Below are 72,089 nucleotides of genomic sequence, written 5' to 3' on the forward strand. Positions count from 1 at the left end.
ATATTCTACATTTGATGTAGTCCTTTCATGTGGGACAAAAGTAGCCTATGGCTCTAATTTGGGTGACATAATTGATTTTCTTGAAGTCGGCCCTTTTACAAATTCATTACTATCTTGTGGCTTGCTTTGGTAAGAAGTCTCCAACATGATAACATCGTTTTCCTGCAAAACAATGAAATAATTATTATAATATATATATATATATATATATATATATATATATATATATATATATATAAAAGAAGAAATATCATAGTTAGTAGAATCATCTGGTATCATGGAAGGAAAAAAATCATTACCTCTTTAATAGATGTCAAAGTCTTTGAAGAACTAACATTGTTGTCGAAAATCTCTACCGGATGTGAACTAGCATCGTTTGGCATGTCAAAAGGTAGTTTTAATTACTTCCAACAACGATCACCACGGTTCTACTACTTTCGTCTTGAGATGACCGCTTGTGAGAGGTCCATTGAATTTGAGCTGAATACTTTTCTTTTTGAAATTCCTTAAGGAAAGATCCCTCGATCTTGTATGGAACAATAACTTTAGACTTCAAAATAGTAGGTAAACTCACAATTAAGACCTCCCCATCTTGCTTTTGAAGAACATTACTATCCAGACCAACAGCACTCACCAAGGACTGTATATAATTTTCAAGAAAATTTTCATGCACCTTTTCCCATCAAGACTTGTAATTGAGCGGAAAGAATTTCTTCAAGTTGGACCCACTAGGAGGAAATGTTGTTCTTGTCCTAGATTTTGTCATCACATAAATTCATGCAAGCCTTAAGCCCTTGGCTAATGAAGCTTCACAAAAGTCTCGATCTAATCAATCAGGAGCATCTTGAAAAAAGCCAAATTGATGACTGAATCTATGGGGACTATAAGGCTCCACAATAAAGATATTTTCATCCCTTAAAATGAGATAGTTTGAGCAAAGGATCATAAAGAAATTCGATTGAAATTCCTTTTCAGTGTCGTCATCACGGTAATGGTGAGAATTAGGCCTTTTGATAAATATTGCATCCCAGGCAACGGTTCCCCCTCCATGTATACGCTTCCTCGCATCCTCATTTTCAAAATACCTGGCAACACCTTCGTCAGAAAAAGAAACTATAAGAGGATCAGCCGGTCCACCTACTAATGGGTAATGAGTTTTGAAGTAATAGGCCAACCAACCATACACGTAATGAATTAGAAAATAAGTTTGAACGAGATTGAGTCATAAACATCTTGAAATTTTGTTTAGATCTTTGTAAATGCTGGCTAAGACTGAAACTACAAGGCTAACTCTTCGTCCACATGCTAAATGACAAGCGATTCTGAAGATGCCCGGATGAATAAAGCTATCCTCTTTCGTAGGAAGCACAAATACACACAACCAGCAAGATAAAAAGACTGCCAAGTATGTTTCATTTTTGTTGTGACTCTTAACTTCCAACTTGTGAAATAAAGCTTCTTCAGCAGGAGACCATTAATAGATTCACTAATTACGCCATTTGAGTTATGCGATGACTTAAGATGAGCAGACTTCTTTTCTCTTCTTGGTAGGGGTTGTCCATATTTTGTATCTTTCTTACACCAAAACTCTATCCATCTTTCCATAGAAATATTTGGGTCATGATTATTCTCTACTCAAACCTCCAAATTTTGTATCCGCCTTTGATTGTGGATGATGATAGTTGACAATGGTGCACGACGAATATTTGATAATGGTGTGTGAAGGTAGTAGGTGTGAAAGGATGAAAATCCGTGAGCAAATATCTTAAAGATATTAACACTTTGTTATAAATTTTGATCATTCATATTTATTCAGACTCAGTAAAGGTATGAGTTGTAACATAAACAAGAACAAATTTAAGCGTTATGATCTGAATGACTACTATTCAAACTAAATTTGTTTAACAGAAATCTAATAACTGTCATGACCCAAACCACCAGTCCGTACAGGCACCTACTCTAACACCTAGATAGGAACCCTTACAAACATATCATGCTGAACTTTAACATATACCAAAATAACAGCCTAAAGAGTTAGAAATGCACCATAATTGAATTTTAAAACTCTAAGGTTTCTTACAAGAAACATTCTAACACCCCCAATCATACTAGTCTAAACAGGTACAAGAGTTCTAAGAGTACAATATATAAATAGAATAATGACACAGCTTCCATCATAAGAAAGGAAGAGTAGAAGCTGTTGAAGAATCCTTTTCGTCTTCACCTATAAAACATCACTGACCCTACAACCACACTATGCCAAGTGGCATAGCAAGAGTAGTATCAGTACAAATAACACGTATTGGTAGATATCATAGGTCAACCCGACATCCACCGCATAATATAAAGAAATTAACAACAAGAAACACATGCTCTTGAGGAAATATACCATCAAACCTTTATGCACAAACTCTTTTCATTCCCAATTAAGCCTAATGTTTATCCCTTCTAGTTCGTCCACTACCAACTCTAATACAAATCAAGGTCTAGCCCTTCTAACACGTAGAGGAGTTTCTCAACTACGATCCACCACTAACATTGTTTAATTAGTCTACTTCCTTAAGATTTCACACCAATACTTGGACCTAGAATAAATAACATCTCACTTGCAAAAGGGAAACATTAAGGTAGACTAAGGCTTCTTTTCTAAATGAATTGGCCCACCGTGGTGGGACCTAACCCGTTCTTGCGGCCTCTCCACATCGGGATTCCTCCTGCCAAGGTAGTCTGCCCGGAGACAAAATCTTTGAATTCTCTCCCAATTCCTCCTTTTTCAAATGTACCAACAACACACTATCAATATCTAACTCTAAGTCATTAATGTTATTAAACCACACACCAACTACTCTCCACTTGTTTACCCGTGACTTCATACCTACGATATAGACGAATCTATCAAACATAGCATAATCTGAATCAGCATATACAGAAGCACATGACAAATTTATCATTTCAAGAGAAATATACAATTTCACAATGTAAATCTCAAATACCACAGTCCATATGGTAACACTTGGACATTCTGTCCTTCCATATCAATTATTACACAAGATGGACATGCTTAATTATAATCGGGTCAATTTCTCTATCATCACACATATAGTTAAGATCAATTTACAGATGATACCCATATAATAGTTCAATCATGGAACCCATACCCAAACAGTTAGTATGTGTTGGAATCTAACACCCGATTCAATATATGTGTCAGAACGTGACACCCAATCCAATATATGGGTTAGAATATGACATTTGATCCACTATATGTGTCGGAACGTGACACTCAATCCAATATCACAATCACAAATACAATCACGGTGCATAATGAATAGTTCACATACTTGCACAATCAAGTAATAGGTAATGAATAGTTCACATACTTGCAAAATCAAGTAATAGGTTCATTGCGTGTAAGTGTTAGCAAATAGTCATTTCATTGGTTTTATTCTATGTTTTTCTTCATTAACAATATTTCATCAAGACTTTCTTTATTTAAGGCATCACTTTGGTAGAGCAAGTTCAAGATTATGGATTTTATGGTCTTGGGATTGTAGGCATATCAGAATAACATATCAATCACCCAACCACGGCAATAAAATTTAGGGTAAATATCACATCATTACTCAATCATTATTAAGAGTCTCTCTATGATATAAATTAATCCATAACATACAACCACATGTAATAAAATAGGTTCATGGCATGAGGTTTATCAATACTAAGTCATTCACATTCATCATTTTTTCATGATATATATTACTTAAGTAATTCATAGGGAATAATCAACATAAACACATAATCTTATCCCTATATGCATTATTAGACCTTAATTCCCAAATCTAAGGACTCCGTTATGACCAAGCTATTGGCTACACTTAATCTCACAAAAGCTATTGATTTTCTAAATAGTTTCACCAAGGTTAACATTCAAAGATAGATTAGACCTTTATCACTAATCACATAATAATCGTGACACACATCATACATTCCCACTCTAAACAACGATTGGCATCATTTAACTATTTAGACTCTACGCCCATAGGCCTAGATATGAAATCTCTCGTTAATCTACATTATATTAAGCAATGAGAACTAATTTGTAGCTACTCAATTGAGATACCTAGCCTAAATGGGCTTCAAACAATTATGAAAGGATTATAACATGATCCTTGAATTTTGAAAAAAGAAAATATCGAGACTAGCCTAAAATCCGTGGGTTATAGCGTGCCTTGCGCTAGAAATATCTTCTTCCCTTCTCTCCAAGACTATAGCAACATTTTGGGGATTTCTAGGGTTATCCTCATCTATTTTGGCACTTAAGGAAAAAAGGAAATAATAAAAATATGCCCTGTTTAACTTATGGCCCGTCGGATCCCGCTCTAGTAGTCTTATCCTGCTATGGCGGCCTCAACATGAACAATGTTTAGTAAAATGGGCATAATCTTTTATTCCAAAATCCAAATGAGGCAAACTCTGTGGTGTTAGAAAGAAGATTCATAGAAATTTAATTTTATAGGTGATGGGCCACCTAATTCATTATAGGTTAAAAGCTATGGTCATTTGAAGTTGACCTTAGTTTATACCAAGTCCGAAACTAAATCAGAAAAATACTTTCAACTTAACTTTAACATAGGAGCATAGTACGATCTTAATTCATAACTAATGTACTATCGTACTAAGGAATTTATCCTAGATGAATGAGGTTCGTATACCTTTACCGAAGATATGTTTAGTAACAATGAAATAGATTATTACAAGAATACCAATTTATTCCTCATTCTTCCTCAAACGACAATATGGAGGAGAGGCCATGAGTTGATCTTAAGAGTTTTTCGAAACCAATGGTTAGACTCCATTACAACTTAGGGAAAATCAGATCCCGAACTAACCCCTTTACGTTAAACATTACACTCGGAGTTCTACAAACATAAATTTCATTTTGAAAGTTTCTATGGGATACTATGCCCCTCACATATCATGATAACCACTTTAATCTTCTCAAACGCTACACCTCGAGAAACCAAATATCTTTAAACCACACAATTCATAAAGTTCATTGGAATCTATTCTAAATTGAAATCTTGTCAAACTCTCAGACAAGGGGGAACTTTATCCGAGCACTTACACCCTAACCAATGCAATAACGAGCACATCATCCACATTCAAAGAGTAGTAACACAAAGTATCTATGAATCAGACACAAGATTAATATACCACAATTAAGTATGCAAGGAGGCTCATTCACAATTAATAATCGAGCATTAGTTACATTCGCCATCAATGACCTCGCATCACACTCTCACCAAAAATAACCTCGGCAACACACTCTCACCAGAAATGACCTCGGCAACACACTCTCATCAGCAATTACCTCGACATCATATTCTCCAATTCATCACTGTGTTCAAGAACAAAATGCAATTCGGCATGTTCACACAATAGTGAAAAAATGATAAGTTCACGCAATTTACAATCACAATGGGATTATCAAGGTATATCATAAAATTCATATCAATGTCAATATCAAGTATTTCACACTTTTCAATCACAATTATAGCAAAACATTGTCATTTTATTAACCCCATTTATTTATTAAGATCAATTCATATGAATACATAACCCATCACCTCAACCCAACAACATTACCTATATCCAATTAATAACCTTTATGCCCATTATCAATTATGTTCTAAAAATACTAGACAATCATGACCAGTCACACACTTAAGAATTTTTCACATTATCTTAGCATAAATAAAAATGCACACTACAAGTATCTGTTCACCATCCACCTTAAACCAATAACGTCATGATAAATAGAGACACAGTTTTAGATATAACAAAAGCTTTGACTTTTCATAAACTCAATCCTATAGTTAAAACAATTATGAAAGATAAAAATACAATTTAGCAACAACTAAATCATTGAGTCCACATAAACTCAATCCATTAGTCAAAATAATTATGAAAAATAGACACACAATTTAACAACAGCTAAAGCATTGAGTCCCCATAAACTCAATCCAATATCTAAAACAATTATGATCATAAGTATAACATAGCCCGGACTCTCAGTCTCAGATTAAACCTATAACATAATTCTCAGATTAAACCAAGCAACGCATAGACAAAAATTAGCATCACATTGCTTGAAAATAAGTTATGATGCACTTTAAGGAAATTTTTCATAACTATGATTCTGCTATTATGAAACAATAGCCCATTTCTCACATGGTTCTAATTAGGCCTGACTATTCCAAAATTGAAGTTTTCCTACATTAAATTATTCTTTTTCCTTACCATCTTCACGGTCAATAGGCTCATACACAATTAAGGATCTACATTCTCTCACATAGTATACATCATCTAACACATCATAAATTCGTTCATTAATTATCATGTAGTCTATCACTAGACCATTGTACTTAATCTAGTTATGACCCTCATGTAATTGTCATGACCTATTCTCGTAGTCCATGACTGGGGTCCGACCTGGACCTCCCGTATACATATCTATCAGTTGTGGTCACATTGAATTATAAACATATAATGCATATAAATCAAGTATAGTCAAACCGGACTACACCAGCATGATACGTATAGGAGAACCCCCATGGGTCATAACATTATATGTATTTATAGACTCTTTCATTTGTATCATCTCATGAAAGGGAACGCAAGCCGACCAGGCTGTCATAACATAACAACATGTACAATATATCATATAGACCCAGCTGAACCAAACTGACATATACAACCCACATATACATGTCTGCAGACCTCTAACAATATCAATGACAATATATAGCGAGACAAGGCCTCCGCCGTACCCCTGAATAACAAACCAATACTACACATCAACGACCAGTGCCAACAACTAGGCTCTGATACAATGGAGCCTCTTCAGCTGAGCTGAGTGGAATCCTAAGCTGACAAACTCCCAAAACCTGTATCTATACCTGTAGGCATGAAATGCAGCCCCCCGAGAAAAGGGGGTCAGTACGACATATGTACCGAGTATGTAAAACATAACATAGTACAACTGGAGGTATATCCAAAATAAAAAAGCAGGGGAACAAATTATCAAATTAGAAGCCTATACCTATACTCTGTGAATTATAAAAGCATGCATGCTTATATCATACTATATAGAGGGCCCTTTCAGGGTCCAGTGAATCATATTTGTAAAACTATCATGGCTCCAGTGCCATCACCACCTTATTACAACACATCATCATATATATACATACGTACTCGGCCCTCTAGTGAGAGAACGGTGAAAAATGCAGTGAATTGTGCACGATTACTATTCCCGGCCTGGGCACGATGAAAGAAGTGTTACAGTGTACACGAGTAGATTAGAAATAAAACACAGTTTAAATCATTAATCAATGAATTCATCAAGTGAATCATCCCTGGAGATTAGGGCAAAAAGTATCTGACGTATACCCTCTAAATGTCATTAAGGACTATGTAAAAGGGAGTTTTGGAAATCTTAGACATATACCAGTATGAAATATCTTATAGCAGTCCAAGCGTTAGTTATCTCAAAGCCTTTCTTTTTTTACAAAAAAGAGCTTAGTCGAATCAATTGTTATACAGTCATATAGAAGACTCGAGGAGTAGAAGTTTAACTACTTTAAAAGTCTTAACATCTAGAAGTAATCAAGAGTCCTGAAGTCATATTCAGAACCTAAGAGTGAAGTTTCCCTGAAGCTTTCATCATCCATAGCCTACATTTAAGACATGCCAAAGGTAAGAGAAAGAATAGGCTTTACATACCTATGTCAAAAATATGCCAAGAGAGAGCTTCACATACCTCTTATGAGTTACTCTTTATCCAGTTCGCCTCGTCGTCCTTTGAACCTATTCAACATGAAAGTAATACGAATATTAACAACTCTTAACTTTTCAGCATCTTAGGTTTCACCTTAGTATTCATGAAATCTATTTCCTTGTTCGTCTCCTCGGCTAGCTCTTTAATTAGTTAAGGCGTTAACAAAAATTGGGCAGCACCTCCCCTATAACGTGCCATATCCAAATTTCCAATTAGATCCTTAAACACTACAGCAAACCAACAGAAACAACCTGCAGAATATGTTTAAGCAATTCACACCAACAATATACAACATAAACTCCAAACGACTCGCTCAAAATTACGATATCAAAATAGGGTGTCTAGCCTTTATTTTGTAGCACCTTTAATTATATGAAATGAGGGGTTGTGTGGATGAAACCATAAGAACCCACACACCTTTTAGAATACATTTATTCCCTGAAACACACCCCCACACACCTGCAGCAGCTCACCACAAGCACAACACTTTATTTCGACGACAATTCAACTCTAGCGACTACAATTTGGATTGTCTCCAACGTCAAGCATTCCTATACCATTTTTATGTTTTCAGACATACAAAAGGCATATAATACACTCATAACATCACCATAAAGTCAAAATTAAAAGGAGAAACCTTACCTTACCCAAAATTGGCCAAAATTGCCAAATTGCAACTCGGAACTTCTCCAAACGTGCTGAAATTGAGCGGGCTGTTTATGTCCCTTCTCTGCTTCCCCAAATTGGAATTTTTGGTTATAAAAAAATATTATATAACCTTGGTACACCTCAAATAATTAATTCATAGAATGAAACTCGGAGGCTTACCTTGGCAGCCCCAACTCGTAGCCCCTCTAGCTTGTACCCCTAGTGTTTTCCTCTTTTTCTTTCATACCCTTCTAGGTGTAAAGCTGAAGAAATAATTACGTAGACATTATAAGATACATATATACATCTCCATGTGTTTGAGGAATACCGTAGATAATTAATTCATGGAGAACAATTTAAGAACTTACCTTTAATTCTTAAAAACCATGGCTGCCTTATTCTTTGTTCCGTACGTTTTTCCTCTTTTTTTGTTTGCTGGAGTTTCAGCTCCAAATAGAATAAGAATGAATTATTATTCATCCAAATACACATATATACACCTGTTAAGAAAGTGTCACATGGCATGCCACGAGGGTGACACGTGGCAGCCATCTAGGGTGCCACAACAACTTATTCGGCTAATCACATGCTGCCATGTGGCAATAGGTACACCCCAAGCTGCTGCATCACCTACTTGAACCTAAGTAGGTGCATCACCTACTTGCTTCGAGTAGGCGCGCTATTTCCTTATTTCTCTTTCGTGAGCTCATAATCTCGTCTTACTTCAAGAGCCTATGCACTCCTTGCTACTTAAACTCGACGTGTACTCAAGTAGCTTAAGTGTGTAGGACTTCTAAGTTAGTATCTTATGTAGGTAAGTCGAGTCCTACGACTCCTTACTTGGCCTCCAACTCCTTTCGACTTCTCATAACCCTATTTCCAACCTTTCCTACTATGGGGTATCACATTCTCCCTTCCTTGGAGTTGTTTAATAGCGTTGTAGACTATCTGTCTAACATAGGAACTTATAAGAAGCTTAAGAGACACTCCAAGCTCAAGAATGTGGAGTGTAACATCCTTCTCCCCTTTAGAACATTCGTCCCCGAATATTAAATAAAACTTCCCTCAAGACCTTATACCGATTGTAGGAAGATTGTTTTTCTATCGCGATCACACATATTTTCATCCAAGTAATTAATATACGAGTTTCAAGAGTTGGGGTTACTTGTAGACATCAGGAATGGGTATGAATACTTGTGTTTTATGTCCTCTTCAATTTCTCAGGTCATCCCCTTTTCTGGTTTTGGTTTTGCCATAGTATCTTGACGAAAGGCACGTATTTAGTCTACAATCTTCCAGTTTGCCAATCTAAGATGACGATAGGTTGTTCCTTGCAAGATTCCATCTCCTGGACATCATCTATGGAACATACCTCGGGTGGCTCGTCAGTACCTTTGTAAAGCATCCCTATCTGATGGACTGGGCGCATAGTTTCCAAATAAGGTGGTAAGCTCAACTTACCAGCCATTTTGCCTACCTTACAAGCAACTTGATACAGTCTAATATATATTGGGCCAAGTTTCCTTTTTTCATCGAATCTTATTACTCCCTTCCTGGGTGACCCAGTTACGAACACCTAATCATCAATTTTGAATTCTGACTGTCGATGTCGATTATCTGTATATAATTTTTTTTGACTCTGGGCTGCTAATCCTTAGCTTGCTCAATCATGTCGGTGCCTTTTAGCTTAGTCTCTCTAACATCGCCCCATCCAATAGGGGACTTACATATCTTGCTCTACCAGTATTGTACGGGGCCATTAGGATACTGGAGTAATAGTTATTATGGTGGGCAACTTGATAAATGGTGGATAATCATCCCAGCTACCTTTGAAGTTAACAACACCAGCTTATGACATATCATTTATCGTTTAAATGGTACGCTTTAGCCGGTTCATCAGGTTTGAGGGTAAAGTAGTGTAAGAAGACTTATGTGTCTTCCCAATTTCTCTGCAGACTGATTCTTGGTAGTTAACTGTAACTTGGGCTCCTTCGTCTGGGATAATATCTATGGGGACTCCGTAAGGTCCTACCACTCTTTTACCCTATAATTTTACACCTTCTCAGCTAAGTAAGTAGCCTTTGATTGAAGGAACATGGGCTAATATCATTAATACCTAGGTAACATTTCCTCCAAAGTCATCTGTCAATGGAGTGCAAAGTGAGTCTTGTAGCCCTGGTCATATTGTGGAATTTTTGACCTCGGGTATTACTTCCTATCTTCTATAAATTACATCAACTGGTACCCTTACCTTTTGGGTTTTGCTTTTTCGCCCTCAGAGTTGGCTGCCAAGTGGTGTCAAAATTTCCTCGCCCACTGGCCCATATAGCCTTTTTGTGGTTTTCCTCTCATTAACTGGTATTATATTAAAGAACTATGGCATTCGAGGGCATCGTCAATTAGCAATTAGCTAATCCTTCTTGTCTTGATTAAATCCTTTTTACAATACCCTCAACATAACTTATAGTACTCCAGGAACATAATCTCATGTCGTTTCTCCGCTGCTAGTTCAGATTCTTCCATATCGCGCGATCACACCCGCACTATCGCACTAAATTCCACCAGAATTTAGAAGTTAAGCATGCTTGGGTGAGAGTAATACTAGGATGGGCGACCTTCCTGGGAAGTCTTCGTGCCGCGTTTCATTGTAATCCTTGCCATAATGTGCGGGGCACTCAACTTAGCCCAAGATTTATCTTAGCGTCGTCTCACCAATCTTTATGTGTTGCCCTTCCCTTTCCTCTGTTAACTTGCAACCGGTATAGGGGTAGATCTTTAGTTCCACTACGACCATGTCCTTTTTTGGTCATTTTGGTTTAACTCCTCCTATTGTATTCACTCCTTTTTGTACGCACCCATTCATTAGAGTTGGCTACCGAGTAGCGCTAATGTTCATTCATATAGTGACCTTTAGATCCAATTTGAGTTCTGTCTATCCTTAGATGGCAGAGTTTTAAAGGAATTTGATATATAAGCTTGCCAATCCTATAGTAACCAGTTAGTCCTATCCATCTTATTTAAACCATTCACAATTTTTCCTTACCCCCGCTTGTAACCTTCTAGACACATTCTCGTGTCATTCTTTACCTTTACGAGAATATGAGAGAGTGCAAGAAATACCTTGTCACACTTCTTTCTATTTCCTTATTTACTCCTTACTCATCTTATCTCCTACCATAGGAGTCTAGCTATTTCTTTTCCTTGGTTATTTATCTATCGCAATATCATTTGCGACCAACTCTACAGCCAATATTTGGCTTTTGATGTAACATGCTGTCATTATCCTTCGTAGTGTCCCTTGAGTTATTCGATATCCTTTCATTGCTATATTCTTTTGCTTTTATACGTACCCACCTTCTAGTGTTATATCATTCAGGGTCTCATCAGAATTTCTTAACGCTATCTTACATACCATTCTGACTTCTATCCAATTACTGGTGGCTTCCAGATCTTTCTAACTTGATTCAACAAGGGATCTTATTATAGTTTAAACATCCATCTCAAGCATGTTACCCCATCAGTTGCCTCCATCTTACCCTTGTAGTTCTCTCACTTGCTTCCCCCCTTTAGAGGGTACTTATACTTTTACCTGCTTATACATTGCTCTATCTCTCTAGGTCCAGTCTCAAATTTGCCCGGTCTCCTTCCCCAGTCTACTTAGTACTGCATCATGTCCCTATTTTTTCATACATTTTATAACCTAATTATCCACGTACGGAACCTTGGCTAAATCACAAAGCGACTGGAACCTTTCCATACATAGGGCGACATCTCCTCTATTAATCTGTACTTAAGTAAGGGGACTCATGGAATAACGCATCCAAGGCCATATTTTACTTATCTTTATCAAAATTTAACTAGTACCTGTAGTCGTTCCAATTTCAATTAGGTGGTGCTAGTATTCTGAAGATAACTGTTCAAGGTTCTGTTGAAATAGTATCTTTACCCCAACCTATATCCTTTATTCCTTGGGGTGAATGTAGGTTACACCAATTATTCCTTAAGTTTTCCATCCTCGTCCCTTAAGGGTTCCACTATTTTTGGGGCGACGTTGTGTACACGCGTCATTTTTTTGTATCTTAAAATCCATGCTCTTACTGCGTACTCAACTTAGGCTTTTAACTTAGTCAATGTATAATTATCCCTGTGTAATTATATCACAGCATCAAATTTATACTTATATATCCCTTTTTTAGTTCACACTCCCATTCAGTTCCTAACATCTCTTTGAGGTGCTTCTATCCAAAGCTCTTTCCCCAATTAGTCGGTGGAGAACTATAAACTGTTATCGTAAATCATTTTCCAACCATTGTTGGAAGAAACTAGAATCTCTTAAACATCACAGTACTTCTTTTAATACTTAACCTACCTGGTCTCCTTTCGAGTTTATCCTCGAGTTATGAATAACTCATCTAATTTACAATAGGAGTTGGGGGCTTGGTATTTTCAAAAAGAGTGAAGCTCAATTACTGGATATCTTATCCTTCCACCTGAGCTTCTCCCCTTTTTTTTACAACATAATTGCGGATGGAGATACTGCGCTCTGAACTGTACTACTCGAATAGACTTTTGTTTTTCTGAAATAAACTTTCCCGAACAACAGGGGTGTCCCTTATGGACGACATGAAGATTACCTCTTACAACTTTAATTTAGCATAATATGATTTCTCGATATCAATTTCCAAGACATGTTATAAAGGTATGTTTTATTCCCTTTTCCTTGTTCTGGGAGAATTTCGGCAGAGTTTCCTCTACGCTTCTTACTATCCCACAACCTGCATGCAGAAAATACCAATAATGCCTCAAAGGGCCAACACAAATATACATTCATATCATATCACAGCTATACAGAGCTTTCAATATCACCTCATATCGCAGCCACATAGGGCTTTATATATCAACAATAGTATAAAAATAATGGACTTACCTCGTATGTCCAACTCCGAACTGCATCTATTGCTCCTACTGTCTACTTTTCCTTTAAGTTTCAACTTCATATTTCAATCATATATCAATACCTTTCTCCACAGATATCTTTCATGCCTTTACTTACCTGCGTGCTTCAAAATGTCCCATGTCGTTAATTACTTCCTTCAGTTGATGTCATCCTTCTGTTAAGATCCAAGGTTAGTATAAGGAATTTTCCTATGACTCAGATCTAAAGCACGATCTAAGATGTGAAAGAAAGGTAACATCCAAAATATTCTGTAGCTTCTTGTTTATAGATGTGGTGCACAACACAACGATAACCAAGAATCTACTAGACATGGTCTATAGACACTCTAAGAACAAACTACTCTGATACCACTTCTGTCATGACCCAACCGCATAGGCCGCGACTGGGGTTTGACCTAGACCCTCCGTATACATATCTATCAACTGTGGTCACATCAAATTATAAACATGCAATGCATATAAATCAAGTGTAGTCCAACCAGACTACAACAACATGATACGTAGATAAGAACCCCCATGAGTCATAACATTCTGTATATCTGTAACCTCTTTCATTTGTATCACCTCATGAAAGGGCACGCAAGTCGACCAGGCTACCATAACATAACAACACGTATAATATATCATATAGACCTAGCTGAACTAAGCTAACATATACAACCCACATATACATGTATGCAAACCTCTAACAATATTAATGACAACATATAGAGGGACAGAGCCCCCATCGTACCCATGAATAACAAAATAATACTACACATCAACGGCCAACGCCAACAACTAGGCTCCGATACAATGGAACCTTTTCCAGCTGAGTTGAGCGAAATCTTAAGCTGACGGACTCCAAAACCTGTATCTGTACCTGCAAACATGAAACACAGCCTCCCATAGAAAGGAGGTCAGTACGATATATGTGCTGAGTATGTAAAACATAACATAATACAACTGGAGGTATACCTGAAATAAAGAAGTAGGGGAATAAATTATCAAATCAGAAACCTGTACCTGTACTCTGGGAATTGCAAAAGCATGCATGCTCAAATTATACCATATAGCCGGAACTACCAGGGATCTGGTGAATACATCTGTAAAACCATCATAGGCCCCATGCCATTACCACCTTATTATAACACATCATCATATCATCATATATATACATCTGTACCCGGCCCTCTAGTGAGGGGCGGTGGACAATGTAGTAAATTGTGCATGATTACTATTATCGGCTCGGGATGTGGTAAAAGAAGTGTTACAGCATACACGAGTAGAGTAGTGAGTAACTATATGCAATTTAAATCATATCGGAGACTCTACAGAATAAGAAAGTTAAGCTTTTGCCTAAGGACCCGAGTAGTGTTGTAGTTATCTCGAGTGTCCTATAAATTCCATTATAGGTTATCTCCACTGTAATCTCGAGGACCCTAGACATGTGTAAACATAGGGCCAAATCATTTATGGACTCAAAACACTTAGTATCATATAGTCTTTAAGACTTGGAGCCTATACATTTGGTACCTCTTTAACATATAGAAGTTTCCAGGGAAATAGTTCAACTATTATAGAAGTTCTATATTCAGAAGTAAATAAGAGATGCTAAGAATGGAATTACCCCAGAACTTATATCATGTTTAAATTACACGTTGAAAAAGGTGTATATATATGTGTTAAGTGACTCTTAAGTTCAGTTTCTATCCAAAAAACTGAGCCAAAATAGAGAAAAACGTGAGAGAAGAGAATGAGGCAGCCATGGCTTGAAAGAGTTCAAGGTAAGTTTCCAACATTTTCCTCCGTGAATTAATTATATAAGGTGTTCTTAAAGTACTTGGAGATGTATATATGTATATATATGTAAGTGATGATGACTAAGGATTCAGTTCTTTAACCTTATGCTTAGAAACTTGGAAGAAGGTTGAAGGAAAAACTTAAAGGGCCAAGTTAGAGGGGCTACGAGTTTGAGGCCAAGAAAGGTAAGGCACGAATTTCGTTCTATGAATTAATTATTTAATGTATTCCTCGGTTATATAGTGATGTTTTATAACATAAAATTCCAATTTGGGGCAGCGGAAAAGGGACACAAACAGTCCGCCCTAATTCAGCCCACTAAGAAGTTCCGAGATGCAGTTTTGGCGAGTTTTGGCCAATTTCGGATAAGGTAAGGTTTCTTCTTTCCATTTTTACTTTATGGTGTTGTTATGGAGTTTTTTACATGCCCTATAGGTGGATGGAAATATGAAAATGCCATAGAAACTCTTGACGTTCGAAATAAACTAAATTGGAGTCGCTATAGTTGAATTGTCGTCGAAGTAAAGTGTTGTGCTTGTGGTGTACTGCTGCAGGTGTGTGGGTTTTTTTTTGCAGGTCCTAAATTTGTTCTAAAAGGGGTGTGGGTTCTTCTATTTGCATCCAAATTACCCTCGTTTTGTATAATTAAAAGCTTTGCGAAGTAAAGACTAGAAACCCTATTTTGAAATTTTAATTTTCAGCTAGTGGTTTGGAGCTTGTGTTGTGTAATGTTGCCATGTTTTATGTGTATATATGCTGCAGGGTGTTTTTTTTTATTGGATTTAGTGATTAGGGATGTAATTGAAAATTCTGATAGGGCATGTTATAGGGGAGGTGCTGCCCAATTTTCGTTAACTTCTTAACTAATTAAAGAACTAGTCGAGGAGACAAACAAGGAAATAGATTCCATGGATACTAAGGTGCAACCTAAGATGATGGAAAGCTAAGAGTTTTTGAAATTCGTATTACTTTTATGTTGAATAGGTTCAAAGGACGACAAGGCAAATCTGATAAAGAGTAACTCACAAGAGGTATGTGAAACTTTCTCTTGGCATATTTTTGGCATAGTGCGTAAAGCTATCTTTCTTTCCTGTTGACATGTCTTAGCCTTAGGTGGATTGTGGATGAAATGTGGGGATAATTTCATTCCCATAACTCCAATTATGCCTCATAATCCATGTCCACTGCTTAGTATTGGAACTCCTGCAAGAATTGAGTATTGCCTATTAAGGCTTCTACATGTTAAAAAGTAGTGTGTGGAAAACTATCTCTTCCTTCTCTTGATATGTACTTGGAATGAAAATGAGGTTACGATGCCATGATTGTTCACCGAGCCCCAGGCTGGGCCGGGTACGAAATATACACATAATGACCATAGGAAGGAAAGTACAGACTATATAGAGTTTATTCTCTTTCTTTTTCTAGCATGTCTTAGTTGTAAGTTAAACATGATATGAGTTATGGGGTAATTCCATTCTTAGCATCCCTTATTTACTTCTGAATATCGAACTCCTATAATAGTTGAACTATTTCCCTGGAAACTCCTATATGTTAAAGAGGTACCAAATGTACAGGCACCAAGTCTTAAAGACTATATGATACTAAGTGTTTTGAGTCCATAAACGATTTGGCCCTACTTTAATACATGTCTAGGGTCCTCGAGATTACAGTAGAGACAACCCATAATGGTATTTAGAGGACACTCGAGATGACTACACCAATACTCGGGTCCTTAGGCAAAAGCTTAAGTTTTTTATTCTGTCGAGTCTCCGATATATTTTAAATTATATATAGTTACTCACTACTCTACTCGTGTATACTGTAACACTTTTTTCACCGCGTCCCGGGTAGAGAATAGTAATTCTGCACAATTCACTATATTATCCACCGCCCCTCACTGGAGAGCCAGGTATGTATGTATATATGTGATGATATGATGATGTGTTGTAATAAGGTGGTGATGGAATGGGGCCTATGATGGTTTTACAGATGTATTCACCGGATCCCTGGTAGGGCCAGCTATATGGTATAATTTAAACATACATGCTTTTGTAATTTTCAAAGTATAGGTACAGGTTTCTGATTTGATAATTTGTTCCCCCACTTTTTTATTTTGGGTATACCTTAGTTGTATTATGTTACATTTTACATACTCAATACATATATCGTACTGACTCCCTTTCTGCGGGGGGGCTGCGTTTCATTCTCGCAGGTACAGATACAGGTTTTGAAATCCGTTAGCTTAGAATTCTGCTTAGCTCAGCTGGAAGAGGTTCTATTGTATCGGAGCTTAGTTCTTGGCACTGGCCGTTAATGTGTAGTATTGTTTTTTATTCAGGGGTGCGGCGGGGACCCTGTCCCTCTATATGTCGTCATTAATATTATTAGAGGTCTGCAGACATGTATATGTTGGTTGTATATGTCAGTTTGGTTCAGCTGGGTTTATATGATATATTGTACGTATGGTTATGTTATGGCAGCCTGGTCGGCTTGCATGCCCTTTCATGAGGTGATATAAATGAAAGAAGCTACAGATATACAAAATGTTATGACCCATGGGGGTTCTCATGTATGTATCATGTTTTTGTAGTCCGGTTTGACTACACTTGATTTACATGCATTGCATGTTTATAATTCAATGTGACCACATCTGATAGATATATATACGGGGGGTCTAGATTGGACCCCAGTCGTGGCCTACGGGGTTGGGTCATGACAGAAGTGGTATCAGAGCCGTTCGTCCTTGGATTGTCTGCAGATTGTGTCTAGTAGAGTCTTGGTTATTGATGTGTTGCGCGCCACATCTATAAACAAGAAGCTACAGGGAATTTAGGATGCTTCCTTTCCCTTCACATCCGAGATCGTGCCATAGATCTGAGTCATAGGAAATCTCCTTATACTAACTTTGGATTTTAGCAGAAGAATGACATCGATAGAAGGAAGTAATTGACGGCATGGAGAGTTATGAAGCACACAGGTAAGTAAAGGCGTGAAATATATCTGTGGGGAAAGGTATTGATATGTGATTGAAATGTAAAGTCAAAAAAAACTGAAAGGAAAAGTAGACAAGAAGTGCAACAGATGCAGTTCAGAGTTGGACATACGAGGTAAGTCCATTATTTTTATACTATTATTGATATTGAAAGCCCTATGTGGCTGCGATATGAGGTGATATTAAAAGCCCTGTGTTGGCCTTGTGAGGCATTATTGGTATTTTCTGCGTGCAGGTTTTGGGATAAGTAACGAGTATAGAGGAAATTCTACCGAAATTTTCCCAGAACAAGAAAAAGGAATTAAACATAGAGTCTTAATATGTCTTGGAAGTTGATACCAAGTACCCCCATTATGGTTAACTAAAGTTGTAAGAGGTACCTTTCAGGTCGTCGATAAGGGGCACCCTTTTTTACTTGGGGAAGTTTATTTCGGAGAAACAAAAGTCTGTCAGTATAGTTCAGACCGTAGTATCTCCAGCCGCAATTATGTTGTATAAAAAGGGAGAAGCTCAGGTGGAAGGATAAGATATCCAGTAATTGAGATTCACTCTTTTTGAAAATACCAAGCCCCCGACTCCTATTGTAAATTAGATGAATTGTTCATAACTCGAGGATAAACTCGGAAGGAGATAAGGTAGGTCAAGTATTAAAAGAATTAATGTGATGTTTAAGAGATTCTGGTTTCTTCCAATAATGGTTAGGAAATGGTTTACGATAACAGTTTATAGTTCTCCACCGACTAATTGGGGAAAGAACTTCTAAAAAGAAGCACCTCAAAGATATATCAGGAACTGAATATGAGTATGAATTTAAAGGTGTGGTATAACAGTACGGGGACAAAGTGAAACCGCTAATAAGGCGCACTTGGTAGATGCTAACTAAGTTAAAAGCCTGCGTGGAGTACGCAGTAAGAGCATGGAGCTTAAGATATAAAGGAATGACGCATGTACACAACGTCACCCCAAAAATAGTGGAACCCTTAAGGGACGAGGACGGCAAACTTAAGGAATAATTGGTGTAACCTACATTCACCCTAAGGAATAAAGGATATAGGTTGGGGTAAAGCTACTATTTCAAAAGAATCTTGAACAGTTATCGCTGGAATACTAGCATCGCCTAATTGAAATTGGAACGACTACAAGTACTAGTTAAATTTTGATGAAGATAAGTAAAATGTGGCCTTGGACGAGTTATTCCACGAGTCCCCTTACTTAGGTACAGATTAATAGATGAGACATCGCACTATGTATGGAAAAGTTTTCGTCGCTTCATGATTTAGTCAAGGTTTCGTACGTGGATAATCAGATTATAAAATACGTAGAAACATGGGGACATGATAGAATACCAAATAGACTAGGGAAAGAGATTGGACAAATTTGATACTGGACATAGAGAGATGGGGCAAGGCATAAGTAGGTAAAAGTATAGGTACCCTCTAAAGGGGGGAAGCAAGTGAGGGAAATGCAAGGGTAAGAGGAGGCAATTGATATGGCAATATATTTGAGATGGACGTCTAAACTTCAATAAGATACATTGCCGAACCAAGTTAGAAAGGTTCGGAAGCCACCAATAATTGGATGGAAGCCAGAATGCTATATAAGGCGGCGTTAAGAAGTTTGTGACGAGACCCTGAATGACATAACACTAAAAGGCGGCTGCGTATAAAAACAAAAGAGTGTAATCATGAAAGGATACCGAATAACTCAAGAGACACTACGAAGGATAATGACAGCATGCTAGACCAAAAGCCAAAATGTTAGCTATAGAGTTGGTCGCAAATGATGTTATGATAGATATATAACCAAGGACAAATGAATAGAAAACCTCATGTATTAGCAGATGAGAAAGGAGTAAATAAGGAAATAGAAAGAAGTGCGACAACGTATTTCTTGCACTCTCTCACATTCTCATAAAGGTAAAGAATGACACGAGAATGTGTCAAGAGGGTTACAAGGGGGGGTAAGGAAAATATTGTGAAATGGTTTAATTAAGACGGACAGGACTAGCTGGTTACTATTGGATTGGCAAGCTTATATGTAAAATTCCTTTAAAACTATGTCAGCTAATGATAGACAGAACTCAAAGTGGCTCTAAAGGTCACTATATGAACGAACTTTAGCGCTACTCAGTAGCCAACCCCAATGAATGGGTGCGTACATAAAGGGGGGAATACAATAGGAGGAGTTAAACCAAAATGACTAAAAAGGGACATGGTCGTAGTGGAACTAAAGATCTACTCCTATACCAGTTGCAAGATAATAGAGAAAAGGGCAAGACAACACGCAAAGACTAGTGAGACGACGCTAAGATAAATCTTGGGCTAAGTTGAATGCCCCGCACATTGTTGCAAGGATTACCATGAAACGCGACATGAAGACTTCCCAAAGAGGTCACCCATCCTAGTATTAGTCTCGCCTAAGCACGCTTAACTTCTAAATTCTGGTGGAATTTAGTGCGATAGTGCGGGTGTGGTCGCGCGAGATGGAAGAATCTGAACTAGTGGCAGAGAAAAAATATGAGATTATGTACCTAGAGTACTATAAGTTACGTTAAGGGAATTTTGAGACCATTTGGCAGCCAACTCTGAGGGCGAAAAAGCAAAACCCAAAAGGTAAGGGTACCAGTTGATATAATTTATGGAAGACAGGAAGTAATACCCGAGGTCAAAAATTCCACAATATGACCACGGCTACAACACTCACTTCGCACTCCGTCGACAGATGACTTTGGAGGGAATATTACCTAGGGATTAATGATATTAGCCCATGCTCCTTCAATCAAAAGCTATCTACTCAGCCAAGAAGGTGAAAAATTATAGGGTAAAAGAGTGGTAGGACCTTACGGAGTCCCCATAGCTATTATCCCAAATGAAGCCCAAGTTACATTTAACTACCGAGGATCAGTCTGCGAAGAAACTGGGAAGACAGATAAGTCTTCGTACACTACTTTACCCTCCAACCTGATGAACAGGCTAAAAAGTACCACTTAAACGCTAGAAGATATGTCATGAGCTGGTGTTGTTGACTTGGAAGATAGATGGGATGATTATCTATCACTTATCAAGTTGCCTATAATAATAATTACTACTCTAGTATCCCAATGGCCCCGTACAAGACTAGTAGAGCAAGACATGTACATCCCCTATTGGATAGGTCAATGTTAGAAAGACTAAGCTAAAAAGGCCCCGACATGATTAAGTAAACTATTGACTAACAGTTCGGAGTCGACAGAAATGATATACAGCTAATCGACATCAACATAGAAAGTTCAAATTGATGATTGGATGTTCATAACAGGGTCACCCAGAAAAGGAAAAAAAAAAGGCAACCCGGTGCACTTAAGCTCCCGCTATGCGCAGGGTCCGGGGAAGGGCCCGACCACAAGGGTCTATTGTACGCAGCCTTACCTTGCATTTCTGCCAGAGGCTGTTTCCAAGGCTTGAACCCGTGACCTCCTGGTCACCCAGAAAAGGAAACTTAACCCAAAATACATTAGACTGTATCAGGTTGCTCGTAAGGTGGGCAAAATGGACGGTAAGTTGAGCTTACCACCTTATTTGGAAATTATACGCCCAGTCCATCAGATAGGAATACTTTGCAAGGGTACTAACGGGCCACCCAGGGTATGTTCCATAGATGATGTCTAGAAAATGGAATCATGCGAGGAACAACCTATCGCCATCTTAGATCGGCAAACTAAAAGATTGTAGACTAAATACGTGCCTTCCGTCAAGATACCATGGCAAAAACCAAAACCAGAAAAGGGGATGACCTGAGAAATTGAAGAGGACATAAAACACAAGAATTCATAACTATTCTCGATGTCTACAGGTAACCCCAACTCCTGAAACTCGTATATTAATTACTTGGATGAAAATATGTGTGATCGTAATAGAAAACAATCTCCCTACAATTGGTATAAATTCTTGAGGGAAGTTTTATTTAACATTCGGGGATGAATGTTCTAAAGGGGGGAAGGATGTTACACCCCACACTCTTGAGCTCGGAATGTCTCTTCAGCTTCTTAGAAGTTACTATGTGAGCCGGATAGTCTACAACGCTATTAAACAACTCCAAGGAAGGGAGAATGTGATACCCCATAGTAGGGAAGGTTGGAAATAGGGTTATGAGAAGTCGGAAGGAGTTGGAGGCCAAGTAAGGAGTCCCATAGGCCGCGACTGGGGTCCAACCTGGACCCCCCGTATACATATATATCAACTATGCAATGCATATAAATCAAGTGTAGTCAAACCGGACTACAACAATATGATACGTATATGAGAACCCCCATGGGTCATAACATTCTCCATATATGTAGCCTCTTTTATTTGTATCATCTCATGAAAGGGCACGCAAGCTGACCAGGCTGTCATAACATAACAACACCTATAATATATCATATAGACCCAGCTGAACCAAACTGACATATACAACCCACATATACATGTCTGCAGACCTCTAATAATATTAATGACAACATATAGCGGGAGAAGGCCCCCGCCGTACCCCTGAATAACAATCCAATACTACACATCAACGGCCAGTGCCAACAACTAGGCTCCGATACAATGGAGCCTCTTTCAGCTGAGCTGAGCAGAATCCTAAGCTGACAGACTCTAAAACCTATATTTATACCTGCGGGCATGAAATATAGCCCCCCGCAGAAAGGGGGTCAGTACGATATATGTACTGAGTATGTAAAATGTAACATAATAGAACTAGAGGTATACCCGAAATAAAGAAGCAGGGGAACAAATTATCAAATCAAAAACCTATACCTGTACTCTGGGAATTACAAAAGCATGCATGTTCAAATTATACCATATAGCCGGACCTTCCAGGGATCCGGTGAATCATATCTATAAAACCATCATGGCCCTAGTGCCATCACTACCTTATTAGAACACATCATCATATATATACATACATACCCGGCCCTCTAGTGAGAGAACGGTGAAAATACAGTAAATTATGCATGATTACTATTTCCGGCCTGGGTGCGATGAAAGAAGTGTTACAGTATACATGAGTAGAGTAGTGAGAAAAAAAACACAGTTTAAATCATTAACGGAGACTCAATGAAGTCATCAGGTGAATTATCCTCGAGACATATACCAATATGAAATATCTTATAGCAGTCCGAGCGTTGGTTATCTCAGAGCCTTTCATTTTTTACAAAAAAGAGCTTAGTTGAATCAATTATTATACAGTCATATAGAAGACTCGAGGAGTAGGAGTTTAACCACTTTAAAAGTCTTAACATCCAGAAGTGATCAAGAGTCCTAAAGTCATATTCAGAACCTAAGAGTGAAGTTTCCCCGAAGATTTCATCATCCATAGCCTATATCTAAGACATTCCAAAAGGAAGAGAAAGAATAGGCTTTACATACCTATGTGAAAAACATGCCAAGAGAGTGCTTCACATACCTCTTATGAGTTACTCTTTATCCCATTCGCCTCATCATCCTTTGAACCTATTCAACATGAAAGTAATACGAATATCAACCACTCTTAACTTTCTAGCATCTTAGGTTGCACCTTAGTATTCATGGAATCTATTTCCTTGTTCGTCTCCTCGACTAGTTCTTTAATTAGTTAAGGCGTTAACAAAAATTGGGCAACACCTCCCCTATAACGTGCCCTATACAAATTTCCAATTAGATTCCTAAACACTACATCCAACCAACAGAAACAACCTACAACATATGTTTAAGAAATTCACACCAACAATATACAACATAAACTGCCAACGACTCGCTCAAAATTATGATATCAAAATAGGGTGCCTAGCCTTTATTTTGTAGCACCTTTAATTATATGAAATGAGGGGTTGTGTGGCTGAAACCATCATAACCCACACCCCTTTTAGAATACATTTATTCCCTGAAACACACCCCCACACACCTTCAGCAGCTCACCACAAGAACAACACTTTATTTCGACGACAATTCAACTCTAGCGACTACAATTTGGATTGTCTCCAACGTCAAGCATTCCTATACCATTTTTATGTTTCCATACATAAAAAAGTCATATAATACACTCCATAACATCACCATAAATTCAAAATTAAAAGGAGAAACCTTACCTTACCCGAAATTGGCCAAAACTGCCAAATTGCAACTTAGAACTTCTCCAAACGTGCTGAAATTGAGCGGGCTATTTATGTCCCTTCTTCGCTGCCACAAATTGAAATTTTTGGTTATAAAATACTATTATATAAATGTGGGATACCTCAAATAATTAATTCATGGAACAAAACTCGGAGGCTTACCTTGGCAGCCCTAACCCGTAGCCCCTCTAGCTTGTACCCCTAGTATTTTCCTCTTCTTCTTTCACACCCTTCTAGGTGTAAAGCTGGAGAAATAATTTCGTATACATCATAAGATACATATATACTTTTTCATGTGGTTGAGGAACACCGTAGATAATTAATTCATGGAGAAAAGTTTAAGAACTTATCTTTAATTCTTAAAAACCATGGCTTCCTTGTTCTTTATTCCTCACATTTTTCCTCTTCTTTTGTTTGCTGGAGTTTCATCTCCAAATAGAATAAGAATGACTTAGTAGTCATCCAAATACACATATATACACCTCTTTAGAAGGTGCCACGTGGAAGCCCCCTAGGGTGACATGTGACAGCTTTCTAGGGTACCACCACAACTTATTCAGCCAATCACATGCTGCCATGTGGCAGTGGGTCCACCCCAAGCTGCTACATCACCTACTTGACCCTAAGTAGGTGTATCACCTACTTTTCTAAGTAGGTGCATCACCTACTTGCTTCAGTAGGCGCGCCGTTTTCTTATTTCTCTTTCATGAGCTCATAATCTCGTCTTACTTCAAGAGCCTATGCACTCCTTGCTACTTAAACTCGATGTGTACTCAAGTAGCTTAAGTGTGTAGGACTTCTAAGTTAGTAGCTTACGTAGGTAAGTCAAGTCCTACGACTCCTTACTTGGCCTCCAACTCCTTCCAACTTCTCATAACCCTATTTCCAACCTTCCCTACTATGGGGTATCACATTCTCCCTTCTTTGGAGTTCTTTAATAGCGTTGTAGACTATCCTCCTCACATAGGAACTTCTAAGAATCTTAAGAGACACTCTGAGCTCAAGAGTGTGGGGTGTAACAGTAATCATGGATCACAATTTCACAGAAACTCAAAAAATCGTATCTCACCTAATTTCAACCATTCATGCAAGTTATTTCAAGCAACACTATGCACATAATCATATCATATCATTCAGGCATGTACACTTCACCCATGACAGTTATTTAGGCAACACTCTGCACATAATCACAATTCAAGACTACATCACACAAGTAATTCAAAATTATTAACTTAATTAGCTTTATGAATGACCATTAGTTGATCACCTATGCATTTACTCAGCCCCTAACGCCATATACCAATTGGAACCTTTTTAGTTCTAATTTCTCTTGCTTGTATCCCTTCAGCCGCGACAACGACATCTAATTTACTTCATTGAGAAACCAATCTAGAGATACCAATTAGATTCAACCCATACCATAAGCGACAAGCCACACGAAAGGAGATAAAAATGGAAGAACTTCCTAAAATACTACATAAAGTTTTGAAGATTAAATGTGGAGTCAATACACCAATCCACAAAAGTCTATTCCATATTGTCTCTTAAACTGGGAGACTAGTAATTTGTGCTCTAATACCAACTTGTCACGATCCAATCCATTAATCCGTGCGGACACCTACTCTAACACCTAGATAAGAGAACCCTTATAAAAATATCATGCGGAAGTATAAAAAATACCAAAATAACAGCCTAAAGAGTTAAAAATACACCATAATTGAATTTTAAAATTCTAAGGTTTATTACAAGAAATATTCTAACACCCCCAAGGATACTAGTCTAAGCAGGTACAAAAGCTTCTAAGAGTAAAGTATATAAATATAATAATGACACAGCTCCCACCATAAGAAAGGAAGAGTAGAAGCTATTGGAGAATCATATTCGTCTTCACCAATGAAACATCACTAACTCTGAAACCAGACTATGCCAAGTGACATAGCAAGAATAGTATCAGTACAAACAACATGTACTTGTAGGCATCATAGGTCAACTCGATACTCGCCGTAAATTAAAAAGAATCAATAAGAAGAAAACATGCTCTTGATAAAATACACTGCCAAACCTTTATGCCCAAACTCTTATCATTACTAATTAACTACTTATTGTCATTCAAGCCTAATGTTTATCCCTTCTAGTTGGTCCGCTGCCAACTCTAATACAGATTAAGGCCTAGCCCTTCTAATACATAGAAGAGTTTCTGAACTACAGACCACCACTAATACTGTCTAATCAATCTACTTTCTTAAGCTTTCACACCAACACCTGGCCCAAGAATAAATAACATCTCACTTGTAAGAGGAAAACATTAAGGTGGACTAAGGCTCCTTTTCTAAATGCATTGGCCTACCATCCGCTCTGGCGGCCTCGCCACAATGGGATTTCTCCTGGCATGATGGCCTGCTCAGAAACAGAATCTTTGAATTCTCTTCCAATCCCTCATTTTTCACATATACCAATAGGACACCAATAATATCTGACTCTAGGTCATTAATCTTACTAAACCACACATCAATTGCTCTCAACATGTTTACCCACGACCTCATACCTACGATACAGACGCATCTAGTAACCATATCATAATCCGAACAGGCATATACAAAAGCACATTACCAATTTATTATTTCAAAAGCAATATACCATTTTACAGTGTAAATCTCAAATAAAACAAACAACATGGTAACACTTGGACCTTTGGTCCTTTCATACCAATTATTACACAAGATGGGCAACTCAATTATACTTGGGTCAGTTTCTCTATCATCACATATATAGTCAAGATCAATTCACAAATGATAGGCACATAATGGTTCTCTCATGGAACCCATATCCAAACAATTAGTATGTGTCGGAACGTAACACCCGATCCAATATATGTGTCAGAATATGACACTAGATCCAATATTTATGTCAAAATGTGATATTCGATCCAATATATATGTTGGAACGTGACACCCAATCCAATATCATGATCACAAATATAATCATAGTCCACAACGAATAGTTCACATACTTGCACAATCAAGTAACAAGTTCATTGCATTCAATTATTCACAAATAGTTATTTCATTGGTTTCATTCTATCTTTCTCTTTATTAATAATATTTCATCAAGCCTTTTTTATTTAAGACATCACTTTTGGTAGAGAAAGTTCAAGATTATGGATCTCACGATATTGGAATTATAGGACAATCAGAACAACATATCAATCACCCAACCACAACAATCAAATGCATGGTAAACATCACAACATTTCTAAATCACTATTAAGAGTTTCTCTATGATATAGACTAAACCATAACCTACAGCCATAGGTAATCAAATAGGTTCATGGCATAAGAGGTTTATCAATACTAAGTCATTCACATTCACCGTTTATTTCATGATACACATTACATAAACAATTCATAAGGAATAATCAGCATAAACACAGACAATTATTGAATAAGCCTATCCCTATACGCGTCAATAGACCATAATTCCCAAGTCTCAGGATTCCGTTATGACCTAGCTATTGTCTACACTTAATCTTACAAGAGTCATTGACCTTCAAAATAGTTTCACCAAGATTAACATTAAAGATTGGACCTTTATAACTAATCACATAATAATAACGACCCACATCACACATTCCTACTCTAAACAAGGATTGACAATCATTTTACCATCTAAACTCCGTGCCCAAAGGCCTAAACATGAAATCACTTGTCAATCTACATTATATAAAGCAATGAGAATGAATTTTTAACTACTCAATTGACAAACCTACCCTACCTAAGCGTCAAGCAATTGTAGTAGGATTATAACACGATCCCTGACTTTTTGAAGGAGAAACTATGGAGACTGGCCTGAAATCCATGGGTTGTAGCCTTCCTTGTGCTAGGAATCTTTTCTTCCCTTCTCTCCAAGTCTAGTGCAACTTTTTGGGGTTTTCTAGGGTAACCCTCATCTATTTTGGTACTTAAAATAAGAAGAAGATAATAAATATACGCCATATTTTACTTCTGGCCCATCGGTTCTCGCTCTGGGGGCCTAATCCCTCTACGATGGCCTCAGCATGGACAATGCTCGGTAAAATGGGCATAACTTAATATTTTGAACCCCTGGCGTTACAAAGAATATTCATAGACCCTTAATTTGATAAGTCATGGTCTATCTAAATCATTATAGGTTGAGAGTTATGGTCATTTGAAGTTGATCTTAATTTAACTCAAATCCGAAACTAAATCAGAAAAACACTTTCAACTTAACTTTGAGATAGGAGAATAGTACGAGCTTAATCCATAACTAATGTACTCGCATACTAAGGAATTGATACTAATATTATGAAGAATGAGGTTCATATACCTTTACCATAGATATTTTAGTAATGATGGAATAATTCGTTACAATAACTTTGATCTTAACAATTAAAATTAAAGTCTTCATTAGGTGTAAATAAATATGGCCCGATGTCCATCTGCTACGGGCTACCCTACATATCCAACGCAACTTTTTTTATGATCAAGTGTTTAGATTTAGGGTGTGTTCGATATGATAGAAAAATATTTTTCATAGAAAATATTCTTAAAAATGTTTTTAGAAAAATAAATAAATTTCTTACTTATTTTTCTTTGTTCATATCATTTAGTATGCAAACTAAAAATGTGTTATCTAAAAATATTAGTATATAATCTAGAGAAATACTATGAGAGGTGAATGTGGAGAATAGGGAGTGTGAGAAGGAGACTATCAATACGAAATATTATTTGTATAACGTGTTTTTCATATTTTTATTAAGAAATTTGTTTTCTTTAATTTTAAATAATTTACTTTCTTAAATATTCTTCAAAAAATTAGATGGAAATTTTATCCCTCCGAACACACCTTCACTTTAATTATGAATAAATTAATGTGCGCACACATATATGTCGACAGCTTCACATCCGTTATTTTAATTAAATACTCCCGTCATTGTACATACGGTAAATATAATTGCGATACATACTACAAGTGCTGCTTGGGTATATTTGATTCCCTAGAGGAAAAAACATTCATGCATGATTACGACTAGGGGTGCTCACGGTTCGGTTTGAATCGGTTTTTATTTAAAAAATAACCAAATCAATTGAGTCGGTTATTCAAATTGTCAAATCAAACCAAACCAAACTATATCGGTTTTTACTATTCGGTTTTTGTCGATTTTTATCGGTTTTTGTCGGTTTTTAAATCACCTTGTAGACACTAGTCACTATTTGAATTTAAATTTATTTGAAATAGTATTGCCAAGAATAGTCACTCCTAAAACTAAACTCAGGAGCATAATTATTCTTAGCAATGATGATATGAAGTCCACATTTTGTTTACTTTTACTTTGGGTCCAACCATGCAAGATGGACTCATTTCATTAGAAGTCCATCAAAATATTTTGACCCAATCTAGTATAATTCAAAAGCATGGCCAAGATCAAGAATATAAAAATTCAATATAAATTGTATTTTTTCATAAAAAAATTAAAATACACACACATATATATACAAATTTAATTTTTAAAATATGTATATATAAAGTCGGTTTGGTTCGGTTTTTTCGGTTTTTTTTAGACTTGAAACCAAAACCAAACCAAATATAGTCGGTTTTTAAATTTAAAAACCAAACCAAATCAAACCAAATAAATGTCGGTTTTTTTTTCGGTTTGATTTGGTTATCGGTTTGGTTCGGTTTTTCGATTTTTCGTGTTCAGCCCTAATTACGACTTTTCGATCAGATGGAGCCACATTACAAGCTAAGTATGTTGTCAATCTAGGCTTAGTCCCTATTCATCTTTCTTTTGATGTTATATATATATATATATATTCAAAGAATTTTAATAGCTCGATTGGCTATCAAAATTTTATTTTTTAATAAGAAATTGATTCCTCATTTTATAAATTCTTTTCTTGTTTTAAATATTCTCTTCCCCTGCCCATGTAATAAAACAAAAAAAGAAGTCCTATCTCATTTTTTTTCTCTTTTCTCTTTCCCTTTTCCAAAACGTTATTGTTAATACATAATTACTAATATATAAGGGAAAGCATAAAAATATTATAATCTTCATAAGGATATCTTAGATATTTTATGTTTTTTGTACATTGAGTTTTTCCTATTTGATATTTAAGTGATGAGCATTTTAAACAAAAAAGAATAAGCCATTAATTGAACATTTTGACTTTTCAAAAAAAATTCTGCACATAAATTGATTCTTTATTACCTCAAATATTTTAATGAACTTTATGTAAACTAGACAATTCTACTCTACTATTAATAAGAGAGAAATCCACTTTTGTTTGAAAAGAATTGAGATTTATAATATATTTTTTTATAGTTTTTATATATTTAAAATTTAATTTTAAAAATATTGATTTAATCTAATTCAATTTGGCTTCAAATATTAATTAAATTGGCTCTCAAAATATAAAATGTGACAATTATTTTAAAGGAGGGAGTACAAGTAGATACTTTTATTTCTAAATTATAATTTTATACAATACTTTAAGGATTTATTGAATTTTATGATTACTGATAATGTCGCAATGTGCATTTACTGACAAACACTAACAAACACATGTAATAAACAAAAAAAATAACACTTGGGTAAGTTCTCAATTACGAAAAGAAAACACAAATAACTTATATCATTGTTGAATACTTTTAAAATGTATCAAAATATATAAATCTTTTAGTCCTTCCGTCTCAATTAAAAAAAAGGTTTCAAAGGTACGAAAATGTATCAAAAGTATAAATCTTAGTTCTTCCATCTCAATTTAATTAATTTAATTTTACGTGAACACTCTTTTTAACATAAATTTTAGCTAATAAATAACAATATTCAAAGGTGAACTATAACATATTATTTTCATATATCTATTGAAAATATTTGAAAATAATATGTTTATAAAAACATACGTACAATTAACTCTCCAAGTGACAAAATATTAAAAATTGAAAAAAAAAATCATAGGTTTTAAATATTGAAATATTATTGCAAAATGGGATAATTAATGTTTTACATAATTTTGGGGGAAATGGTTAACTTTATTTTTAAAGGAAAAAAAGTTTATAAAGTAAAGAAGATAAAAAATATTTTCATGAACTTCTCAAAAAATAATTGTGTTGTTTAATTTCAAGAAACGCAAAACAGTATTTTGCAATAGCAGAACTTATAATTAGCTAACTTAAATTTTTATATTTATTTAACAGTTAATACATTGTAATGATCCCTCCGTTCGTTATGAAAAAACCAATAGCGAAAAGATTGGGCTTAGAAAACTTTTCAGGTAGTGACTTGAAAATTTCAGGCTAGGTCAGTCTCAGATGGAATCGGAGTAAGGTAAGGTATAAGTCAATTCGGGAATGGATCAGATGATATGTCTAATCATGGATCGTATTTTCTAATAGGTAAGATATTAAGCAGTCTGTAAGACTTTTCGAAATTGAATTTGGGTAAGTAGAACTCCCGATATCGAACTTGGCATGAAAGGAATGTTTAGAACTTCAAGGTTCAAGGGTGTGTTGATAAATAGGTGTTTAGGGGAAGAATTTCGAGCTTCTATCCCGTGCAATCCGCTATAGCGGCTCAACAGTCGCGAATTTAATACAAAAAAATTCCAAAACCGCTCTTTATTCTACAATTTCTTCTTGAAAAAAGAAAGAGCGACCTAGGGCTATTTTCTATAGTTTTCTATGGTTCTCTTCGATGAAGGTAAGTTACTTACTCTCCTAACTTGTAATTTGATCCTTGGACCTTAGAACCATGGTGGTTAACCTTAGGGGAGAGTTTTAACTTGAAATTATATAGTGGGAAAGCCCTCTTTGGATGGGATGATCACAAAATTGACCAAGGATTAAGATTTGAGTGTAATTCAGATAATTTAGGCCCACATTTATTGATTGTTGTATTTTATTATTTGTTTTAGACCAAGAACAAGTCAGAATTCATAGCAAGGGGAAAGCTCAGGTTCCATGGAGTTTCAAAGCTTGATTCAAGGTAGGTGATAATTGTTTGTTTTCCAATGTATGTAATGTGAACATGCTAATTTCTTTATAGTATTACATGTGCAATTCATGTGGGAAAAACATAAGGGATGAATGTGAAATGCCATCACGTTAATAATCTAATGCAATGAACTTGTTTATTATACTTCTGGCTTTAAGTGTGGTTGTTCATTGTGATTGTGATTGTACATGTGGTTTGTGATTGTTGGTTGGCTCGGATGCCATGCCTAGTACGGATATCTATATGATTTTCTTAGATACCATGTCGGTATAAGTTACTAACAATAATTTGCTCAGGTACCATGATGGTACACTAATAGTGTGTGCGTGTTCTATGAGAGAACCGGATACGTGTTATTGTGAATATGTGTGTGTTATTGTATTGTGGTTATCTGTTTACATTCTTATTTTGAAACTGTCGAGTGATCCTATCAGTACAATGTAATTTGTGTACGGATATTGCACTTGATTTAAAAATTCCATTCATCAAGAACATAAAAGTTATCGGGGCATTAGTCAACCTAAACACATTATCAAAAATTCATAATGCCCATATCGAGCTCTAAAAGTCGTTTTAGGTATATCCCCTGGTCTAATCTTTAATTGATGGTACCTTGATCTTAAGTCAATCTTTGAGAACACAGAAGCATCATGCAACTGATCAAAGAGGTCATCTATGCGAGGCAAAGGATACTTATTCTAGATGATTACCTTATTCAACTATCGATAGTCTATGCGCATCCTCATACTTCCATCCTTCTTTTTCACAAACAAGATCAGAGCACCCCCAAGGTGAAGTACTAGGACGAATGAGTCGTTTATCAAGAAATTCCTGAAGCTGAGTCTTGAGTTTCCTTAAATCTGTCGGAGCCACGCGATAAAGAGGAATAGATATTGGGCGAATGTGTTGCTCCAAATCTATACTGAAATCAAGATTTCTACCCGAATACATAACATGCATGTTCATAGGAAATACATCCCAAACTCTGAAACTATAATAATTGATTCAAGAGAAGGGGATTCCTTACTAACCAAAGGTGAGCCAAGTATTCTAAACAATCCTTCCCCACAAGCCTTATATCCCGAATAAAGAATATTATCTTTGCTGGCTTAGGTTTGTACACACCTTTCTACTCTAGTTATCCCTATCGGGATCTTCAGAGTTACTGTCTAAATTTTACAATTTAACACACCTGGGATCCCTAGAGTTACTGTCTAAGTGTTATAATTTAGCACAACATAATAGGGAGACAACCAAGTCATACCAAATATCACATCAAAATCAACCATAGCCAAAATGATCAAATCTACTTAAACAAACATTGCAAAGAAAGTAAATACACATGGGTTACTACTACAAACTCTCCAGCGCAATAGAAACATGAAAATGGGCATCAAGGATAGCACAAATCAAGTCAAGGCTTAAGGTAACTCTAACAAATATGTAGGGATATGTAGATCCTGGATCAAACAAAACAGTAGTTATTCGGTAACAAAAAAGGAATACATATTATCACTGTGTCAGACACCTCACCTCATAGCTACTCAGAAAGGTATAACACCGAGCTCTATCATCATTATGGGCAACTCCTCTACCTGACTACACTGCTCCCTTTCCTTCATTATGATTTCCTCAATATCGACAACCTCTTTGATTACCCTCTCGCCCGCCCTATAGGTGTCCTCTACAATTGCCACATCTACCTGTTAGTACCACATCCTTTACCTGCTGCTACATCTAGCCACCTACATACCTTTGAGGGAATTCCCTCTTGAATTGTCTCTACTTACAACGATTAAAACATCCTCAATCAAGTGAAGGACTGTCGGCTGAAGAATAAGAATCTCATTAATCACCCTGATCCAGAGCTATTATGGGACCCCTAAATAACCACCCCATAGAAGAGAGTTGTAAGACCTCAGAAGTTAGAAAGATGAAAAATAAGAAACAAAAGATAAAATTTTAGAAATTACAGCTTTTGGCACCAAGTGGCCTTCAATAGACTCACTATGGACCGTGAAGAGGACCACTGGTCATGAAGGGCTATCATGGTAAATGCCCATCCAAATAGGTTCCTGAGGTGAGGACCATGATAGGACACCACAACCCGTGGTGCAGACCACGACATAATGGTCTCTGTAGTGAGCACCTTCTGTTAGCCCTTATCAGGACCATATTCACGATCAACATTCTCAGATCTATTTTCATCCATGGGCCGTGAAGGTATCCATGGAGGAACTCCTAAAACTCTCCTTGCAACCCCCAAGAATGCAAGACCAAGTCCACCATAATGGGTCGTGGTGGGTCTCATAGTGTTCAACCTTCTAGAAACCCCTTTTCTAGAAATCCTAAGTCCCTCTCCATTTAGGGGACCACGGACTATGGTGCCCTTAACGGTCCATGGTGAACGTCCATTTTGGGTTTCAAATTCAGTTTTAATGAAAGGTACTTTGGTCATTCCCTATAGTTTCATTAATGAATGTGGATGGTTTTTGGGACTAGATTCCTAACAATTAACTAACCTAGAGTCTTCTAACCCTCCTATTCTCTCCATAATTTCTAAAATCAGAAAACCATCTATCCTAACTTTTCTCTCAAGGTCTTCTACTCCTCAAGCAATTCAAAAGGTTTCTTCAAGCTTAAGCTTTCATTCTCTTCAATTTAGGGCTCATCAATATCAAGGTATGTGGGACTTCATCCATGGGTACCTTTCACCCATGTAATCCCAAATATTTCTTCTCAATTTCTATTATGATCTCTTCAATTAAAATCCTTAATTTTATTATTTGCATTGGGTCTTCTTAATTATGATATCTTTCAATGTTATTAGTCTAATTATGCATAATTCACATAATATTGCATGATTTCAAGTTGAATTTTAACGACCCATGCTATATACTAGTTTCAAGTATGATTTATGAGATATGATCATGATTTTCAAGATATTTGAATGAAATCTTCATGAATGAATTGTAAGATACTTTATGCAAGGAAGTTTATGAATGTCTTATGAAAGGTTATGAACAATGTTTTTATGATGTTTCAAGAAAGCTTAATGAAAGAGTGACTTGAGATCCTTGAAGGTGACTTAAGACTCTAATGAAAGAGTGACTTAAGATCCTAGAAGGCGACTCAAGACACTAGTGAATGGGTGACTTATGATCCTTAATGAGGAAAGTGACTTAAGGCCCTAAAGATGTTTTTTGGAAGGCCTACACCCACATTACATGAATTACTTGATAATAAGCTATTCCTATGAACAAGTTTATGAATAATGATTATGAAAATTTTATGATTATGAAAAGTATGATTTAAGATAATGATATGATATGTATTCCATGGGATGATGTACGTAGCATCAAGTGGACTTTGAGGTGGGGGATTGACCTAAGCCCTAATAATAACCTTTAGTCTCCTAAACTATGTTGCCACTGTAGGATTGTCAATATGGCCTAACTAGTGGATCCACATACAATACATCATGATAATAATTGAACGGAGCTTAGCTTGGAAAGTAGACTCCTCCCTTCTCTATGTAGGTATAATCGGATTCCATGTAATAGCACACATGGTCTTAATTTTAGTTATGGTTATCTCCCACATATGTAAGTTATTATGATGATTATGATGTTTTGATGCACTAACCAATGAGATAACTATTTTAATGTTTTCATGTTTACTCATGCTTTTAATCATATTGGTCTTCCATCCATGATTCATAGTGATTATGTCCCATGTTTATTGTTCATGCATATTCTCTCATATTTAGTGCATTCCATGTATAAATGCATACTTTTTGCTTATATTGTATCATAATGTAGGGTCTGAAGATCACGTTCATCCTTCTCTCATTTGTGGATAGAGTTAGCACTTTTGTATTATTGGTGAGTACTCATGTTCCAAGGATGTGACATTTCATTTCGTATGAGTTTATTACTTCTTTTATCCTTTATATTGGGTGTTCTAGGAGATTATCTTACGCCCCCATCTAGACTAGTGGCATGTTAGATGTTCATTGGAATCTATGTTGTCTCTTATTCTGTATTTTGAGACCTATGTTCAATTTGAGAGTTTGCTTGCGTATCTTTATTTAGCTTTATTGCTTATTTACATAATGTATGCACATGAATGTTATGCTAAGAGTCTTGGTTGGTTTTCTTCAGAATTCTAATTGTCGTGTTATGACTAGGCTCTAGGTCGGGTCGTGATAAGAGCAAAGTCGACTAAATCAAAAAAGATGAAAATACCTGCTGACCAGCATACTTAGAATAGGAACCACTGAAGTTTCCCACATTCTTGGACCTCTTAGCCAATGCCTTGTCCTACCTAACTCCTTCCAATTTCTTCACATAGTCTGTCACCTCGTTGAAGATCTTTCCTATGGAAGTCATGTGCAAAGATAGGACCTATAAACTAGGGTTTAGTCCCTTCACACAAAGACAAATCTTCTTCTCCTCAGTGCCTACAAGTTGAGTAACATAGAGGGAAATGCATGAAACTTAGCCTCATAAGCTTCAACTGACATATTTCCATGCTCAAGGGAAAGAAATTCATCCTTCTTATGGACTCTCAAAGTACGAGGAACATACTTCCCTAGAATCAAGGTGTGAAAGTGAGTCTAAGTCAACGGAGGCAAAACTGATGAACGACACTCCACATAAGATCACCACCGCTATATACTTCACTTCACCCTACAGCTAAAAAGTGACAAACTTTAGTCCATGTTGTTGTAAAATGTCCAAATTATGTAATCTCTCTCATAGCAGTCCAAGATGATCTCAAATGCATCCTCATTCTCTAAATCGTGGAACGTAGGAGGCTTCAATTTCATAAACTTAGTCAACATCTCATGTTTCATTCCTTTCATAATAGGGCCTATTAATGGATGAAAGAATGACTCAATGCATGAAGCCTCATCCATCATGGGGATGGTAGTAGTAATAAGACTAGTTCCTGAGGCCTGAATAGTCAGTACTGTGGGAGCAGCTCCAATACATGTCAACTCACCCAAGAATGCCAACACCTGCTGAACCACCTCAGAACTCAGTGAAGGAAGACCTGCACCCCCCAACTTATGTTTCCACCTTTGGTTCAACGTTCTCTTTAATATCCGCTTCAACGTCTTCCTCAACACAATCTTGGAATGTGGAGGGATCTCTTGTCTTGGCTCAGTCGCCACCTGAGTTCCACCCTTAGCAGGTGTTGCTCACCCTTCGCCCCTTCCCCTGCCTCTACCTCTGCCTTGTGCTATCGGCTCCACAGCTAAAACTATTGTCCTTACACAATTGCATCTAGTATCAATCATCTACGGATAGAAGAGTGAAAGATACCAATTGGAATCAAGTTATAGCACGTAGGAAGATAGCTTCTCAAGGAAAATTACTTACATCTCCGTACTGTTTTTCAATACTCTATTAGACCCGGTTTGATATGACAAGATCAGCGAACTTAGGGATCTGATACCAACTTACTCACAACCCATACACCATGAGTAGCACCCACACTAGCCTATTGGTGGTAGAATCAACTACCAACCAATTTGTAGATAAACCAACAACTAAGATAACAATTTAAATCAATAACATAGTTAAGTTCCTATAAATAAAATTCATTATCATAAAACACCTGCATAACAATATATATCCACTAGAACCTGAAAGTCATGTACCAAAATTATAAGTACTCTAGAATAAGAAGGATGTAACCCCAAAGAAGAATATAAATAAAAAATATCTAAGTAGTCCAAGTTTGAACAGATGGACTAAGAGGTAAAGAGAAATTCATGGCAATCCGAAAGAAGTAGCTCACCCTTGGATTTAAATAATGGAGTTCCCATAATTGAGGCCGCGAAGTAGTCGTCTGAATATGTCTTGTACTCAATAAAGATAAAACAAGTGTAGTATCTGTACACAAAATTAATAGTATACTAGTAGGATTCTCGGTCAATTCCAAAGATATGAATGTAAACAAGTAGCCAAAACATAGTAAAACAAGATAATTTATGCATCAAGAAGTTAGCAATATTACAAGACTCTCAGTCATCAAATCCTTACTTAACCATTTCACACCCAAGACAACAATGAATAACCTCTACCAGGCATGATGCCCTAGTCAACTGAATGATATCCCCTAGCAAGAGTGGTACTTAAGACAATCAGTAATATTTACCAAGTGTGGACCTTAGCCAACCAAGAAATATTATGTGCCAGACATGATACCCGAGCCAACTAGCAAACATAGATATCACACACAATCACACATACAATGGATCAACAACACTTGTAAATACAAGTAAATAATATCTTTATTGCATGAGATTAATCCACATGATACCATTTTACATTCACCCCTTATGTTCTCCCCAACATGCATTGTACTAGTAATATTATAGGATCAGTTAACAAGCACATATTACATAACTTTGAAAACAAACAACCATCACTTACCTCGAAACAAGTTTGAATGCTCTAAAGAACTTGGATTTTCCCTTTTTATAATGTCTTTGCTTGATCTTGTTCTAAAATAATAACACAACAACACAATCAATGAAAATAGCCTAAATATATCCGAATTATAACTTATTCCTAACCCTAAGCTAATTTCATGATTATTCCACCCATACCAGGGTTTTTCCACCACTAATTCCAGTTAAAATCCTCCCCTAAGATTACCACAATAGATTCTAAGGCTTAGGAATCGAATTACTAAGTTAGGGGAGTAATTAACTTACCTTTAGCGATGAATACAATGAAAAACTAGAGAAAATCACCCTAGATCGCCTTTTCTCTTCCTCAAAACGTGAATGCAAAATAATGAGCAGTTTTTTGGGAATTGTTTGAATAAGTCCTGACTATCCGCCTGTCCAACGGATTTCTTGAGTGTCTGAGTAATCCCACTATAGCAGTCCAACCCTCTATAATGGCATCGTCGTAATGAGATCCGCCGCTATAGCGGGAATTAAATCCTCTGCTATAGTAGCGTGTCACCCACCGTAGCTGCTCACATGAAACATGAATTCAGAAATTCTCCCGAAAGCCCCATTTCGCAATACATCTTCGAACCTTGGAGTTCTAAACTAACCCCTTTATGCAAAGTTCAATATTGGGAGTTCAACTTGCCCAAATTCACTTTCGAAAAGTCCTACGGGCTCTTTAACATTTTAGCTAATAGAAAAACTAAACCAATCTTAGACATTATCCCTAATCCTTCCCCGGATTGCCTTAGACTTTTCCTCGCTCATAAATCATCTGAATCTAGCCTAGCCTGAAATTTTTAACTTACTACCACGAAAGCTTACTAACCCATTTTGCTTCATTGTTTGTTCATAACGATAGGAAGGTTTGCTACACCTAATAACAAATTCAATTGTATCATTCTGCGGTAAACAAATGCACTTTATGAAATTATGGTTCTTTTTATTGTTTGAAAGTTAAGATATTAGCGTTAATTTTCATCTTATAATAGCTTTTATATCATTGCATTATTTATACTTATAAAGTTATGTTAATAAATAAAAATTCATGGAGCTTATGCCTCGTGCATTACTAAATAAAATGCCTCCCTCTTTTAAAACAGTGGTCTTTAGCATTGTCTGTTTTCTTTGTGAAGGGAAAAAGGCTTGGAGCAGGCACTACAAATTTGCTTGGATGTCTGGAGATTTAAGAACATCTACATTTTCCCAGAAAGTCATTGCTTATACTGATGTTACAATTGAGTAGCAATAATTAGTTATAAAACCAATCATTATTATAGTCCATTGATTAAAAAATAATGGAGAGATGCTAAATAATCCAAAATATTTTGCCCAAATTTGACCAAAAATGTAAAAAGTCTATAATATACTTATTTCAATTTTTGCATTTACTTCCTTAATACTTTTCCCTCAAAGAAAAAATTAATTATCTTCTATTTCCTAAACTTCTTGAACTACTAAAATACAATCTCTTTGGTTGCTAAGAGAAACGAAAAGCTTTTTTGTGTATTTTATTTTTTGGTGTGTGAGATAGTTCGTTCGATTAACAAAAAATATATGATTTATTTTTAAAAAAAATATTATTCAGTTAATTAGAAAAAGTTGTACGCTTTAGTTAAGAATTATTTTTGTAATTTTATTTTTATTATATTAATATATTTTTTATTATTATACCATACAAATTATATTATACGTATACATAACCTCTATTCCCTCCATTCCCTCCCCAAAACTCAATTATATTCATAATCTACCAATGAATACCTTTGAAAAAAATATTTTTTCGCTTAAAATAAATAACTCTATTGAAGGAGACAATTAAATTTCTCGTTAATAATAACTATAAATGAATATCTTATCTACTTAATTATTTCATAATATAGATTTAGTAAAATATACTATAGTAATTGAGTGTGAATTCAAAAAATTACTATTGAATTTTTTTCTTTAAATATAACCAACTAAATAGATTAGTCTATACGATGGATGTTTTTCAAAAGAAAAAATAATGTAATTTTGAAAATTAGATATTTATTAAAAGTAATTAATGATATGACATTTATAACTATACCAAGAATAACACATTAATTGTTTTTAAATGATAATCATTCCAAACAAAAATTAATATATATTAAAATTGGTAAAATTATTTTAACCACAAATAAAAAATTTAGTTACTCCAAAATACTTTACTAATTAGGAGGATGTTTAAAAACAAACAAATAAAAGATCACTCAATACCTAAATATCAATTATAATACTTTAAAATTGATATATGTTATGCAGGATATTATATTAAATTACAATATGTTTAATGTCTATAAATAAAGTATAACATAATTAGGATATACATTTTTAAAAAAATATTTTCATATAATAAAGGATTTTCTATTGAAGGAGACAATTGAAATTTATGTTAATAATAGATATAAGTAATTTTTATTAATTAAAAATATATACTAATTACTCAGTATTACACAATTTAATAAATTGAATGTGTTTCCAAATTTACAGTTAAGTTTTCTTTAAATATAATAAACGAATAAAATTACATACAGTTCTACATGATAAATTGATCGTTCATACAACGTGTGCATTTCCCCCCCTTTTTTATACAAATATTTGTTAGAGTTGAGATAAGTTTGCTTGATAATTAGGATCAAATAAGAAAATAATTTAAATATCAAATATTTTAAATATGGAAAAAAATAAGACATTTATAACTATACCTCGAATAACATATAAAATTTCATATATTATAATTGCTCTAAACAAATAATAATACTTTATAGTAGTTGATAGAGTTATTTCACCAATTCTAACAACGAATACATGATTAATTACTTCAATTATATTAATTAATAAGATGTTTTAAACTATAAAAAAGAAATAAAATCATATTTATATGTATGTATTGTATATGTATATATCTATATGTTTATATATTATTTAGGCCCAATTATTAATTAAATAATCAATAAAATTATATATATATATATAATTCTTGATTTGATAAGGTGTCTAATTGTACCGCTTGATTGTAGTTCTCTTAAGAATTTTATTTTTATTTTGGTAAGTTCATATATAGGACACGTATAAATAATTTATTATTAATTATATTAATCTTTTATTGGTACATGAGAAAATTATAAATTTCAATAATTAGTGTCTTTTATTTATAATATTGATTTGACTTTATTTGTTTGTACCATCTCGCATTTACGTAGATAAAAATAAATATATACATATATAATTCATAATTAAAAAATAATTTAATTATATTATATTATATTATATATATATATATATATATATATATATATATATATATATATATATATATATTACTTTAGCTATTAAAATAGAGTATTGCAATCATTTTTTCTCCCTACCTCAATATTGATATGCTCATCATTCATAAAATCTCAAAGTTTTTTAATAAGATTAACAATTCAGGAATAAAGTGTGACTACAACATTAATGTGTAACTCTCTTGGATTTCTATCAATATGGTCAACACTGATAACTATATAATTTTTTTTATAATTTCTAGGGTATGTCGTTGTCTATCGTGTAAAAGTGTTTTGAGTTTGACAACTGTTATTATAATATTTTTAAATTATATTAAAAAAATATTAAATATGTAGTTAAATTTATTTAAATATAATAATTAATAAAATTTCATATAGAGAAATATAGGTAATGATTCACAGGTTATCAAATCGGTGTAACATAGGGACACAAGACTATAATATTAATGTGTGACTTTTTTGGATTATTGTTAACTAGGGTCGATGTTGACACCAAATTTTGACCATCCACAATGTAAATTAGCTATCGAGTTTCTTTGAATTCGAACATTTTGAAATAATTAGCTTTTATAAAAATTAAAAATACTTTCATGTTATTCTTAACTATTTTTTATCTTTTTTTTAAAAAATTTTTTAGTATAATATACATATTTCTATATTACTATATCTTTGATTAATATTTATTTGGTTGTTCAAAAATCAGCTCAAAAGATTTCATATTTTACTAAATACAATGTTGGTTAGGTTAGTTTAATTATAGTTTGCATTTTTGAAAATTTTAGTTTTTTCTAAAAAAAAAAAAACTCTCACATCGAAAATTGTATGAAAATTTGAAGTCTTTGGAGCCTATATAAAGGCTCATATTCTTATTAAGAAGGAGGAAGAAGGGGAAAGTTTTTTAGCCACCCCAAAGTTAGAAATTTTCTTAACTTGGCTAGGATTTTTGGACTCTTGTCCCCAGCCTAAAAGTTGTGAAAATTTCTAGCTTTCAATCTATATTTTTCTTCAAGGAAAATAGAAGATTGAAGTCAAAATTTAGGCTAAGAATTGTGTTCTTATAACGTCAAACCCACGAAGGTTCGAGTCTAAATTTTTAATCTTTTATTTTATCTTTTGTTGTAGATTGGAGTTCCATCAAGATCTTGGATGGTGGTGAATGTCTTCCGCTCATCGTCTTCCATCTCGTGGCCCGGAAAAAGGAAAAATATTTTTTTAGCTTTATTTTATTTAATTATTTCATATTATTTCATGTTTTATAGTTAGTTGATTTGTAGCCTTGTTTTTCTTAGTTAGCATGTATTAAGAATAGCTAGGTTAGTGATAGAAATTCCTTATAGTTAGCATGTGTTAGGATTAATTAGCTAGCATGTGTTAGGATTATCTAATGAAAATACTTAGTTTTGTTCATTATTTTTTCAAGTAGTTTTCCTTGACAATATAGGTTTTTATGTTTTCAAAATCTTCTTTTAACATAATGTAGATAATAAAATATGCTTAAGTTATATTTAGTTAGAACCTTCATGGCCTAATTGATTTGATTCTTTCTTTAAAATTGAGCTAGTTAGCATGTTGTTAGTCACTTCTAGGGTGCCCATCAATTTAATAACTCAAAATACCATGATATATTCCTTTATTTAGTTTAAAATGAGTAAATGCTTATGTAATTTTATTTTGGTGCATGTGATATTAATTCGAATCAATCTTTGAACTTTATTCTTGCATATCGTTGAATTTGGAGTCTCCTATCATCTTGATCAAATGACTGAAAATTGATACATGGAAAAAAAGGTAATATCTATGATTTGAATATTGATATTGGGTTGTATACACAGAATACAAGTGGAAAACAGTGCCGTATACACTGATATACAGTGTGTATACAATTTGATGTAAAGAAATAATGTTATATACACTGTATATACACTATATACAGTATATACACAATGATATATAGTATGTGCAGGGGAAGAAACACTGTATACAGTGTTATATACACTTTATATACACTGTGTATAGTACGTATGCAGTGATATATAGTAGATACATGGGGTAAAACACTGTATACAGTGTTATATATACTGTATATGCACTATATACAGTATATATGCAGTGATATATAGAAGATACAGGGGACAAACACAATATATAGTGTATATACAGTAATATGCAGCAGCTACAAGGAATAAAAACTGTATACAATGTACATACAATCTGATACACAGTGATATAAAATGATATACAGTGATATACAACATCTACAGGAAACTTAGTCCAGACCCAAAATGCAGATGACCCAATAACTTAGTCCAGGCGTACAGAAACTAAGTGTTGGACCAAATTTTCATACTTTATTCATTTATATTTAATTCGGGTTGTAATAATTTATTTATTTATTTACGTTTGTTTATACTAACGTAGAAGTTGATTAGTTTGATTTAACTTAATTGAATTCCCCTAAGGATAAATCAATTCATGTTAATTTATTCTTAAAATAATTTTCTACATTTACTTAGACATTGATAAACTTTTACTTTTTTTTTATATATATATACATGTATATTATAATCAAATGTTTAAGTTTTATCAATTTTTTTTCTAAAAATAATTTCAAAGTCTTCGTTTCCTTTTAAATTAATATTTTCCAAAGTTAGTCTAATAATTTTCAAATCGTTGGATAACCGCATGTTAGCGGTTATTTTAAGTGCTAAAACCTTCTTAAAATAGTAATATGAACCTCGTATCCTTTTTCTCTAAATTTTTAAAACTTAAATCTATTAGAGTCTTTTAAATTAAGTTTTCTTAATTTCTTTAAAAAATTAAGTGGCGACTCCTCTTTTACTAAAGTTGATTTTTTCTTATAAATATGAAATTAATTTTACAGTTTGTCCATTTTTCGACATAACAGAAATGATGGCACACTTGTATGCCACAGTTCTTCAACATAATACCAGTTAATGATAAGCTAACCATGGAACGGCTATATAAGTCATTGTGTGAGGGGACTTCAGCACAACTTGGTAGCCGACTCTGATGAGCAAAAAGCAAAACCCAAAAAGGCGAGGGTACCAGTTGATGTCATCTAAAGAAGGCTAGAAGTAATATATGAGGTCGAAGATTCCACAAAATGACCTACAAGACTCACTTTGCACTCCTTAGACAGATAATTCTATATGGAATGTTATCTGCAGGTTAATAATATCAGCCCATGTTCCTTCAATCAAAGACTACCTGCTCAGCCAAGATGGTGTGAAATTATAGGTCAAGAAGGTGGTAGGACCTTATGGAGTTTCCATAGCTATTGTCCCATATGAAGGAGCCCAAGTTACAGTTAACTACCGAAGATCAGTCCACGAAGAGATTGAGAAGATAGATAGGTCTTCGTACACCATTTTACCCTCAGACTGGTGGATAGACTAAGCTTACTATCTAAACATTAGACGATATGTTATGGGCCTATACGGTTGACTCCAAAGGTAGATCGAACAATTGCCTACTACCTATCAAAAGTACTTACCATATTAACTATTATTCTAGTATTCGGATGGCCCCATACGAGACTTGGTATGCTAGACAATGTAAGTCACCAATTGATTGGTCTGATGGTAGTAAAACACGACTAATATGCCCAGACGTGGTTCAATAAGCGGTATAGAAGGTGAAGCGTATTCAGAAGAGATTATTAGCAGCTCAAAGTCAACAGAAGTCATACGCGGATAATCAATGTCAATCTCTAGAATTTCAAGTTATAATTAAGCACTCTCGAAAGTTTCACCCACAGTGAAAGTGATGAGACCCAGCAAGAAAGAGGACCTTAGTCCGAGATGCATTGGACCTTATCAGACCCTCTGCCGAATAGGCAAGGTTGCCTATAAGTTGGACTTACCGATGGATACGGAAGTAGTACATCCAATCTTCTAAGTATCGATGCTTCGCAAGTGTGTTGGTGATCCATCTCGAGTATATTCCACACAGGATATCGAGGTTAAAGAGGAGTTATCCTACAAGAAGCAATCGGTCGCCATCCTGGATCGGCGGAGTAGGGGGATGGTGAATTAAGGACGTAGCTTCCGTCAAGGTGTTTTGGCAAAATAAGAGTCGCAAAGAAATGACCTGGGAAGCTGAAAAGGAAATGAAGCACAAGTATCCGTACCTATTCTCTACGTCTATAGGTAATCCCAACCTTTAGAACTCTGATATTGATTGCTCAGTGAAAGTATGTGTTATTGCGATGGAACAGAGAAACTCTTTATATAGTCATTATAAGATCTTGAGGAGAGTTTTTGATTCACATTCGAGGATGAATATTCTAAAGGGGGAAGGATGTTACACCCCATACTTTTGTACCTTGGAAGGTTCTTAAGCTTCTTAAGTTTCTTGAAAAGTTCTTAAGTTTTGGAATGATTCTTAAGTTTCTTAAACCTTCTTAGAAGTTACCATGCGAGCTGGATAGTCCATAACTCTATCAAACAACTCTAAGAAAGGGAGAATGTGACACCTCATGATAAGGAAGATTGGAAATAGCATTGTAAGAATCCGAAAGAAGTTGGAGACCAAATAATGAGTCGTAGGACTTGACTTACTTATGTAAGCTACCAACTTGGAAATCTTACATACTTAATCTACTTAAATACATATCAAGCTTACATAGCAAAGATTACATAGATTCGTAAAGTAAGACGAGATTACGAACCCACGAGCAGGAAAACAGAGTGACACGTGAAAGCATGAGAGAGTGCCATATGGCATCAAGGGAGATTTCTATATGGCAAAAGCTGGAGCAAGGGGGTGGACCCCCCACCTACCACATGGCATCCTATCATAGGAGAAAGGGATATGTTGGCCCAATGAGTGCTTGACATGTGTCACCACTTAGGGGTTTACACGTGTCACCCCCCTAAAGTAGCCTCTCTCTCTCTCTCTCTCTCTCTCTCTCTATATATATATATATATATATATATATATATATATATATATATGTTATGACATATTCTTATCTACAAGAAATTCATTTATCTTCCTAGTTCAAGAGACTTCTATAGAAAGAAAGAAAAGAAGAAAAATCTAGAACTAGAGAGAGAGTGGGTTCGGCCAAGGAGAAAGAAAGGTAAGTCTCCGATTCTGTTCCATGAATTAATTATCTAGGATATACCATGATGTTATGAATATGTTAGTAATGTAAATTTATGGTTTGTAGCATCACCAAAATGTAGCAAGCAGCCACAAAGTTTTGGTCGTGCTAAAGGAACTTTTGAGGTAAGTTTTGGCGAGTTTGGCGAGTTTCAGGCAAGGTAAGGTTTTCTCTTTCAAATTGAAGTTTATAATGATTTTATGAGGTATATTACATGTCTTAAATAAGGTTTGAAGTGGAAAATTGCATAAGGATGCTTGATGTTAGAAATAAACTAAATGGAAGTCCTCATAGCTAAATCGAAGTAGCGTAGGGTGTTGTCATGGTGGGCTGCGGTTGTAGCTGGTGTGGTTGTGTGTTGCAGGGATGTAAAGAGTTCTTAAAAGGGTATGAGTGCTGCTGTTTGTAGCCACATGACCCCCCATTTAGTATGGTTGAAGATTTTATGAAATAAAGGTTAAAAACTCTATTTTGACATTGTAGTTTTGAGCTAGTTGTTGGGAGTTGTATTGGGTAATGTTGAGGTGGTTTAATTGTTTATATGCTTCTGGTTGTTGTTGGTATGGTTTTTGAAATTGTGGTCGAGTTGAAATCTCGAGAATGTTGAAGTTATAGGGGACATACTGCCCGATTTTCGGTAACTTCGAAACTAGTAACATACTATTCGAGGGTATTGGATAAGGAAATGATTCCTATGGGTACTTGGTTGTAGATTTGGAAATTGGAAAGCGAAAGTTTATTAACCTCAGTATTACTCTCATGTTAATAGGTCAAGGAGGTAACATGGCGAGCTGGATTACAGTTAATCCACAAAAGGTATGTGAAGCTTACCCTTTCTTTTCTTTTGGCATGTCTTAGCCTTAAGTTATTTATTTATATATGAAACTTGGGAGTCATTCCATTCATAGAGCTCTGAATATGAGTCAAGACCTTCCTTCACTTCTGGATGTTGGAACCCCTGCAATAAGTAGAGTCCTCGCCTTTCAAGTCTTCTATAGGATGATAAGTAATAGATATAAGGCTTGTCTATTTCTCTCTTTGAAAGAGGCTTAAGGTAAGGGAAATAATGTCTGATATGAGTTTAGAAGTAATTCCATTTGTAGGTTTTGGATGTAATTCTTGACTCGTAGTCACTTCTGAATACTAAGGGTCCTGAAGTAGTTATATTACTACTCTCGAGCCATCTATATGTTGAATAGTAAATGGAGATATAAGCTCGTATTCTGAAAGGCTCTGAGAGGATAAATGTCTTTGATTGCATAAGTTGTATCTCTAATTTCATAAGCTATTTGTCTGATTGCATAAGTTATGTCTTTGATTGCATAAAATATGTGTCATTATCTTGGTACACTCCTGTGGTCCCTGAGGCCCTAATTGATGAAATCCCTAATAACATCTACAGGGTACCTCGTAGGATTACTTCCTTGGTCTTTTTCAGGTGACGGTTCACTTGACTATTTCATTGAATCTCAAGAGATGACTTAGTTGCAAATGGTTTCTCACTACTCTACTCGTGTATATGGTAACCCTTCTTTTACCGAGTCCCTCGATGGGCTAGGTACGTTATCGTGTGCAACTTTATTATTCCTTCACCGAGTCCTAGGCCGGGTATGTATATATGTATGAAGTGTACAATGATGAAATGTCGTATATGATAAAGTTGAAGCATACGATTACATCATATGTGATGAAGTTATTCACTGAGTCCCAGGCCGGATACATATACATATGATGATATGATGAAAATGTGGATCGGGCCGTACGTTCCTCGATATTGTTTTAAATTATAGATCAGGCCGAACATTCCTCGATAGATTTTACTATGTGATAATGGCATTGAGTCCCATAAAGGGGCCGGATGCGGTACGTTATGTACACTACTCTTTCACCGAGTCCCTCACTAAAGAGCCGGATACTTACGTAGGCATGCATATGAAAATATAGGGATACACTTGTGATCGCGAGCCCTATAGTGGACTGGATGTACTATGATGACTTATATGATAAGATTTGCCGTATACGATGATATGATATCGTATATAATGACCTGATGAAATAATATACATGATGAAAGAATATGAGGATATGGTGATATGGAATATGATGAAATAGTTATGATACCGAGTTCCTTAGCGAGCCGAGCACAGTGTATGATGATATATATGACTACGTGTCCTAAGGTGCAGGTACATTAATTTGTTAATTGTTACACTTGTCCCCTGCATCCCTATTTCAACTATGATCTCAGTTATGATGTGTTATATTTTACATACTTAGTACATATTTTGTACTAACCTCCACTTCTTCGGGGGGGCTGCGTTTTATGCCCGCAGGTACAGACACGCGACTTGAGGATCCGCCAGCTTAGGATTCCACCCAGAGGGTTTGAGAAGAGCTCCATCGTGTCGAAGGAGTTGTCAAATAATCAATTTCACCCAATAGGTATGTCATGCCTTCACACTAAGAACAATTAATATCAAGATGGACCGAAGCCCCAAAATCAAGAAGGGTAGTCACCCAATATCAAGAGAATCAAGAACCATGTTGAAAGTGGCTTTACACTCATACTCGAGAATGGACGAAACTCCATCGTCCAGATGAAATATAAATCCAAAGTCAAGATAGGCAAGATCTGAATGGAGAGGCATGCTAATATCGATGATAAGTCACCGTAACAAGAAGGACAAAGTCCCAACAAGAATGCAAAATGATCAAATAATTCATACAAGTGGGCAATTTAGCGAAAGTTTTGCAATACTTGAGATAATAATCATACCATGATATAAGACAAAGAGTAAGAAAACAACCCATCAAGATACTTTAAATTTTGGAAAGTAAAATTTCCAAGCTCAAGTTTATACACGAACCTTGGCGTTTTAGCATACAACAGGTTCTACCACAACTCGAGGAGCTCAATTCCTCTCCTCCATAGACCAACCAAAATCTACTTCGTCAAACAGTTCCTCTTAGCTTGTATAAGCACATATACACCTTAAATACATAATCAAATATCTACTTAAGTTTAATAGTCTCATCATATTGAAACTAAACATCAAATTAATAAAAATCAACCCAAACTATTCAAACCAAAATTCTGGACAGCCTACTGTCCTGTATTATTGGTCTATTTAGAAGGGGTAAATGGGGGAAGTAGGCATTTTGACCTCAATGAAAGTTATATACATGTGTATTAGGGTCGCATAATATTTTGAATCACCCCTATATCAATTTTTTACAAAACGATATGCCCAAAATACCAACAGCTGTCCATGTGGGATTTCTAAAACAAAATCTGGGCAGCACCTCCCCTATACTTCATCACCCTTTTTCAAGCAGCTAAAATCAAAACTGGGTTTTAGAGCCTAAATGAAAATTATATACCTATGAAATATATTTCTAAAACATCTTGAATCACTCAAAATGAAGCTTTACACAAGGAGTTATACTACTATTACTAACGGCAGTCATATCCAAAAACGGGTTTGCTAACAAGAATAAGAACCTACTCGCTGCCCCAACCAGTTTATTTATGTTATTAAATACCTCCATTAGATCGAAGAACACCTTAGATAATTAATTGATGGAATGAAATCGGAGGGATTACGTTTCTTTTTTGTTGCTGCCGTAGGTACTCTCTCTTATTCTCTAAGTTTCTCCTCTCAAATTTCTAAGTGTAAGGATGAAAAATGACTTCTTAGTCATCAAGATATACATATATACACCTCCTTAGAAGGTGACATGTGTCATCCCCTAAGGGGGATATATGTCCAACCCCTATTGGGCCACCGTATCCATGCATCCAAGCCAAGGTTGCTACATGGCAGCGTGGGTCCACCACAAGTAGGTGTGTCACCTACTTGGTCCAATTAGGTGCATCACCTACTTAGTCTAAGTAGGTGCATCACCTACTTGTTTCAAGTAGGTGCTACGTCTCCTTATTCCTCTTCCGTGCGTTCGTAATCTCATCTTACTTTAGAAACCTATGTAATACTTGCTACCTAAGCTCGACATGTACTTAAGAATCTTTGTTATGTAAGGCATCCAAGTTGGTAGCTTACGCAAGTAGGTTGATTACCACTACTTATTACTTGGCCTCCAACTCCTTCAGATCCCTCTGGACCTATTTCCAACCGTCACTACTCACATAAAACTTCATAGATAATGTGGATCACCTGATAATCTTTTAGAAAAAAACATAAAAAGAAAATTAGGGTGTTACAGGAGAAGCTGAAAACGTTAACAAATAACCACAAAGTTTTAGGCGCGCTAAAAGAACTTTCGAGGCAAGTTTTGATGAGGTTGACAAGTTTCTGGCAAGGTAAGGGCTTCCCTTTCAAATTCAAATTTATGATGTTGTTATGAGGTATATTACATGTCTTAAATAAGGTTGGAAGTGGAAAAATTGCATAAGGATGATTGACGTTAGAAATAAACTAAATTGAAGTAGTTATAGATAAATCAAAGTCGAGTAGTGGGTTGTCGTTATGGTGTTGCGGGTGCAGCTGGTTGGGTTGCATGTTGCAGGGATTTAATGTGTTTTGAAAAGGGTGTGGGTGCTTCTGTTTGCATCCACATGACACTCCGTTTGATATGGTTAAAGCTTTTGTGAAATAAAGATTAAAAACTCTTATTTCGTATCGTAGTTTTGAGCTAGTTGTTTGGAGTTGTATTGTGTAACGTTGAGGTTGTTTACTTATATATATGCTGCTGTTTGTTTTTTTTGGTATAGTTGTTGACACTATGGCTGAGTTGAAATCTCGGTGATGTTGAAGTTTTAGGGGAAATGCTGCCCGAGTTTTGGTAGCATCGGAACTAGTAACAACTAGTCGAGGGTAATGGATAAGGAAATGATTCCTATTAGTACTTGGTTGTAGAGTGGGATATGGGAAAGTGAAAGTTGATTAACCTTAGTATTACTTTCATGTTAAATAGGGTCCCCGAGATCCTAAGTGATATAGGCCTTAATGGCATTTATAAGGCACTCGAGATGGCTATACTACTATTCTGGTCCTCAGGCGATAGCTTAATCTTTTTACATTGTCGATTTTCTGATAATGATTTAGATTGTATATGGTTACTCACTACTTTATTCGTGTATACTGTAATACATCTTTCACCAAGTCCCGGACCGGCTATAATATAATTATTATTATATGATACATGAATCAGACCGAACATTCCTCGACATTACTATATGATATGTGGATCGTACCAAATGTTCCTCGGTATTACTATATGATATGTGGACCGGATCAAATGTTTCACGGCATTACTATATGATATGTGGATCGGGTCATCATTCTTCGGCATTATTATACGATGTGCGGATCGGGCCGTACGTTCCTCGGCATGTACTTACTATAGACATGGATCGGGTTGTATGTTCCATAACACTAATAATATATATGTGCTTATGATGACAGAATGATGTAGATGGTACACCGAGTCCCCTAATAGGCTGGGCACAGTACGTGATGGTAATATGTATGACTTTCTTTTATACGATGCGAGTACAGTAAATGGTTAAATATTATACTTGCCCCCTGCATCCCTACGCCAACTATAATTTCCTTATGATATCTATACTTTACATACTCAGTACATATTTCATACTGACACTTCTTTCTCGGGGGGCTACGTTCATGGTCGCAGGTATAGATACACACTTGGGGGATCCTTAGCATAGGAGTTCTACTCAGCAGTTCAGAAATGCTCTATTGTGCCGGAGCCTAGTTTTGGTATTAACCCTCGATGTATATATTTATTTGTTCATGGGTACAGCAGGGCCCCTGTCCCACCATATTCTACTTTTCTTACTCTTAGAGGTTTGTACACATGTATGTGGGTTGTGTATGGGTTGTATATGCATGTATGTACGGTAGTACCTATTATAAGCCTCGACAACTTATATGTTATCCTGTCTGTTAATGTGCTATAACTTAAATAGGGGATAGATTTACTTACAAATAGCAGGGATATATGCAAGTGCCCAGTTTGGGCATTCGTCACGGCCTACAGAGTTGGATCGTGACAATCCCAATCAAGCCTTTTAACATAACATGACATGAGTATAACAAGGAATATCAAAAGTAAACATGAATGCGGAAGATAAATCTCCAATTATCAATCTCAATATAAAAGAAATATAAGATAACATCTATGAATACGACAACATACTATGTCTAATAAGCCTTTACTACTTTATACAGGGCATAGCACAAGCTCAAGCTCACCCAACAATCTAAGATAAAAGTCTGAAAGAAAATAGAAATAAAGATCACATGGTGAGTTCACCCTCGAAGCATGAGGACTCACCAAACACTGATGTAAAAAGTAGTCCAATCTAGCCACGAGTGGGATGAAGAGCTTCGTGACCTATATTATAAAATAATATAGAAAAAAAGTATGTGTCAGTAGTATAGTGCTTATTTGGCTTAGCTTATTTAAAGTAGATTATAATTTCAAAGTAACTTATGAGAAAAAAATGTTGGGGTAGCCCAACTTCTTTTTGTGGCTTATAAGTTGCTTTAAGCTTATAAGCTAGTTTAGATAAGCTAAGCCAAATAGGCCCAACTATTTTTTAGGCTTATTTTAAACAGAAAATGAATTTAAGTTGGCAAGCCAAATACTCAAAAAAGGTGAAAACAACATATCAACAACTTATAAACCAATCCAAAATGGGCTCATAGAATATACTGAGTATGGGAATATGAAATCCATGACATAAATCATGAATATACAATGACCAAGCTAAACATGGCAAGAATCCTTTAAAGCATCATTAGTGACATAAAACATGGCCAATGCAAAACGTTTCAGGGCATCAAAAGAAGGTTATAATGAAAATATAGCATGGTGAGAAAGATCGTTAATCGACATAAATTATGTAAGCTATAACATAGAGTCCAGTGTCTTCTCCACACCGAAAAGTGGTTGTCCTACTTTCTAGGTAAGGACCATAAACATGAACTACTATATGAATCCACTATCTAGGCCAATTAAGGCAAAGTCCTATGAGGTCACATAGTTATGGGACAAGGGTATTGCTACTAGATACCTAGCCTCCACTAATGAGAGAGCCTCCATCTCAGTATTCTCTCGGTGCTAGGTCAACTCTCATCAAGAATAGTCATAACGTAATCATATCATAGCTTTTGAAAATGGTAGTAAACTTGAAAGACCAAATTCATCATAGATAGTTGAAATTCATAGGAATAGTTCCTTAACACAAGCTCAAGCTCACCCAACAATCTAAGATAAAAGTCTGAAATAAAACAGAAATAAGTATCCCATAGTGGGTTCGCCCTCGAAGCATGAGGACTCACCAAGCACTGATGTTAAAAGTAGTCCAAAGTAGCCACAAGTGGGATGAGGAGCATTTCATAAAATAATATAAGCAAAAGAGTATGCGTCAATACTATAGTACCTATTGACTTTGCTTATTTAAAAAAGCTTATAAGCCCAAAAAAAAGTTGGGGTAGCCCAACTTCTTTTTGTCTTATAAGCTGCTTTCAACTTATAAGCTACTTTAAAAAACTAAGCCAAACAGACTAAATTATTTTTTAGTCTTATTTTAAGCATAAAATAAATTTAAGTTGGCCAGCCAAACACTCAATAAATCTAAAAACAACTTATCAGCAACTTATAAGCCAATCCAAAATGGGCTCATAGAATATACTGAGTATGAGAATATGCAATGCATGACATAAATTATGAATATACAATGACCAAGATAAACATGACAAGAATCATTTAAAACATCATTAGTGAAATAAAACAGGTCAATCCAAAGCATATTAGAGCATCATTAGAGGGTCATAATGAAAATATAGCATAGTGAGAGAGATCATTAACCGACATAAACCATGTGAGCTATAACATAGGGTCAAGTGTATTCTCCACACCAAAAAGAGGTTGTCCTACTTTCTAGGTAAAGACTATAAACATGATCTACTATGTGAATTCACTAGCTAGGCCAATTAAGGCAAAGTTCTATGGAGTCACATAGTTATGGGACAAGGGTATTGCTACTAGAGACCCGACCTCCACTAACAGGAGAGCCTCTATCTCAGTATCCTCTCAGTTCTAGGTCAACTCTCATCAAGAAGAGTCATAACGTAATCATATCGTAGCTTTTGAAAATGGTAGTAAACTTGAAAGACCAAATTCATCATAGATACTTAATAAGAATAGCTCCTTAACATATCATGATATCATAGCTTGTGTTTAGTGGTACTTATCTAAGCATTAAAATCATTATAAGTTTGTTTATATACAATCATGGAAAACCTTCATGACAACCTTCTCTTACTTTGAAGTAACCTTTCTCTTCATTGAAACCATAATTGATACTTCATTAATCAACAACATAGAGATCATAATTTCCTAACGATATGATGCATGCATAATTTTCAAAATTGTAGTTCATAGACATGAAATCGATATAATGAATGGGTTCATGTGAATCTTCTTGAATTCACATAATTAATATCAATTCATGCATAATAAGATCATTCGAAGTAAAACAAATCATAATCTAATGAACCCAATGGAAAATCATTGAAATCTAGTGTTTATAAAGAATTCATGAAATTTGAGAAATCTTTAGGACTCCATGGATGGAAGAGAATACATAGATAAAATTCTCATATACCTTGGTAATCAGATCCTTAACATCAAACAATAAAAATGAAGACTTTATCTTTATCTTGAAACCCTAGCCTTGACAGGAGAAAGGGGAATTGAGAGAAAACCTTGAGTTGTTTTGGTGATTTTGAGATAATGAGAGGGATAGGGTGAGGATTAAGGGTTTAAGTAGATATAGGATGTCCAAAGTATCCCAAAATGGTGTAGATTAGGTATAAGATGTATGGAAAATATCCAAAATACCTTTTACTCAAAACTGTTGCAGTGAGCTATAGATGGGACCTACGACCCTTAGGTCCTTCCACGACACATCAAACTCCATACATAGAAATCATGTACCAAAACTGAAGTCAGTGGAATCGACCTACAAACCCAATCTTACAGGTCGACAAAGATCCTACGGATTGTCAAATGGGTTTGTCTTGCAAACTTTCCTGCAAGACCCTAAAAGTTAGAAAGATCAAAATTGGAGTTTAAAATGGAAAACCAAGAAAACATTGCACCAGATGATGACCAGAAGATCCTTCATGAGTCATACTCATCTCCACGGCCCGTGGAAGGGAGTAGTGTAAGTGAAGGGATATGGGAATTTAAGAAGAAGGTTCTATGGATCGAGGTTTATATCACAAATCGTAAAGTCATCCATGAACTTGACCTCCCTGCCAAGGCCCCTAATATGGGTGTCAACCATGACAGAATCCATAGATCGTGGAGTTCTTCACAAACCATCATGGCCTCCATGGAAATCAACCCCTCCTGACCCAGTCCAACCTTTAGGGACACGACCCGTGGTGAGGTTCACGGGCCATGGTGACCTCCCATGCAGGTACCCATTTTAGTTAAGTTAAGAGGTATTTTGGTCTTTTCCCTATTGAATCATTAATGTATTTGGATGGTCTTTGTATTAAATCCTATTCTATTAACTATTCCAAACTGTCCTAAATCCCTCATTCTCATCCTAATACCTAATCAAAAGATCTTCTCTCTAAAGTGCTCTCTTAAGGGTCTTCTTCTTCCTCAGGCAAATTCCAAGAGAAACCAAACTCTAGTCTCCATTTGAAGTACAAATTAGGACTTCTAAAGTCTAAGGTATGTGGGAATAAAACCATGGATCCTTTCATCCATGGAGTCCCATGGTTTTTTTCAAATATCTTTTATGAATTCTTTTTCTAAGCCCTAGGTTTTCATGGAATTACATGAGTCTTCTCAGTTATGATATATTTGATTATTATTGACATAATTATGCATAATTCACATTACATTGTATGATTTCAGCTTGATTTTTATTGACCCATGCTTTATTCTATTTTCAAATATGTATTCAAGGATTTATGATCATGAATTATAAAGGATTTCAATGAATGTTTCATGAATGATTATCAAAACTTATGAATGACCCATTAAAAGTAATGAATGATGATGAAATATGAACTCAATGATATTTCAAGCAAAGTATAAAGATTATGATGGATATTTCTCACCCAGTCAAGGTAAAGAGGTGAAAGGCTTTTTTTACCAACTCATAGATTCTTATGAATCAAACATATTAATGAGCTACTCTTATGATTATTTTATGATAAGGATTGATATATTTTATTATATTTTTAATGATGTTAATGATTATGATTTATGACTTATCATTAGAATAAGTACTAAGTACCAAGAAGACTTTAAGATGGAGTTCGGTGAGGTAGCTAAAGTATCTACACAAGGAAATCCTTGTAGAAAACTTTAGTCCCTAATTATGTTGCCCGCATAGGTTTCTTATGCCAATTAGTCTTAGTCCTAGATAAGGTATCCATATATAGCTCATGATGTTATGATGTTTTTACGGAGTCTACCTTGGCAAATTAATCTCTCCCTTCTCGATATGGGAGTTACATCAAATTTCATGTTATATATCGCATGGTCTTACATGTCGGTTAAAGGCCCTATCCCATACCAAGGTATATAAAAAAGATATAAATTCTCATGATAATATTTTGATGCACTGTCCACATGATTATGATATTTAAATATTTTCAAGGTTTTACTCATGTTTTAATATATTGGTCATGCATCCCGTGCTCATATTATTTATTTCCTATTATCATTATTCATGCATACTTCTCACTTACTTAGTGCATTTTATGTACTAAAGTACACTTTTTGCTAATATTGTATCATAATATAGGGATTGACGATTATTGCGCACCTCTTATTCGTGACTAGAGTTGAGATTGCTTATTTCTATAATGGTGAGTCTTCATTATTCAAGGACAAGACATCACATTTTCATTGTTCTTATGACTATTAATCTTTAATATTGGGTAAGCTAGAAGCTTTTCCTATTTCCCCATCTATACTAGTAGATTCATGTTAGACGTCATCGAGTGTATGTTGTCTTTCCATTTCAAGGTTGAGACTTATTCTCTTTTATTGCGACTATTAAAGTTGATAATTACTTTCTCTTCTATATCTTAGTCTTATTTCTTTATTTACCTTTTGAATGCTCATGTATGACATGCTAAGAGGCTTAGTAAGAGTTTTTCAGAATTCTAATCAACATGTCACACCTAGTCCTAGATTGGATCGTGACTAACTTGATATCAGAGCAAAATATGTAAAGTGTCCTAGAGAATCTAACATAACATGTCAAGTAGGGTTTTAATCATCTGTGTGAAGTGTGCCACATCTATAAATATGTGCTATGAGGTATTTTAGGAGAAAGATCACTTCTTTCACGATCCTATCATATGATAGAGTTGAACCCTAAGGTTTCTCCCTCTAGCGCTTTCTCTTTGCAACTTTAGAATTATGCCTCCATAAAGAGTCTTTGTTCGAAGGTATGTTGAGGAGGAGTAACATGCTCCAAATGACCCTATGAATAAGAAAGTCTCTTATGCAGAGTTTTAGGCCGTGTTTCAAGTTCTTTCCTAAGCAGTAGCCACTTAAGCTAATAGGGAAGTTGTTATACCTCGTACTTTTGTACCTTGGAAGATTCTTAAGCTTCTGAACTTTCTTGAAAGGTTCTTAAATTTTGGAAGGATTCTTAAGTTTCTTAAAGATTCTTAAAGCTTCTCAATCTTCTTAGAAGTTACCATGGGATCCGGATAGTCCATAACGCTATCAAACAACTCTAAGAAATGGAGAATATGACACCTCATGATAGGGAAGATTGGAAATAGCGTTGTAAGAATCTGGAAGAAGTTAGAGACCAAATAATGAGTCGTAGGACTCGACTTACTTACGTAAGATACCAACTCGGAAATCTTACATACTTAATCTACTTGATTACATACCAAGCTTATGTAGCAAGGATTACATAGGTTCATAAATTAAGATGAGATTACGAACCCACGAGGAGGAAAAACGAGTGACACATGGAAGCATGAGAGAGTGCCATGTGGCATCAAGGGAAAGTTCCATGTGGCAGCAGATGGAGCAAGGGGGTGGACCCCCTCCTACAATATGGAAGCCTATGGTAGGAGGAAGGGATGTGTTTTCCCAATAAGGGCTTGACACGTGTCACCACTTAGGGCTTGACATGTGTCACCACTTAGGGGTTGACATGTGTTACTCCCTAAAGTAGCCTCTCTCTATATATTTATGTTATGAATCATTCTTATCTACAATAAATTCATTTATCTTCCTAGTTCAAGAGACTGCTAGAGAAAGAAAGAAGAGAAGAAAAATCTAGAACTAGAGAGAGAATGGGTTTGGACATGGAGAAAGAAAGGTAAGTCTCCGATTCTGTTACGTGAATTAATTATCTAGGATATACCACGATGTTATGAAAATGTTAGTAATGTAAATTTATGATTTGGATCAGCACCAAAATGTTAGCAAGCAGCCACAAAGTTTTAGTCGCGCTAAAGGAACTTCCGAGGTAAGTTTTGGCGAGTTTGGTGAGTTTCAGGCAAGGTAATATTTTCCCTTTAAAATTGAAGTTTATGATGATGTTATGAGGTATGTTACATTTCTTAAATAAGGTATTAAATGAAAAAATTGCATAAGGATGCTTGACGTTAGAAACAAACTAAATTGAAGTCATCATAGCTAAATTGAAGTCGCGTAGGGTGTTATGATTGTGGGCTGCGGTTGTAGCTGGTGTGGTTGTGTGTTGCAGGGATGTAAAGGGTTATAAAAAGGGTGTGGGTGCTTCTGATTTCAGCCACATGACCCTCCATTTAGTATGGTTAAAGATTTTATGAAATAAAGGTGAAAATATTATTTTGGCATCGTAGTTTTGAGCTAGTCGTTGGGAGTTGTATTATGTAATGTTGAGGTGGTTTAATTTTATATATGCTTCTGGTTGTTGTTGTTGGTATGGTTGTTGACATTTGTGGCCGATTTGAAATCTCGAGGATGTTGAAGTTATAGGGGAGATGTTGCCCGATTTTCGGTAACTTTGGAACTAGTAACAAACTAGTCAAGGGTATTGGATAAGGAAATGATTCCTTTGGGTGCTTGTTTGTAGAGTTGGAAATTGGAAAGCGAAAGGTTATTAACCTCAGTATTACTCTTATGTTAATAAGTCAAGGAGGTAATGAGGCGAGATGTATTACAGTTAATCCACAAAAGGTATGTGAAGCTTACCATTTCTTTTCTTTTGGCATGTCTTAGCCTTAAGTTATTTATTTATATACGAAACTTAGGAGTCATTCCATTCATAGAGCTCTGAGTATGAGTCAAGACCTTCATTCACTTCTGGATGTTAGAACTCCTGCAATAAGTGGAGTCCTCGCCTTTCAAGTCTTCTATAGGATGATAAGTAGTACATATAAGGCTTGCCTATTTCTCTCTTTGAAAAGGGCTTAAGGTAAGGGAAATGATGTCTGATATGAGTTTAGAGGTAATTCCATTTGTTGGTTCCGGATGTAATTCTTGACTCGTAGTCACTTCTGAATACTAAGGGTCCTAATGTAGTTAAATTACTACTCTCGAGCCATCTATATGTTGAATAGTTAGTGGATATATAAGCTCATATTCTAAAAGGCTTTGAGAGGATAAATGTTTCTGATTTCATAAGTTGTATCTCTAATTGCATAAGCTATGTGTCTGTTTGCATAAGTTGTGTCTTTGATTGCATAAACTATATGCCATTATCTTGGTACACGCATGTGGTCCCTGAGGCCCTAATTGATAAAATCCCTAATAACATTTAAAGGGTACCTCAGAGGATTACTTCCCTGGTCTTTAGGTGATGGTTCACTTGACTGTTTCATTGAGTCTCAGGAGATGACTTAGTTGCATATGGTTTCTCACTACTCTACTCATACATACGATAACCCTTCTTTCACCGAGTCCCCTAATGGGCTGGTACATTATTGTGCGTAGTTTTATTACTCTTTTACCAAGACTCGGGCCGGGTATATATATATGTATGAAGTATATGATGATGAAATGCCATATATGATAAAGTTGAAGCATACAATGATGCTGTATGTGATAAAGGTATTCACCGAGTCCTAGGCTAGATAAATATACATATGATGATATAATGAAAATATAGATCGGGTCGTATATTACTTGGCATTGTTTTAAATTATAGATCGGACCGAACGTTCCTCTGTATATTTTACTATGTGATAATGGAACTAAGTCCCATAAAGGGGATGGGTACGGTACGTTATATATACTACTCTTTCACTGAGTCTCTCACTAAAGGGTCGGATACTTACATAGGCATGCATATGAATATATAGGGATACACTTGTTACTATGAGCCCTATAGTGGACTGGATGTACTATGATGGCATATATGATAAGATTATGTCGTGTACGATGATATGATGCCGCATATGATAACTTGATGAAATAATATACATGATGAAAAGGGATGAGGATATGGTGATATGGTAATATGATGAAATAGTTATGATTCCGAGTTCCTTAGTGAGCCGGGCATTGTGTATGATGATGTATATGACTACGTGTCCTAAGGTGCAGGTACATTAATTTGTTAATTATTACACTTGTCCCCTGCATCCCTATTTCATCTATGGTCTCAGTTATGATGTGTTATGTTTTACATACTCAGTACATATTTCGTACTAACCTCCCCTTCTTTGGGGGGCTGCGTTTCATGCCTGCAGGTACAAACACGCAACTTAAGGATTCACCAGCTTAGGATTCCACCTAGAGGGTTTGAGAAGAGCTCCATTGTGTTGAAGCCCAGCTTTTGGTACTAAACCTTGATGCATATATTGGTTGTTCAAGGGTACGACAGGTACCCTGTACCTCCTTATGTTACTGTTTATTTTTAAAGGTCTGTAGACATATATGTGGTTGTATATATATGTGTGTGAACAGTTGTGCCTATATGTTATGATAGACTTATAGGCTTATATATTGTCTTGCCTATTGGCATGCTATGACTCAAATAGGAGACAGGTTTACTTATATTTAGCAAGGGTACATGCGAGTGTCTAGTTCGGGCACCCGTCATGGCCTATGGGGTTGGATCATGACAGAAGTGGTATTAGAGCAGTCCTTCCTCAGAATGTCTATAGACCGTGTCTAGTAGAGTCTTGTTTATCGGTGTGTTGTGAGCCACATCTATAAACAGGAGGCTACAGGACATTTAGGACGTTACCTTTCTTTCATATCTAAGATCGTACGATAGAGCCCAACCACAGGACATGAAATTCCTTTTTCTAACCTTTGATTTCATTTAAGGAATGACATCGATAAAGGAACACGATTGATAATATTAGGAGCTACACAGTATATGGGTAAGCAATGGTATGGAAGAGATATGTTGAGTAAGGTGTTGAGCTTAAAATGTAAGGTTGAAAATTTAAAAGAAAGTAGACAAGGAAGTGTAGCAAATACAGTTTGAGGTGGACACAGGAGGTAAGTCCATTATTTTCATACGGTTATTGATATTGAAAGCCTTGTGTGTCTATGATATGAGAAGATATTGAAAGCCCTGTGGCTGTGATAGGCTATGATATGCATATATATATGTTGGCCTTGTGAGGCATTATTGGTATTTCCTGAGTACAGGTTTGGGATAGTAAGAAATATAGAGGAAACTTTGCTGAATTTTTTTTGAAATAGAAAGAGAATGAGATATAAGGTTGTAGTATATCTTGAGAGATTGTATCCACGGTAACAATACGCTCCGATTAAACTAGGAGTACAATTGACTTTGGAAAATAAGTAAATTGCAGTATGGGTGGTAATTAGAAGGTCAATACTTATATGGTGAGAAGAATGGTGATGGATATGAATGTCTTAAAAATACCGCGAGGTATTAAGGATGAGAATGACAAGGAAGGATAAGGGGTTAAATACGCTTGCTCCACCAGGTGGAATTAGTCCAGAGTAAGGATCGTGAATAAAGGCTAAGAAATATTACTCTTTGGGATTGACCATGGGCAGAATATAGTGTGAATATAATGAGGATCATCATGGGAGTATGTAGGGCCTAGTAATGAAGTAACTAAAGAATGTGATTATGAGTAAGATTAGGAGTCAGCATCGAGCACACGATAAGGATGAAAGCGCATATAGTAGAAAGGGGTATTGTGTATATGTATCTCAACCATGGAAAATAGTAAGACCCCTCAAGGATGAGGGAGGTAGCTTTGCAATACCATTGATACTTTGCGAGTCCATTAAGAGGAACAAGTGATATTCATTGGAATGAAGATAGTGTTATAGCAAAGCTAGAAACACGTGTCATCAGAGTATAAGTGCCCCCGAATGGAGAGTCAAACACGATTATAAGCACTAGTGATGTACTGATTGGGATGAAGGAAATGTGGCTTCGACTAAGCTACTATATTAGTTATATGACTCGAGTACCAGTACTTGAACTAGATTCTATACTATTTATCGAGAATTCTAAGCACCCCATAGTTGTATTAAGGTTTCTTACAAGGGCAACTTAAAGTATAGATGAGTTAATAGAAGGTGTAGACATGGTGCAGTATATCAAAGGTGTTGGAATAGAATCATATGTGTGTGAATGGTTGAAAATAAATAGAGGATGACATGGGTATGCCCTAAAGGGGGAAAGTGGACGAGAGAAATATACGTGTGAGATGAAATCAACTGACACTATCACATGTTGACAGGAACGCTTAAATTTCAAGCGAGATCCCATACTGGAATGAGTTAGTAGGAGCTCAAGGCCAACAATAAACAAATAAGAGTCGCGGTTTCTGAGACCATGCAAAGAATCATTGGTAGAACCCTAAGGGATGGGTGCCTACCATAAGGGGTGAATATGATAAGAGAGTAGGACTGAGCAAGCTAAGGACCATGTAAAGGGTAGTAGGGCCGTGTTTGGGTAAAGACTAAGATATGGCAACAACGTCATTGGCCGCTGATATAGTGACATACAAGTAGCAAGGAGAAAGAATTGAAAATCTCTTATGGTAGGAAATGAGGAGACCAAGGAGTACGTAAAGGAAGAAAAGAAAGAAGTAGGACAAAATAGCGTTAGCGCGAGCAAGTTCTAGTGTGAAGTAGATATGTAAAGCAAGATGGGTTGAGAAATGAAAAGACTATGTCTATCTTATATAGGTTGTATCAGAATGGTTATGCAACCTATAGATATGTATATGTTAAGTATAGGGTCAAGTGAGAAGTACACAATAATAGGAGCTAGGATGTTTTGGATATGTTACAGAGAGATGTCAAGATAGGTTAGACCAGACTACGAAGATGGGGTAAGTATTAAGGGAAAATTAGGACCTAGCCATGGTTGAACCAATGATCTATCCCGATGTCGAGTGTAAGATAGGGGAAGAGAAGGCAAGGCAAAACATGAAGACTAGCAAGAAGACGCTAAGGTAAATCTTGGGCTAAGATGAGTACCTTCGCACATTATTGCAAGGATGGCAATGGAACGTGACACGAGGACTTTCTGGGGGGTCACCCATCCTAGTGCTACTCTCGCCTAAGCATGTCTAACTTCGAAATTCTGGTGGGATCCGATGCGTTAGTGCTGCTATGATTGCATTAGATGGAAGAATCCGAACTAGTGGCAAAGCAACGACACGAGATTATTTACCTTGAGTGTTATAAGTTATGTTAAGGTAATTATAAAAAGGCTTAAGCAAAACAAGCAAGATTAGCTTATTACTAATAGATGGCACACTTGTATGCCACAGTTCTTCAACATAATACCAGTTAATGATAATCTAACCACGAAACGGCTATATAGGTCATTGTGTGAGGGGACTTCAACACAACTTGGTAGCCGACTCTGATGAGCAAAAAGAAAAACCCAAAAAGGCGAGGGTACCAGTTGATATCATCTAAAGAAGGCTAGAAGTAATATATGAGGTCAAAGATTCCACAAAATGACCTACAAGACTCACTTTGCACTCCTTAGACAGATAATTCTATATGGAATGTTATCCGCAAGTTAATAATATCAGCCCATGTTCCTTTAATCAAAGACTACCTGCTCAGCCAAGATGGTGTGAAATTATAGGTCAAGAGGGTGGTAGGAACTTATGGAGTTTCCATAGCTATTGTCCTATATAAAGGAGCCCAAGTTACAGTTAACTACCGAAGATCAGTCCACAAAGAGATTGAGAAGATAGATAGGTCTTCGTACACCATTTTACCCTTAGACTGGTGGATAGACTAAGCTTACTATCTAAACATTAGACGATATGTTGTGGGCCTATATGGTTGACTCCAAAGGTAGATCGGACAATTGCCTACTACCTGTCAAAAGTACTTACCATATTAACTATTATTCTAGTATCCAGATGGCCCCATACGAGACTTGGTATGGCAGACAATATAAGTTACCAATTGATTGGTCTGATGGTAGTAAAACATGACTAATATGCCCAGACGTGGTTCAGTAAGCGGTATAAAAGGTGAAGCATATTCGGAAGAGATTATTAGTAGCTCAAAGTCAACAGAAGTCATACGCGGATAATCAATGTCAATCTCTAGAATTTCAAGTTATAATTAAGCACTCTCGAAAGTTTCACCCACAGAGAAAGTGATGAGACCCAACAAGAAAGAGGACCTTAGTCCGAGATGCATTGGCCCTTATCAGACCCTCCGTCGAATAGGCAAGATTGCTTATAAGTTGGACTTACCGATGGATACAGAAGTAGTACATCCAATCTTCTAAGTATTGATGCTTCACAGGTGTGTTGGTGATCCATCCCGAGTATATTCCGCACAGGATATCTAGGTCAAAGAGGAGTTATCCTATGAGAAGCAATTGGTCTCCATCCTGGATCGGCGGAGTAGGGGGATTGTGAATTAAGGACATAGCTTTCGTCAAGGTGTTTTGGCAAAATAAGAGTCGCAAATAAATGACCTGGAAAGCTGAAAAGGAAATAAAGCACAAGTATCCGTACCTATTCTCTACGTCTATAGGTAATCCCAACCTTTAGAACTCTGATATTGATTGCTCAGTGAAAGTATGTGTTATTGCGATGGAACAGAGAAACTCTCTATATAGTCATTATAAGATCTTGAGGAGAGTTTTTGATTCACATTCAAGGATGAATGTTCTAAAGGGGGGAAGGATGTTACACCCCGTACTTTTGTACCTTGGAAGGTTCTTAAGCTTCTTAAGTTTCTTGAAAAGTTCTTAAGTTTTGGAATGATTCTTAAGTTTCTTAAACCTTCTTAGAAGTTACCATGGGAGCTGGATAGTCCATAATGCTATCAAACAACTCTAAGAAAGGGAGAATGTGACACCTCATGATAGGGAAGATTGGAAATAGCATTGTAAGAATCCGAAAGAAGTTGGAGACCAAATAATGAGTCGTAGGACTTGACTTACTTATGTAAGCTACCAACTTGGAAATCTTACATACTTAATCTACTTAAATACATATCAAGCTTACATAGCAAAGATTACATAGATTTGTAAAGTAAGACGAGATTACGAACCACGAGCAGGAAAACAGAGTGACACGTGAAAGCATGAGAGAGTGCCATATGGCATCAAGGGAGAGTTCCATATGGCAAAAGCTGGAGCAAGGGGGTGGACCCCCCACCTGCCACATGGCAGCCTATCGTAGGAGGAAGGGATATGTTGGCCCAATGAGTGTTTGACATGTGTCACCACTTAGGGGTTAACACGTGTCACCCCCCTAAATTAGCCTATATATATATATATATATATATATATATATATATATATATATATGTTATGACACATTCTTATCTACAAGAAATTCATTTATCTTCCTAGTTCAAGAGACTTCTATAGAAAGAAAGAAAAGAAGAAAAATTTAGAACTAGAGAGAGAGTGGGTTCGGCCAAGGAGAAAAAAAGGTAAGTCTCTGATTTCGTTCCATGAAATAATAATCTAGGATATACCATGATTTTATGAATATGTTAGTAATGTAAATTTATGGTTTGTAGCATCACCAAAACGTAGCAAGCAGCCACAAAGTTTTGGTCGTGCTAAAGGAACTTCCGAGGTAAGTTTTGGCGAGTTTGGCGAGTTTTAGGCAAGGTAAGGTTTTACCTTTCAAATTGAAGTTTATAATGATTTTATGAGGTATATTACATGTCTTAAATAAGGTTTGAAGTGGAAAAATTGCATAAGGATGCTTGATGTTAGAAATAAACTAAATTGAATTCCTCATAGCTAAATCGAAGTAGCGTAGGGTGTTGTCATGGTGGGCTGCGGTTGTAGCTGGTGTGGTTGTTTGTTTCAGGGATGTAAAGAGTTCTTAAAAGGGTATGAGTGATGCTGTTTGCATCCACACAAACCCCAATTTAGTATGGTTGAAGATTTTATAAAATAAAGGTTAAAAACTCTATTTTGACATTGTAGTTTTGAGCTAGTTGTTGGGAGTTATATTGTGTAATGTTGAGGTGGTTTAATTGTATATATGCTGCTGGTTGTTGTTGGTATGGTTTTTGACATTGTGAATGAGTTTAAATCTTGAGAATGTTGAAGTTATAGGGGAGATGCTGCCCGATTTTCGGTAACTTCGGAACTAGTAACAAACTATTCAAGGGTATTGGATAAGGAAATGATTCCTATGGGTACTTGGTTGTAGATTTGGAAATTGGAAAGTGAAAGTTTATTAACCTCAGTATTACTCTCATGTTAATAGGTCAAGGAGGTAACAAGGCGAGCTGGATTACAGTTAATCCACAAAACGTATGTGAAGCTTACCCTTTCTTTTCTTTTGGCATGTCTTAGCCTTAAGTTATTTATTTATATACGAAACTTGGGAGTCATTCCATTCATAGAGCTATGAATATGAGTCAAGACCTTCATTCACTTCTGGATGTTAGAACCCCTGCAATAAGTGGAGTCCTCGCCTTTCAAGTCTTCTATAGGATGATAAGTAATAGATATAAGGCTTGTCTATTTCTCTCTTTGAAAGGGGCTTAAGGTAAGGGAAATAATGTATGATATGAGTTTAGAAGTAATTCCATTTGTAGGTTTTGGATGTAATTCATGACTCGTAGTCACTTTTGAATACTAAGGGTCCTAAAGTAGTTAAATTACTACTCTCGAGCCATCTATATGTTGAATAGTAAATGGAGATATAAGCTCGTATTCTGAAAGGCTCTGAGAGGATAAATGTCTTTGATTGCATAAGTTGTATCTCTAATTTCATAAGCTATGTGTCTGATTGCATAAGTTATGTCTTTGATTGCATAAAATATGTGGCATTATCTTGGTACACTCTTGTGGTCCCTGAGGCCCTAGTTGATGAAATCCCTAATAATATCTACAGGGTACCTCAGAGGATTACTTCCCTTGTCTTTTTCAGGTGATGGTTCACTTGACTATTTTAGTGAATCTCAAGAGATGACTTAGTTGCATATGGTTTCTCACTACTCTACTCATGTATACGGTAACCCTTCTTTTACCAAGTCCCCCGATGGGCTAGGTACGTTATCGTGTGCAACTTTATTATTCCTTCACCGAGTCCTAGGCCGGGTATATATATATGTATGAAGTGTACGATGATGAAATGCTGTATACGATAATGTTGAAGCATACAATGACATCATATGTGATGAAGTTATTCATTGAGTCCCAGGCCGGATACATATACATATGATGATATGATGAAAATGTGGATTAGGCCGTACGTTCCTCGATATTGTTTTAAATTATGGATCAGGCCGAACATTCCTCGATATACTTTACTATGTGATAATGGCATTGAGTCCTATAAAGGGGCCAGATGCGGTACGTTATGTACACTACTCTTTCACCGAGTCCCTCACTAAAGAGCCGGATACTTACGTAGGCATGCATATGAAAATATAGGGATATACTTGTGATCGCGAGCCCTATAGTGGACTAGATGTACTATGATGACTTATATGATAAGATTATGTCGTATATGATGATATGATATCGTATACAATGACCTGATGAAATAATATACATGATGAAAGAAGATTAGGATATGGTGATATGGAATATGATGAAATAGTTATGATACCGAGTTCCTTAGAGAGCCGAGCACAGTGTATGATGATATATATGACTACGTGTCCTAAGATGCAGGTACATTAATTTGTTAATTGTTACACTTGTCCCCTGCATCCCTATTTCAACTATGATCTCAGTTATGATGTGTTATATTTTACATACTCAGTATATATTTTGTACTAACATCCACTTCTTCTGGGGGGCTGCGTTTTATGCCCGCAGGTACAGACACGCGACTTGAGGATCCGCCAGCTTAGGATTCCACCCAGAGGGTTTGAGAAGAGCTCCATCGTGTCGGAACCCAGCTTTTGGTACTAAACCTTGATGCATATATTATTTGTTAAGGGTACGGTGGGTGCCCTATCCCACCTTATGTTACTATTTATTTTTAGAGGTCTATAGACATGTATGTGGATTATATATGTATGTGTGAATAGTTGTGCCTATATGTTATGATATCCTCATCGGCTTATATATTGTCTTGCCTATTGGCACGCTATGACTCAAATAGGAGACATATTTACTTATAGTTAGCAAGGGTATACAGGAGTGTCCAGTTCGGGCACCCGTCACGGCCTACGGAGTTGGATCATGAAAAAAGTGATAGCTCCTATGAACCCAAATGTGGGTACGGTAGCTAGCTAAGTTTGTGACTTCATTTGGACAAACCCTCATTTATTCCATTGCTCTAAAGTGGACGAGGATGCACAAGAATTTATTGAGGGCAATTCTAAGGTTATTGGGATCATGGGCATTAGTCTGGTGGAGAAAGAGGAGTTAGTAGCTTATCAACTTAAGAGAGTTGCACAAGTTTGGTGTGAGCAATGGAAAAATGAAGGGGTAGAAATGATGGTCCCATTGATGGGGAGGAATTCAAGAGTGCTTTCCTTGGCCGGTTTTTCCTTTGGAGTTGAGAAAAAGCCAAGGGACAAGAGTTCATCAATTTGTGTTAAGGTAATAAAAGTGTGAGGGAGTATAACCTCAAGTTCACTAAGTTGTAGAAATATGCTCCTTTTATGGTTGCCGGCCCTAGGGTGTCACGACCCGAACTAGAGCTAAGATGCGATACGATGATCGAGATGTAAGGAACCCCAACCGTAATCCATCTTAGTATACATTGCATACATAAGGTAAAAGAACATGAAAAGATAAGCAGAAGTAATCATCAAGTGGAGAACAAGACTAAGGGAAATCAACTCAACAGATGTCCAAACCGGACTACAGCATAAGTCATCTTATCATGCCTCTAGTATAGTCTTTGATAGGGGCTTAGGATAATCTCCTAGCTCATCCTAACAATAGTAGAAAGGTCAAAGTAATAGCAACATGAATAAAAGTCATGTCGTCGATAGAATGAGGACTCACCAACTCCTTGAAAATCTAGAACAATCTCTAGTCACGAATAGGATGGTTGTGAGTGTCATCCGTTCCTACATTATGAGACAATGTAGACAAAATATGCGCTAATAAGTTTGAATGTACTAAGTATGTGAGGTATGCATGAACAAGTAAAATAATGTAATCAATATGTCATAAGATGCATGACCAATCATAATGAACATGAATAAATCTTAAAAGCTTTTTAAAACATATGAAACTCACAGTCAATGCATATCATACAACTTCAACTTTCAACTCATAACTTTTTTTTGATAATGGTAACTAACTTTCAACTCATAACTTAACTTCAACTTGTGTGGGATAAGACATTTAACTGAGATCTAATACCATGCGAACTATTACATGGAATTCGATATTCATCGAAGCAAGGAAGCTAGCTTGCCAGGACATACTCCACATATAACTCATCTCAACTCAGCTCAACTGTGCTATATATAGATCCACTAGCTAGGCCATAAAGGCAGTCCCACACGGGCAATGTAGTTTGGGACTTTAGGTTACTACTAGGATTCCCTTGGGTAATTAACTATGTTATCAGACTGAACCCCACCTAAAAGTCCTCACGGTGCTTAGTCAATATCATAACGGAAACTCATAAAACATGATTATAACATAATAGGGAAAGATAGTAACTGCCTATCAATCCATCTTTAAATCATATAGAAATAGCTCATTAACTTAGTGATTCAAAAGAATCTATAAAATGGGTGAGAATTGTACTTGTCACCATCTTTAATAACATCTTTGATCTTAACTTTTATCATCATAATAACTTCATCTTTTAAAATTATAATCTCAACTTTACTCATAAAACTGTCATTGAAAATTATTTAACTCATGATCAACTCATAAAATCAACTTTAACTCATAATCATAGCTTGAGAATAGCTTTATGCATAGGCATTCATAATTCAACTTAAAGTCATGCAATTGTTGCACTCTATTTTTCTCAAAACGGGATTACAGAAACATGACAACTCTTTTTAGGATTTAAAAAAAGAAGAGTCATCATCTAACAAAAAAGCATTAGGCACCATTCTACACTCAATTACGGACAAAATTAATTTAAAAGGTCTGCGCAACCAGAGTTGGGGTAAGGGTTCAAATTACCTCAAAAAAAAGTGTTAGGCACCTTTTGAGGTCCATAAATATGGGTCCCAACCGAATCTTATAATTATATGGGGGGTTTAAAATATAGTAAATAAGGTCTCTATTGATTAAAATAGAACTACGTGATGAAAAGATTTTAACAAAAAATAAAGAACATCAATTAAACATTAACTAACATGATAAAATAAATACACAAGCGAGAAGACGGAAGTTACACAATTACATAAGATAAATAATCATTCTTATTTAGTTAAGATACCCCAATAAATACAAACAAAATGTTAACAATTAAA

This window comes from Solanum dulcamara, chromosome 3, assembly GCF_947179165.1.
Source record: "Solanum dulcamara chromosome 3, daSolDulc1.2, whole genome shotgun sequence".
NCBI lineage: Eukaryota > Viridiplantae > Streptophyta > Magnoliopsida > Solanales > Solanaceae > Solanum > Solanum dulcamara.